This window comes from Solanum dulcamara, chromosome 8, assembly GCF_947179165.1.
Source record: "Solanum dulcamara chromosome 8, daSolDulc1.2, whole genome shotgun sequence".
Classification (NCBI taxonomy): Eukaryota; Viridiplantae; Streptophyta; class Magnoliopsida; order Solanales; family Solanaceae; genus Solanum; species Solanum dulcamara.
In genome coordinates this window covers 52,705,099-52,777,187 of record NC_077244.1, presented here as the reverse complement: position 1 = coordinate 52,777,187, position 72,089 = coordinate 52,705,099, and the positions used below count along the sequence as shown (strand labels likewise).

The 72,089-nt window shown below is 37.1% G+C and overlaps 6 non-coding genes and 1 pseudogene across 6 annotated transcripts; all 7 read right to left on the bottom strand.

The window, feature by feature from the left end:
- Positions 1-29,632: 29,632 nt before the first annotated feature.
- LOC129901883 (U1 spliceosomal RNA) lies at positions 29,633-29,787 on the bottom strand. Its single transcript, XR_008769978.1, has one exon. It is a non-coding gene; the product is annotated as a U1 spliceosomal RNA (small nuclear RNA).
- An 891-nt stretch (positions 29,788-30,678) lies between these two features.
- Positions 30,679-30,834, bottom strand: LOC129901882 (U1 spliceosomal RNA). Its single transcript, XR_008769977.1, has one exon. It is a non-coding gene; the product is annotated as a U1 spliceosomal RNA (small nuclear RNA).
- Positions 30,835-31,064: 230 nt separating this feature from the next.
- Positions 31,065-31,190, bottom strand: LOC129901932 (U5 spliceosomal RNA; annotated as a pseudogene).
- Positions 31,191-31,824: 634 nt separating this feature from the next.
- Positions 31,825-31,986, bottom strand: LOC129901870 (U1 spliceosomal RNA). The gene has a single exon (XR_008769968.1). It is a non-coding gene; the product is annotated as a U1 spliceosomal RNA (small nuclear RNA).
- Positions 31,987-32,907: 921 nt separating this feature from the next.
- On the bottom strand, positions 32,908-33,024 carry LOC129901919 (U5 spliceosomal RNA). Its single transcript, XR_008770002.1, has one exon. It is a non-coding gene; the product is annotated as a U5 spliceosomal RNA (small nuclear RNA).
- A 588-nt stretch (positions 33,025-33,612) lies between these two features.
- On the bottom strand, positions 33,613-33,730 carry LOC129901924 (U5 spliceosomal RNA). The gene has a single exon (XR_008770005.1). It is a non-coding gene; the product is annotated as a U5 spliceosomal RNA (small nuclear RNA).
- Positions 33,731-34,609: 879 nt separating this feature from the next.
- Positions 34,610-34,769, bottom strand: LOC129901864 (U1 spliceosomal RNA). The gene has a single exon (XR_008769963.1). It is a non-coding gene; the product is annotated as a U1 spliceosomal RNA (small nuclear RNA).
- Between the last annotated feature and the right edge of the window lie 37,320 nt (positions 34,770-72,089).

Below are 72,089 nucleotides of genomic sequence, written 5' to 3'. Positions count from 1 at the left end.
TTCTTCAGATATCTTCCCAATCTGGAGACAAATTTCCTCATCTTTGACCTCATATCTAGGATCATCTTCGGAGCATATCTAGGCATCTAGATGAACTTCAGACTATACATTTTAACTATCATTCCCTCTTGTTTCAAATTCACAAACTCTTCTAGTTTCGCTTCTCTCAATTCTTGGGGAAAGAAGTGATTAAGGAATGCTCCCTCAAACTCATCCCAAATAGCAAGCTCAGCATCCTCACCTCTACTTTCTTCCCACTGGTTATACCAAATGTTTATCACATCCTTGAGCTGATGGGAATGAATCAACAATTATGGATCCACAATCAATCAAATCCTATCATGTCAGGACAGTAATTTGGGAAACATCTAACTTTAACAGTCCAATCCTTTTCTACATTTGGTGATGTAGTGATTGGGTTTAAGTTATTACTTAATCTTACCCAATGCGGTGTTCGATACTTCTCCCAAGACTCAATGCTCATAAAACTCTATCCAATCAGTTAAATCTAATCATATCGACAAGTCTCATGTTGACCCCTATCAATTGATCATTTTTATCACAATCAAACTTTTCAATAAATCCTACTATCCAATTAGTCCCAATCACATCTTTCAAGAGTTAGATATACTTGTATGACAACAATAAGTTATGTTCTTATTTTATGCCATTCATATTCCTAGCTATTCCAATTCATACTTTTTATTCCAATCATACATATACATAATAATTTACAATCAATATATATAGCTACTATTTATGAAATAACATATAAAAAGAAATTGTTCAAGAATTCAAGTCATGAAGATCATCAATCAATTAGTAGTATGTATAGATATTCTAGAATTTTAGGAAAATTCAAAAAAATGTTCATGGAAGGTTCAAGTGTTTCACAATTCCTATCCAACATATCCATGGGGCATATGGAAGAACTCAATCCATATTTTAGGTTAGCCTTACATACCTTAGAGTAGATCTTGAAGAAATCTTGATGTTAGATCCTAAATGAAGAGTTTGAATCCTTGGGTTTGAGAGCAATTTTGTTGGAGATGATTTGAGAGAGAAGAGGATGAAGTTTGGGGGTTTTAAGGAGGCTAAAAACTAAAAAACAAATGCCCTAAAAACACATCCAAGATCATATATATATAATAGGGAATTATCCAAGTTGCCCTTACTAAAATCTGGAAAACATTGGCAAGTCCATGATAGGTCCACGTCGCAGACTTGTTGCACACCTCTCTGGAAAAACAAATCTTGAAAAACTTTCCAAGTCCGTGACAGGTCTGCGTCGCAGACTTGTTGCGCACCTCTCTGGTCGACTGGGCATAACATTTTACTCCGAACTCTAAAAAATGCAATCTTTATGGCATTGGAAAAAAGAAGAATATAACTTTAATTTTATAGGACAAGGCCACCTAATTCATTATATTTTAGGATATATGGTCATTTGCAGTTGACCCTTATATGAACTCATCAGAAAACTTTGCCGATAGAAATTATTTAGACTTGTCTTAGTGTTAGAGATCTCTTATGATGATAAACCACATATAATATACCTTAAATACTTAGGAATTGATCCAATCTCATCTATATAATTTGAAGTCTTCGAGTTCAAGCATATATACCTACAAAGAATGGTCTGAATCTTAACGTAGAGATTTTCAAAGTGTAACAAAGAAGGTGAGTTTCAACTTGGGTTCTTGGTTTTTCAAGTTGAGATTGGGATTTAGAGTTTTTCCCAGGGTGTTTCCTTATTTCAGTTGTTTTCATCCTCCAATGTTCAGATACAGTACGTAACTCCTTCTAGGTTGGTGTTGTATGGTTCAGTAGGTAATTTTCGGATTGTGTTGAAGGTTCTTAGGATAGCTAAGGACTGGTAAAATGCCCTTGGTGGCTTGGAGAAAAGGATTTGGAAACATAAGAGAAGTATTTAGAATTTTGTGTGAGTTGTATCTGCCATTGTCCTGTATTACTCATTTCAATGGTTTTGGTTTAATTTGGTCGTCCTTAATTGAAATCCAGTATTTTTGGTCAAGTTTGAGCTAAGCAAGCCAGAGTTGGAGCCCAAGAAAGGAATGGAGGAGTTTTTGGAGTTAGAAGTAAATTTGAGGATTTTCCACTCAGCCTGAGCTTTGTGATGGCGTTGTTCGATCCGAGAGGGTGTTCGAGATTCAGGCAGTGACTATACTTTTAGTTTTGCGGACGAAAGTTTTTTAGTAGTGGATGTTGTAATGGCCCTGAAGGTCATTTTTGGAATTTGTTAAAATGACCATTTTACCTCTCCCTTTAGTTTCCCCGAGTCGTTTCTGATTGGTACCGAGTGTTGGTTTTAGAAAATCATATAAAAAGTTAAGTCTTTAGAAATTTTGAGTTTTCATAAGCTTTAAGTTTCAAAAGTGGTATTTGGGGCCAATCGGAGCTATGGGTCTCAGAACGGAATTCCTTTAATTTCAGTAGCTCTGGAATGTCAAAATTGGCCTAGGAGAGTTTATAGAATCAGTTTTGGTGTTGTAACCAAGATTTGAGGTCTTGAGTTTAGAATTTGAGACTTTAGGCCAAGATTTGACTTTGGTCAACTTTTGGAGTTTTGATGCTCGGAATGGAATTCCGACGACTCCGTTAAATTGGGGGTGGGTTGGTCTAGAAGAAGTGTTGGTTGAATTTTTAGAGGTACCGAGCCCATTTTGGTATTTTTGAAGGCCTAAGTTGGTTTAGTTGTGACTTTTCGAGTTTCAAGTCAAGGAGACCTCAAATTCAAATTCTGATGGGTCCATCAGCTTTGAAATAACCAAATTATTCTGAAAGCATGGTTGACACAAGTATCAAGGCAATTGATATGAGTTTGGGGCCATTTGGCTCTTTTAGTTTTGAAAGTTAGCATATAGTTGACTTTTGTCAACATTCTTGGAAAACACGCTCAGATGAAAATTCTGACAGCATAGTTAGTTCTTGAATGTTGAGTTTGGTCTAAGACGACCCTTCTTTCTCTTTCTGAGGCTTCTGGTCTAATCTTGAGGTCCGTTGTGGAATGTGGCTTAAAAGGACACTTGGGTGTGGGACCTAATTTTTATTAAAATGACCTCGTATGAGAATTTTTAATGCACCATTGAGCCTAGAATGTCGAATTTAGTGGGGTAGCATATCTATTTTATTTTTATCGGATTCCAAATGAATCTCAAGCACTCCGTCGAAGATTTTAGATTTTTCCAAAAGTAGATTTTGCAGCAATCTGGTGCAGACCCATTTTTGGAATTTCTCTGAACTTTAAAACCCCATATCTTGGGCTATAGAGCTCCAAATTGGGTGTTTCAAACGCAAACTTGTGAGATTTTTTTAGGAGAATGCATTTGGGGAGCTTGGAAACTGATTTGGTGCATTCGATTAAGGTAAAATGTTGTTTCTAGTTGCTGCAACGTCCATTTTCGGAATTAATTTTTGAAGAATTTATTTCTTGGTCTATATAAAGCCGATTTTGATGATTCAAGGGTCTAAGTTCAAGAGAATTTTGTGAAAAATCCACTGGTAAACTTAGAATCTTGTGGGGAGGCTTCGTGAAAGGTAAATTTACAAATCTAGCTAATGTTTTGGCTATTTTCAGATTGAAATTGGGCGGAATTATGGAAGATTGTATCTTAATCATTTGAACTTCGTTTTTAGTGATTTTTGAGGCTAGATTATGCGGTTTTTTGCAAGGAATGTCATGGTGTAATTTGTTTGGATTGGGAGGGTCTAGGTTTTTTAGAATTTGATGATCAAGAAGTTGTCATTTTCATTTTTTAGTTCGAATTTTGTGAATCTTCGTTGCATGCTTGTTTTGCGTAGTTTCCCAACTCCATATCGGTTACCAAATTGATTTGTGAGCTTGTGAAGATGTTTAGAGCCTATATTTTAGGGTCAATTCCGGAATTCCATACCTGGGTCCCATATTTTCCATTTTAGATCCCGAAATTGATCCGGCTCCGAAAATCATGAAATTAGTGTCTATATGATTGTAACAACGTTGTGATTCTATTTTTAGTAGCATGGCAGCATTTTGAGGTTATTTGAAAGGAAAAGGCTCTGGCACAGTAATTTGAAGCTCGCGTATTTAGTCTATAGTTAGGCTATGACTTTCCTTTCTTTACATTGATCCAAAATATGTGAAATTATGTTGAGATTGATGGAATTTGGGTTGGGTAGCTTATTTGTATATCTTAGGTGTTAGAAATCATGTGTATGGGCTTTTCATCAGATTTCTCGGGTATTTGGAAATATGTGTATCTTGTCGTTATCTGCTAGTATTGTTGAATGAGCATATTGTTGATATTGTGGAGTATGTTGGCCTTAGTATAGGTTGTAGACCTGCTTTAGTTTCCCAGGAGTGGCTCTGGCGGACTTTTTTTTTTTTTTTTTTTTTTTTTTTTTTTTTTTACGGGAACAGACCCTACACGAGGCTCCCACCTCTCGTGCACAGTCAGGGGTTAAGCAACACCCCCAAGCCTTAACATAAATAATCAAAATAAAAATACAAGGAGGGGGACATAAACCTTACCTCCGATCCTATGGTGGTTCATAAGTCGGCTAACCTATTAAGGTCGGCTAACTCATCCCCGATACAAAAAAGAAACTAACTATAACTAGAAAGCATTAAACCTGTGAGAGGACTCCTCCCGGTACAATTCAACTATGAAAGCATAAATGAGGGAGACTCTCCCCTTCCATGAGAAAAAAGAAAAGTAACGTACACTAGTCCTATTCAACTATGCTACGTACCAGACATAGCTACATTGAAGAAGAACAAGCATACGAAACTTCTATCTCGCATGGGATGGGAAATTCCTTTCATCTTTGCTCCTTTTAGTCTTGTCGTACCAAGTAAATCCAGGTGAAGTGTGCCTTTGTATCAGCATCATGATTACCAGCTATGGAGGTTGAAAGGAAGGAAGTAGCTGCATGGTGGTCCAAATGTATGGTTGCTGCAGACCTGTACCTGCACAGCCAAACAAGACCAACAATACATTCAACCAAAGAGGTGTGCAAGCTGCTGTAGCATTAGCTTGTATTTGTTCCTTGGCTGCTGCAAGTTGGTGGAGCTGTTGCAGCTGTTGATGGAATGCATCCAAGGCTGCCAATCTGCAGGTGGCTGCAGGTTCCCTAGGCTGCTTGTTGGTCTTTGTTTTGAGGTGGTTAGGCCTCTTGGAGCACCTGCACAAAATAACAAAACCAACAAACTTGTATATGTTTCTTGTCTGCTGCAGGTTGATGGAGTTGTTGCTGGAGTGTGTTAGTAGTGGAGAATGTGTTTGGCAAGCTGAGGGTGCTGCTCCAAAGCAGCCCCAAGATACTGCAGTCCTTTTAGCAGTCTGCCAGCTGCATTGGTGAAGCTGAGAATGACTGGTCATGGAGATCAATGCATTCTCCTGGAGGGGGGTGAAGCTGGGGTACCTGCATAGACAAACACAACCAACAAGACAAACAGCCAAATACAAGCAACCAAACAACCACAAAATCCAGAAGGAAGTTGCTGCTCTGCATAGTCCTTGTGTAGGCCTCTTAGTGAAGGTATTTGTTTTGGTGGTTGTATCTGTGCTGTGCTCTATGTAGGTGTTGGAAACACATGTTGATGAGTTCATCCTGACATCTGCATCTACACCACAAACAAGAACCAGCAAGAAAGGAGCTGCTGCAAGTGTTGTGTTATTAGAGTTATTAGAGAAGGCATAGGTGGATTGGATTTGTTCCTTGTCTGCTGCAGGTTGGTGCTGGGGTGTGTTGATAATAGAGAGTGTGGTTGGCCAGCTGAGTGTGCTACTCCATATAAGCCCAAGGTTACTGCAGCCCTCATAGCAGTGCCAAATAGGTTCTAAGCAAAGAAAGTCAACCAAAGACAAGCAACAAAGCAAACAAGTGTTGAGCTGCTGCAGGTGTTGCAGGTGTTGGGCTGCTGCAGGTGTTGAGCTGCTGCAGATGTTGTCCTCTATGATTTTGATGTTAAAGCATGTTGGTGTAAGTCTCCAACAACCTGCAAATACACAGCAAGTAACCAAAGACAAGCATAGACATATACAGGTTAGTAGAGAGGAATGGATCTCAAATAGGATTTTGGAGCCTGTTAGCATTTTCCATGTCGCTCGACTAATGTCTCCACTTATCCGTTTGAGCTGAAATTTCATGAGGTTTGCATATATATTCTTTACTTTAGCCTTGCAAAGTTTGAAGGCTTGATTCCCAAGTTGGAGCTTCCATTTAGCAAATTTCTTCCTTTTTAAGCTTAAGACAGCTGATTGTTTCAAGCTCGCTCGCCTAACGTCTAAAATTATCCGTTTTGGCTGAAATTTCTTGGGCCTTATCAAAAATATATATGCTACCATCCTGCAAAGTTTGGGAGACTTTGGACAAGTCCACAAGTTACTCCCTACCCTGCACCTACTGCCCTGCTGAGGCTTAGAGGTTGCAGGGGGTTTGGAAGATGTTGTTGTGCTCTTGTCTATGTATTTGTTGTTGAAGAATGCTAATATATTGCTCCAGACACCTGCAATAATACAACAAACAAGCCCAAACAAAACATAATATACACAGACTATCAATAGAGAGGGGACCTCAGTAAGAGCTTTGGAGAGTGTTATCATTTTCCAAGCCGCTCGACTAACGTCTCCAATTATCCATTTGAATTGAAACTTTATGGAGTTAGCATGTATATCCTCTCCTTTAGTCCTGCAAAGTTTGAAGACTTGTTTCCCAAGTTGGAGGGTCCAAATTACTAAAGACCCTCTCTTTAGGCTTAAGGCAGCTGAATGTTTCCATGTCGCTCGCCTAACGCCTCCATTTATCCGTTTGGGCTGAAACTTCTTGGGGCTTGTCAAAATAATATATTCTAACTTCCTGCAAAGTTTGGGGGGCATTGGACAAGTCCACATGCTACTCCACACCCTGCACCTGCTGCCCTGCTGAAGCTTAGAGGTTGCAGGGTGTTTGGAAGTTGTTTTTGTGCTCTTGTCTATGTATTTGTTGTTGAAGAATGCTAATATATTACTCCAGACACCTGCAATAATACAACAAACAAGCCCAAACAAAAAATAATGTACACAGACTAGCAATAAAGAAGGGACCTCAGTAAGAGCTTTGGAGAGTGTTATCATTTTCCAAGTCGCTCGACTAACGTCTCCAATTGTCCATTTGGGTTGAAACTTTATGGATTTAGCATATGTATCCTCTCCTTTAGTCCTGAAAAGTTTGAATACTTGTTTCCCAAGTTGGAGGGTCCAAATTACTAAAGACCCTCTCTTTAGGCCTAAGGCAGCTGAATGTTTCCATGTCGCTCGCCTAACGCCTCCAATTATCCGTTTGGGCTGAAACTTCTTGGGGCTTGTCAAAATAATATATTCTAACATCCTGCAAAGTTTGGGGGGCATTGAACAAGTCCACCTGCTGCAACTCACCCTGCACATCTTACCCTGTTGAATCTCAGTTACAGGTGTTGCAGGGAAGGTGTTAGCATTAGTGAGAGGCTGAATATTTGGTGAAGTCCTAGCATGCCAGGTTGTTGCTTCTCTTTTGTTGAGATACTTTGAACCTGTAAAGACAAGTGACAAGAAGCCAAACAAGAAGGATAGGTGTACAGGCTGCTGGAGACTCTTTTGTAGCTCCATGTGACTTCCATAGTAAATGAGGTTAAATTGCATGTTGTTGCAGGCTTCTCCCAAGAGAGGACCCTTAGTTGTACTCAGAACCAGCTCCCTATGGTACCTGCACCCACCAACAGAAAAACACACATACAAGCAATTCTGCAAGATTCTAATTACTTGTAGTTGGTTCCTGATTGCTGATTCCCATTGCTGGTTCCTGTGCTGCATCACTACAGCTTTCCTTGCCTGGCTTGCAATTGTTGGTTCCCATTTTCCAAATCTACTGATACCTACACAAGCAAGAATGAAAAGAAAAAAGAAGCTATCTATTCTAATCCTTACCTCTAGGGGTAGGTTGATTGCTCTAGGAATGCAATAAGTAAGGGAGATTGTCCCCTTTACAAAACTCCTACCTATGAATTTATACATAGGGAGTTCTGTACTACTATTATTGGTATGCAAATCAAGGAGGTTGTTTGATCCTCTTCAGTTTTGTCCTCCTAAAATTTGGCATCCCCATCTTGTCTAGGATGTAATATCCTCTTGTTTCCTTAGGAAGCTGTTGAACACTGTAGAATTGAGCCATGCTATCTACACTGTGGCTATGCTTGGAGAGTGTATCAGCAACAAAATTAGCCTCCCTATAGATGTGCTTACATTGAAAGAGATCCAGCATTATGATCATCTCCTGCAGGTTTGTGATGTATTTCCTGATGTTCCAGGGAGATGTGATCTCTTGTTTTAACCATTTCACAAGTAATTCAGAATCAACCTCCAGTAGAACCCTGCTGTAGCCATGTTGAATACACCAAGTAATGCCTATGACTGCAGCTTGTACCTCAGCTTGGTTGTTAGAACCAATTCCAAGTGGTGCAGCAAATGCATAAAGGATGTTTCCTTTATGATCTCTTAGGATACCCCCAGCTCCAATTCTTCCAGGATTATCCAAGGCACTTCCATCAGTATTCAGTTTAACCACATGGTATGCTGGTTTGTGCCAACTGACTTGGATGATTTTCATTTCATGGCTGCATCTTTCCACCATAGCTATTAGCTCCTTCCAGTCATTTGGCCAACTAATGTAAGGGAAATCTGTGAAGATCAGCATGTAGAGTTCTTTGATGACTGAGAATTTCACTCTAGTACTGCTAGACTTTTTGCCACCATATTTACTAGCACACCTGTTCTTCCATAAGTTCCAACAAATAAATATAGGAGTAGCTTGCAATAATAGTTTATGGACTTCATTATTTGGTTTAGCCAGCCACCATTTCATCATATTGCTCCTCATTGGGTTGCTGCTGTGTTGTATACCCCAACAGTCAGAAAAATACTTCCATATGTGACTAGCCATGTGTCCAGAGATAAAAATGTGATCTATAGTATCCCATCCTGGCCTGTAGCAACAAGAACACTGAGCAGCTGCATGACCAAAGTGCTCAATATTTTCATTGGTGGGCAACTTGCTTCTGAGAGCTCTCCAGATAAGAAAGGATATTTTGAAGGGTATATTCTTGTGCCATATATTATTGTCTGTCATGGTTTTGTTCCTTTTAGGCCTGATTTGGTTCCAAGCTGAAGTACATGTAAAGTTTCCATCTGAATTCAGCTTCCAGTAGGCTGTATCTGGGAGGTCAGGTTGGTACTTGAAGGAAACATTTAGAATCTTCTGTATCAGATGCTGTGGTGCATGTTGCCTCACCTTCTCTTCATCCCATTCTCCATTCTTCAGGAACTTGGAGACAGTGGTATTGTTAAGTCTAGGTAGACAGTCTTTGTGATAAGCTAGGGGGCCAATTCCTAACCAATCATCCCACCAAAAGCTGCAAGAGCCTGAGTTAAGGTGCCACTGTATATGAGGCTCAATCTCAGCTTTGTTTGTCATCATGTGTTTCCACATAATTGATTGACCAGTGTCCCATTTCTTGATTACTGGATTTGCCCTTTGGCAATACTTGGCCCTCAGAAAGCTCCCCCATAGAGTCTTCTTAGACCTAAAATTCCACCATTGTTTATATTGCATTGCTAGGCAGACATCTTTCAGATTTTTCATGCCAACACCTCCTTCATCTGTTGGGTAGCTGAGGGTCTCCCATGATGCCCAATGGTATTTTCTTTTTTCTTTGTCCCATCCCCAAAAAAATTTTGCTATTAGGGACTTTATTTGTTTGAGTGTAGTGGCAGTTGGAATCACAGCAGATAAGAGATGAATTGGGAGGGACTGCAACACATACTTCACAAGAGCAGCTCTCCCCCCATAACTGAGAATTTTGGTATGCCATCCTCTAATTCTGGATGTTACTTTGGACACCATACTAGTAAAGTATATGATCCTTTGACCTCCAATATATAAGGGGCAACCCAAGTAGGTAATAGGGCCATGAGTTGTTTTGAAACCAGTGGTAGAAGTGACCCTTTCAGTGATCTCAGGATCAGTATTCAGAGGGATCATGCACTGACTCTTTTGTGTGTTAATAAGCTGGCCTGAAGTCTGTTCATACACTTCCAGTGTCTTCATGATCAGCTTGAGAGAGTTACTACATGTTGAAGTGAAAATGATTATATCATCAGCAAAGCTCAAATGATTAATCAATGGACCTTTCTTCTCCATGTGGAAACCTTTGTACAAATGGTGTTGATGAAGATTATTGAGCATTCTTGATAGTACCTCAGCACCTAAAATAAATAGGGCTGGGGATAATGGATCTCCCTGTTTGAGGCCTCTTGTAGAGTGGAAGAAACCATGCCTACCTCCATTCACAATAACTGAATACCAGTTATTAGCCATAAGTCTCCAAACCATGTCAATAAATCCTTCTCCAAATCCAAACCTTCTCATGACTAGACATATAAATGACCAGGACACCCTGTCATAGGCTTTGGCCATGTCTAATTTGATCACAACATTATCTCCCAGCTTTGGTTTTTTAATGCTATGAGTGATTTCCTGTGCCAACATTATGTTTTCAGCTATACTTCTTCCCTTAACAAAACCTGACTGATTTTCAGAGATCAGTTGAGGAAGAATAGGAGCAAGTCTGAGACATAGGATCTTTGAAATAACTTTATTGGTGAAGTTACTTAGTGATATAGGCCTGAAATCTGATAACTTATTAGGATGATCTACTTTTGGGAGTAGAACCAAACAAGCATGTGAGATGAACTTGGGAATAGAATGCCCACAAAAAAAGTATTTCACCAAATTGACTTGCTAGTGTGACCATTTGGCTTTGGCTCAGGTTCAAGTTTTGGCGGCATATTAGTTGGCACATTGGGGATGAGATTCTCGGTACTGTTGTTGTCTAGTTGGAAAGGAGAATATTCGGCACCATGGGATACGTCATCTGCGAGCATCCGGGTACCTAGTCCTAGTCTCTATTCTGAATTATCGGGGAGAAACTGGGTACCCAGCCCAGGACAATACCGACTTGCTAGTGTGACAAGCATCCGAGTACCTAGTCTTGGCCTCGATCATATCAATGTGTTACGGGGAGCATCGGGTACCCAGTATCAGCCGCGACTACACCGATGTATTATGGCAAGCATTCGGGTACCCAGTCCCGGCCTTGGCCACGTTGGATATTCGAGCGAGCATCTAGGTCCCAATCCCGGCCTCGACCCCTAAGTCACCCCTAGTTCGTTGGCTCTTGAAAATTATGGATTTGGAAATGATGCAGTTCTTCAGTTTCTGACATCACAGTTTCTTGATTCCTAGCCTTGGTAATTATAGTTATTCTCTGTACTCGGTAGGCTTATAGGGGTTCGTCCAGGTTTTTATTTAGCTTGCACACGAATGTTCCTGCTGGGTTTATGGGGGCCCAACTGGGTATAGTTAGTTGTAGTTCTCATAGATAGTTCTCTTTTCACTTAGATGCTTATGTTGATTCTTATTTAGGCGTATTCCTCTTTTTCATATTATTTTCACCTTTTCTGCTCAGTCGGCCTATGATGCCTATTAGGTACTTGTTGTCTTGTTACTCGTACTATACTCTGTATCTACTTTCGTAATGTAGGATCGATCACCAGCTACCGATGTGGATAGATCAAGCCTGTTGCAGTCAGCTTCAGAGACTAGGGTTAGCACTTGGCGTTTTTGGATCATTTTTGTCTCATTCAGAATGGATGTCCCATCTGTTTCCTTTTGAGACTAGCCAGTTGTTGTATATATATTTCTGGTCCACATTCAGGACTTGTACTCGTCTTTTATTTTATAGCAGCTACATACTTATGAATTTCTGGTTCTGGGAGGGATCTTTAGTTGCTTATATCATGTTTTGGTTTATTTCCGCTTATTCTTTCCGCTTATATTTATAATTCGCCACTCTTGTTTAGTTTCTAGCCTCAAACTTATTACTTGAAGTTTCGAGTTGACGGGTTGGCTTACCTACTGATGGGTTATAGTAGGTGTCATCATGACTTGAGGAATTGGGTCGTGACAAAAATAAAAAATAAAAAGTATTCTTAAGAATAGATTAGTGTTTAGAAAATTCATTTAGGCATTTATGTTAAGAAAAAGGGGATAAGAAAATTTAGCGCTTAAGATTTTTTTAAAATCTATTAGAAACTAGTTTAAGGGCTAAGAGAGATATTTGTTTAAAATCAAGAATAGATATGACTTCATATCATATTTCTACAAAACTAATACATTTATAGAATGGATCTCAATTGATAGGCCATCTTAGATTCTTTTAATTAATTTTCCTATAAAAATAACTTGTTATTATTATTTCGGGCCACTTAGGTTATTTTAAAAAAAAATGATTTATTATTATATCTTTTCAAATCGAATATATGGCCTAGGTACTTTACTTTTGAACTACTGTATTATTTCAAAATTTTAGATTTATTAACAAATTCAAAATACAAGGTACATACATATATATGTCATACACACAAGGTATATATTTTATTTTTATACTAACTTTTTTTATACTTGATGTATTATTTTGTTATACACAACATATTTTTTTTTCATATCTACTATCCCTTTATCAATGTTATTTTCTTTTCTTTTCTTTTTGTAAATTCCTACACGTTAGTACACACATCATTTTACGCCACATGTATCTATCGTCATTTTGTAATAATAAGGTTTCATAAGTGTAAGCAACATACATATGCATATTTTATTTTGATTATGTGTAAGATCACAAACTGTACATAATATTTTAACATTTTGTATCATTATTATTTTTATTATTTTTGCGAAAACTCCATTTTATTGATTTGTTTGATCAAATCATACTTATTATACATCACACTTATTGCTATATATTTACAAGCTATTTATTATTCTATTTTTTATACATCATAATTCTATATGTTAATAAAGTTAATAATTTATCATATCCTTTAGAAACTCAACATTTATATACAATAGATTTATATAAGCCCATTTATTTCATATAAATTTAATAAAAATCTATATTTTCATAATACATAAAATTATCGTACACTTCAAGTACATTTACTTATTTACTTATTTATTTTAACATATGATAAATTGACTACTATTAAGTTCGTTCCACACATACTATAGATATATATGGTATATCTTGCATTTTCACCATTTTTCTCAAATTAATGAAAACTTCTCTTATCAACATTTTCTAAAGCAAATAAATGAATAAAATATCCCTATTCATTTTTCTAAACTAAATTTAAGGACTATCTTCGGGTAGACTCTGAGGGATGCTTAACACATTCCCCTCGAGTAACCAAAACCCTTACCTAGAATCTTACTGGCTTCGCAAATCAAAATAGAGTTTACATTTACAATATTTTTAAAATGGTTTTCCTAATATTTTCCTTAAAATTAGGTGGCGACTCCAAACGATTTTCAAAATCAGAGACAACCATTTTATGTTGTGAACTATTTTGACTAGTTCGAAAATATGGTGCGACAGGGAGGTATTGTCTTACTATTTGCGAACTTGTGGCGGTATATAGGGTGGTCTCTTGTTTGAAGGTAGTTACTGCCCTTGTTCTTATTTATCTAACTTTTGTGCTGGATTTAGTTGATATGATACTTTGGGCCTTTACATGATATCTATGTTTACTTCTGTTAGTAGGTTGTCACTTAGTTGTGCCCTTCGTATTGTGTTGTCGTGTTTAGGTCTTTGGTTGACGCCACCAGGTACGACCTCGATTTCCTTGTTTGTTTTCTATGTTCTCTCTTTCTTATATCAGATGTTTCTTATTGCAAGCTTCTGTATTATTCTTGTTAGTTACTTGTGATATATAATACTTGCTTTATCTTTGGAGCTCAGTCAGTCGATGCCTACAGAGTGCCATTTCTTGATATTCATACTACACTTCTGCACCCTGCAGATCATAGTACGGGTTTTCACTACTGATTTGGATATCAAGCGGAGTAGCTCTTGGATTTTGGAGACTTGGGTGAGCTCTTGGCGTTCAGAGTTGCCTATCTCCTTCTATTTTGGCTTAGACTAGTCTTTATTCGATATTCGGAGACAGTCTGTATTATTGTTACTATTATTGTACATGTATAAATCTTGTACTTCCTTATTTAGTTTTGTAGCTCTACTACCGACTGATACCAGGTCGTGGGTTTATCTTGTTATTTTATTATTATTCTTCTTGTCTTATTATTCTTATTATTATTATTATTATTCGCTTTTTTCCTTCCGCTTGTGATGGTCCATTGACTATGGTTTAGGACTGTGGGGTTAGGCTTATCTATTGGCGGGTGATAGTAGGTTTCATCATGATTGAGAAATCAAGTTGTGACACTTTCTCTTTTGTTTTTCTATTGATTTTATCTACTCATTTTATTTTCTTTGTCTTTTCTTTTGATTTGATTCCAAATTTAATTTCAAATGCTTTGTATTTAAAATAAGTTAATTTTGAATGGATATCAAAATAAGTGAAAGATCAAATAAAATATTAAAAAATGTTAAAATTAAAGGACACTTTTTAATTATTTTTTAAGAAATATACATAATTTTTAAAAAAATAATTAAAAGTGAAAATATAAGAAATTAATGAAAGAAAAAAATAAAAAATTTAAAGTGAGGAAGAAATTAAATAAATATTTTACATAGAAAGAAATAAAAATAATTATATATATATATATATATATATATATATAAAAGTTTTAATATAAATAATTATGTATACTAACTAATTATAAAGTTACCAATTAAAAAGGACATGTATCCAATTCTTTTACTCATCACTTGCCTTCAAGAGAGTGTTCACACTCTCTATGCCACGTCAACTTTTAGGATGTATTTATTCCATTGTAAAATAATTTTGGGGGGTGATGGATAATAGGACCCTACTTAAGTTAAGGTATGTCGCTGGAATTTCGGTCATAGTACAAGGGGGTACTTATGCATTAACTCTACCATGAAGGCTGAACTAATTGATTTAGCTTCAACTAGTGAGGAACCGAATTAGTTGAGAGATTTATTATTTCAAATACCTTAAAGGGCAGCTCGGTGCACTAAATCTCCCGCTATGCACAGGTTCTTGGGAAGGGTCCAACCATAAAGGTCTATTGTATTTGAAAAATTAATTTCTCTTATTTTAATTCATTGTGATATCACTGTTGTAATTCGTAGAGTTCAAAACCGTTATTACAACAGTAAAATCCAGACCTATAAGGAGGAAACATAGTAATGTGAGATCAAATTTAACAAGTACCACTTGATTATGTCAAACTTGTGATAATCTTGCAGATCCTCTTACTTATGTCTTAACAAGAGAAAAGATCTGGAGCATATCGAGGGTATGATATTGAAGTATATAAATCCATGAGTGATATATGAGGAAACCCAAACTGGAGACTAAAGATCATATAACCAGATTCAATAAGAAAACCGAATCTTATGATGACTTGTTATGAAAAATGCACTATTTTTAATTCCCTCCCTATGATGTGATTGTATTGTTTACTGTACTGATTTGTGGAGGTTGAGTTTACAAAAATCTTAATGAAAATCTGTAGCATGTATGGGAGGGATGTTAAACTTACAGAAGCACTCTCGACAAAGAGTGTGCACACTCTCTATGTCATGTTAACTTTTAGGATGTATTTATTTCATTTCAAAATAATTGGGGGGGGGGAGGGAATAGGACCCTATTTAAGTTAAGGTGTGTAGCTGGGATTTTGGTCCATTTTTTCATGCATCACTTGCCTTCAAGAGAGTGTGCACACTCTCTATGTCACATCAGCTTTTAGGGTGTATTTATTATATTTTAAAATAATATGGGGGGGGGGGAAGGTAATAGGACCCTATTTAAGTTACGATGTGTCGTTGTAATTTCGGTCATAGTTTAGGGATACTTATGTATTATCCTGATAATAATAGAGTGAAATGGTTTTAAATTATCTGGGTGGATAACATATCTATAACACATCATCATAATATTCCAGCAGGACCGCGAGTGATTACACATTATTTTTTTGTGGCAAATTAAGGTGTATGTAGATTCATATAGACAAGTGTACGAGTCTTTTAATTATTGGGCATAATTTGGGGATTGAAATAAAAATCTGTGCCAAGTTCAAGGTGTTTTCACCTCTTCACTCAAAAAAGTAACAAAGGAAAAGACGGTGGGAAGAATTGAATAGTAATAAGAGAAAGACTAGGAGAGCAAGTGATTATTCTAGCTGAAAACCCTAATAGAACGAATAGACCCAAAAAATAAATTTAGTTTTGCATTAATGTATCAAATAAATCTAAAAGATAATGCATAAGTACCCCCACCACCTGTGAACTCATTTTGTTTTGCATTTTCATGCACATTTTGTGCTGATGTGACACCTTCAACCAAGTAAGTTGGTTGTGTTTGTACATACGCTCCTACCACGTCAGTAATTATTTTTATTTTAGTTTATTTTTTATTTTTAAAAAAGTTTTTGATTCTTTTTAAATTTTCATATTTTATTTATCTTGTATTTAAATTAAGTAATACACATAAATTACTATTTTAAAAAAAATCCTTGTATTTAAACTTTTTTTAACCTTCATTCACTAACTTATCTCTTTTATTTTTCTATTAATTTTATTTACTCTTTTTATTTTATTTGACTTTCCTTTTGATTTGATTTAAAATTTAATTCCGAATGACTTGTATTTAAAATAAGTTAATTTCGAATTGATTTCAAAATAAGTGAAGAAAATCAAATAAAACATAAAAAAAATTAAAATGTTAAAATTAAAAGATACTTTTTAATTTTTGTTTTAGATATACACATAAGTTTTTAAAAATAATTAAAAGTGAAAAGATAAGAAATTAATGAAAGAAAAAAAGTTTAAAGTGAGGAAGAAATTAACTAAGGGAGATGGAAAACCGTAAAATTTTCCATCTGGACCCACACCATTCCGCCAAAGCAGACATAATCCCTCTACGGCAGCGCCGCTCCAACGGGATGTGAGCCGCCAGAGCGGGATGGTCGGGACAGAACTTAATGTCGCGAATTCTTATTTTCTCCTCTTGTCCCTAATGCCAAAAAGAGGCGAGGATTATCCCAAAAACCCTCTGAAGGTTGCTCTAGTCTTGGGAAAGGAGGGAGAAGGAGAGTTCAACACAAGAAAGGTTCCAATTGGTGGAATTCAAGCCCACTTTCACCATCTCGTTGTCTGGAAGCTAGGATTGAAGCAACAATGCCTCTCTACAGTTGCTTGGCGCCTAAGTAGGATAGGTTTCTCTAATTGATTAGTTGTAAATCTTCTCATATGCATTCTATAGTGTAGTTGACTGGACATTTCATGCATAGGCCTTCGGAAACGGAGTTTGGATGGCTGAATGTATTGTATTTACTGTTTAGGGTAGGAATGTACCATGTAGGTATGATTATCCTATGACTAGTGATGATAGTCTAGTTCTTGGTTGATAACTGTAATACTGCTTGTTGATATGATTGATGGTCTTTTTAAAAATTTGGTGAAGAAAATTATTGGGTTAGAGTGAGATCCTAAGGCTTGTGATAATCAAGGGGGGAGTCCATATCAATATAGGAGACATATACATAGATTTACATATGCGAATTCATATTGATAGTTCTATGTGAAATATATAAGTAATGTGAATCATGAAATAAAGGATGAATGTGAATAATTTATTTGATAGTCTCTTTCCATGAACCTATTTGATTATCTGGGGCTGTAGGTTATGGTTAAGTCTATGTTATAAAGAGACTCTTAATAATATTCGAGTAATGTTGTGATGTCTACCATGGTTTTAATGGTTATGGTTGAGTGATTGATATGTTGTTTTGATCGGTCTACAAGTTCAAGACCGTAAAATCTATAATCTTGAACTTGCTCAACTAAAAGTGATGCCTTAAATAAATAAGGCTTAATTAAGTATTGTAGATGAAGGACGAGATAGAACGAAACCAATGAAATGACAAATTGTGAACAACTGCATGCAATAAACCTATTACTTGATTGTGGAATTATGTGAATTATTCATTGTGGACCGTGATTGTGATTGTGATTGTAATATTGGATTAGGTGTCACGTTCTGATATATATATAGGATTCGGTGTCACATTTCGACATGTATATTGGATTAGGTGTCACGTTCCGACACATGTATAAGATCGGGTGTCACGTTCTGACATATATATTGGATAGGGTATCACATTTCGATACAAATATAGCTTGGGTATGGGTTTTGTGAGAGTTCCATTATGTGGCTATCATTTGTGAATTGATCTTTACTGTGTGGGTGATGAAAGAGAAACTGACCCAGTCATAATTGAGCATGTCCATCTTGTTTAATAATTAATATGAAAGAACTGAAGGTCCAAGTGTCGCCATGTTGACTATTGTAACTGAGATTTACCTTGTGAAACTGTTTATTGCTCTCGAAATGGTAAAATAATAATGTGTTCATGTATATACATGTTCGGATGATGTTATGGGTGCTAGATGCATCTGCATAGCAGATATGAGGTTGTGGGTAAACAACTGGGAATCATTCAATGCCTCTATTAAGGGAGATTAATGACTTAAAGTCAGGTATTGTAGATGTCCTATGGACACATGAGTTAAAAAAGAGATTGGGAGATTATTCGGAGTTTCTGTCTCAGGGCAGGCCGTCCTGGAGAGAGGAATCCCGCTGTGGAGAGGCTGTCAGAGGAGGATAGGTCCCACCATGGAGGGTCATTATGGTTATGAGAAGGGCCTTAGTTCACCAAATGTTTTTCTCTTCCAAGTGAGATATTAATTAACCTAAGTGCATGTGATGGTGTGAAACTAAATATAGTAGACAGGTTAGATGGAGTTAGTACTGTCCCGTAGTTGGAAACTTCTCTATGTGATAGAAGGGCTAAGCCTTGATTTGTATTAGATTTGACAGCGGACCAACTAGAAGAGATGAGAGTTAGGCTTGAACGAATTTAATAAGGTTATCGAGAATGGTAAGAGTTGTGCATAAAGGTTTGGCGGTGTATTTCTTCAAGAGCATGTTTTCTTTTTGTTGATTTCTTTATATTATGTGGTGGGTATTGGATTGACCGATGATGCCTACCAGTACGTGTTGGTTGTACTGATACTACTCTTGCTATGTCATTTAGCATAGTCTGGTTGCAGGGTTAGTGATGTTTCATAGGTTAAGACAAAGATGAGTCTCCAACAACTTCTACTCTTTATGCCTTATGGTGGGAGCTTTGTCATATTTTTGTTTATACTCTATATCTTTTGAAGCTCTTGTACCTATTTAGACTAGTATCCTTGGGGGTGTTAAAGTGTTTTTCTTGTGATCAAACTTGGAGTAAAATTTTTATTTACGGTATTTTCACTACTCTTTTTGGCTTTTTATCAAACTTCCACATATATTTTTGTAATGTTACTCTTATCTAGGTATTAGATTAGGTGTTCGCACGGCCCATTGGATTGGGTCATGAAAATTTGGTATCAGAGCCCAGGTTACTAGTCTCCCACTACAAAAGCAAGTGTGGAATAAACTCCAGCAGATTGGTATGTTGATGTCAACATCTAATCTTTGGGAAGCTATGAAGCATTTTAGGGAGTGATTTTATTTCTTCTTTCCTTTCATACAGTTTCTCACTTGTGGTATAGGTTGGATATATTTGGTATCTCCGAGTTCCAATTGGTATCTCAACGAAGTAAACTTGATGACGTTGTCGCGGCTGAAGCGACATAAGCAAGAGGAATTAGAACAGAGAAAGTTACAATTGGTATCTTGCCTTAATGGCTGTGTAAGTGCATGGATGATCAGTTGAATGTCACTCATAAAATTAACTAATCAAATAAATTGACTATCTTGTGAGATGTAGTCTTGAATTTTGATTATGTGCAAAATGTTACCTGAATAACTGCCAAGGTGTGAAGTGTACTTCCTTGATATGATGTGATTGTGTGTATAGTATTGTTTGAAGTAATTGTAGTGTGTAAATTATACTTACTTGAATTGCTGAAATTATGTGAGGAAATTCAACTCTTAATTGTGTGTGGGCTTACCGTTGGTAAAGATGGTAAGGGAAAGAAATTAATTATGACTGTAGAGAAACTCTTATTTCAAGACATTCTGGATTGGTTGGGAACCATGTGAGAAAAGGGCTATTATTGCATAATAGTGGAATTTGTTGTTATGAAAGATCTCCTTAACATGTTTCATAACTGGTTTAAAATAATGTGATGGTGAATTTCAGTCTATGCATTTCTTGAGTTAATCTTGTAATTATGTTTAATGCCTTAAGGCAATGTCATGTGCTTATTAAGTCAATATTTGAGACTGGGGGTCTGAGCTATGTTGTACTTGTGATCATAATTGTTTTAACTAGTGGATTGAGATTATGGGGACTCAATACTTTAGTTGTTGCTATATTGTAATTCTACGTGTGATAATTGTTTGAACTACTAGATTGAGTTTATGGGAACTCAATGTTTTAGTTGTTTCTAAATTGTACTCCTATTTATCATGAGGTTATTGGTTTAATGTGGATGATGAATAGATTCTTGCGGTGTCCATGTTTGTTTATGATAAGATAATGGGGAGAAATTGTTATATGTATAATGATGGGTTCAATCTTGGGGTGAATTCCATTGAACCAATGTAAGAGAGAGTTAATCTCTGGCTAAATTTTCACCCCGAAAGTCAATAGTGATCTCAAGAAGCAAGGAAGAAGGGGGAAAACCTTCAGGAAATTATTTCCTAAAGACTGATTTCGTAATGATCGCCACAGCGGGATGATGCCGCTTGCCAGAGCGGGACAAGGCGAGATAGAATCTCAGCCCCGTGTCCCCTGTTTTGCCTTTTCCCACCCTTCTACTCTAGAATGATTAATAGTTAATTCTCTTATTTAAGTAGTTAAAGCTATATCCATTGTGTAGTATAAGCTATATCCATTGTGTAGTACAAAAGGGAATTTAATGAGAATTTGTATAACTAAGCTATGGGTCACAGGGAGAAATTTGGTTGTCTTAGTGATTTAATTTTAAGTGACCTGGGTAAGAGGGTGGTGTCATGATTGGGGAGACATTGATTGTGATTTTGTTGCATATAGATGGGTGAATTTGTAATGGACACGGTAGCATGTATAGATATATAAAATATGTAGATATTGGTGCTAAACTTTATGGGTTGGCAACGTAAGTGATGGTCTAGTTTCCTGTATGTTTTTATATACTTGTTAAATTGCTTCATGATATGCACATGTGTATATGAATAGGGAAATATGCTAGAATATATGTGAAAGGATCACCCGCTGGCCTATTTTGTGATGAACCTGTTATTGGTGATATAATGCTAAAATACTAAATATAATTATGGTTGTTTGTATGTTGGGATCAAGTGTCATGTTTCGACACATATTTGGATTGGGTGTCACGTTTCAATACAAACCTTAGACAGGTGTCACGTTCTGACACAAATAGGTGTTTGTAGATCCGGTGAAAGGACCCTTTATTGAAAATGTCTGATAATTGACAGGGGTGAGAATCTTATGTTATGCCTTGATAGTCCTATTGTGATAGTGAATTACTTGAACTTGTTGATCTTTATTAATGTGTGAACATGTCGAATTACATTGTTTCTTGGATTATGTGATGGGATGGAGAGTGTGATGTCGAGATCATTATCGGTGAATGTGATTGATGCTCGATTATTGATTGTGAATAGACATCCTTATAAACTTAATTGTTATCTATTAATTCTTGAGTTTGATTCATGAGATTCCTTTTAGTTACTACTCATTGAGTAGGGATGATGTGCTACTTATATCGCGGGTTAGGGTATAAGTACCCAGGTAAAATTTTCCCTAATATGAGGGTTAACAAGGTTTCAGTGAGGATAGAATCTAATTAACCTTATGAATTGGGTGGTTTAGAGATATTTGACAGTCTCAAGGTGTAATGTTTGAGAAAAATTTAAGGTGGTATCATGATATATGAGGGAGTAGTATTATTATCCCATCGAAACTTTCAGAATGGATTTCGAGTTGGTAAAAATTCAAGTGTAGTGTTTGACGTAAAGGGGTTAGTCTTGGATGTGATCCTTTCCCTAAGTTGTAGTGGTGTCTCACCATTTGTTTAAGAGGACTCTTGGATCAGCTCGTATTCTCTCCTCCACATTATCGTTCAGGGACGAATGAGGGGTAAATTTGTATTTATTGTAACGACCCGAACCGTCGTTACTAAGGGAGATGGGAAACCATAAAATTTTGCAATCTGGACCCGCACCATCCTGCCAGAGCGGACATAATCCCTCCATGGCGACGCCGCTTCAGTGGGATGTGATCCTCTAGAGTGGGATAATCGAGGCAGAACTTAATATCGTGAATTCTTATTTTCTCCTCTTGTGCCTAAGTCCCAAAAAGAGGTTTGGGTCACCCTAGAAACCCTGCGAAGGCTGCTCTAAGCTTGGGAAAAGAGGGAGAAGGAGATTTCAGCATAGGAAAGGTTCCAATCAGCAAAATTAAGGCCCACTTTCACCATCTCATTGTCTGAAAGCTAGGACTGAAGCCATAATTCCTTTCTATAGTTGTTTGGCCCCCAGGTAGGCTAGGTTTCTCTAATTGATTATTTGTAAATCTATTTCCATGCGTTCTATATTGTAGTTGACAGGAGATTTCATGCCTCGGCCTTCGGGCATGAAATTTGGATGGTTGAATGTATTGTATTTATTGTTTAGGGTAGGAATATACCATGTGGGTATGATTATCTTGTGACTAGTGATGATAGTCTAGTTCTTGGTTGATAACTGTAATACTGCTTGTTAATATAATTGATAGTCTTTGTAAAGATTAAGGTGAAGAAAATTATCGGGTTAGATCGAGATCCTAATGCTTGTGATAATCGAGGGGGGGTCCATATCAATATAGGAGACATATACATAGATTTACATATGTGAGTTAATATTGATAGTTCTATGTGAAATATATGAGTAATGTGAATCATGAAATAAAGGATAATTGTGAATAATTTATTTGATAGTCTCTTGCCATGAACCTATTTGATTACCAGTGACTATAGGTTATGGTTTACTCTATGTTATAAAGAGACTCCTAATAGTATTCGAGTAATGTTGTGATGTCTACTATGGTTTTAATGGTTGTGGTTGAGTGATTGATATATTATTGTGATCGATCTACAAGTTCATGACCGTGAAATCTATAATCTTGAATTTGCTCTACTAGAAGTGGTGTCTTGAATAAAAAATGCTTGATGAAGTATTGCAAATGAAGGGAAAGATAGAACGAAAGCAATGAAATGGCTAATTATGAACAATTGCATGCAATGAATCTATTACTTGATTGTGCAAATATGTGAATTATTCATTGTGGACTATGATTGTGGTTGTGATTGTGATATTGGATAGGGTGTCATATTCCAACACATATATTGGATCAGGTGTCACATTCCAACACATATATAGGATCAGATATCACGTTTCGACATATATATTAGATCGGGTGTCACGTTCTGATACATATATAGCTTGGGTATGGGTTCAATGAGAGAACCATATTGTGGCTATCATTTGTGAATTGATCTTGTCTATGTGGGTGATGATACAGAAACTAATCCAGTCATAATTGAGCATGTCCATTTTGTTTAATAATTAATATGAAAGGACTAAAGGTCCAAGTGTTGCCATGTTGACTGTTGTAATTGAGATTTACCTTGTGAAACTGTTTATTGCTCTCGAAATGGTAAAATAATAATGTGTTCATGTATATACATGTTCGGATGATGTTATGGGTGCTAGATGCATCTGCATAGCAGATATGAGGTTGTGGGTAAACAACTGGGAATCATTCAATGCCTCTATTAAGGGAGATTAATGACTTAAAGTCAGGTATTGTAGATGTCCTATGGACACATGAGTTAAAAAAGAGATTGGGAGATTATTCGGAGTTTCTGTCTCAGGGCAGCCCGTCCTGGAGAGAGGAATCCCGCTGTGGCGAGGCCGCCACAGCGAGATAGGTCCCGCCATTGTAGGCCATTATGGTTATGGGAAAGGCCTTAGTTCACCAAATGTTTTCCTCTTCCAAGTGAGATGTTAATTATCCTCAGTACATGTGATGGTGTGAAACTAGATATAGTAGACGGGTTAGACGGAGTTAGTACTTGCCCGTAGTTGGAAACTTCTCTATGTGATAGAAGGGTTAGGCCTTGATTTGTATTAGAGTTGGCAACGGACCAACTAGAAGAGATGAGAATTAGGCTTGAACAAATTTAATGAGGTTATCGGGAATGGTAAGAGTTGTGCATAAAGGTTTGGCGGTGTATTTTCTTAAGATCATGCTTTCTTCTTGTTGATTTCTTTATATTATGTGGTGGGTATCCGGTTGAACGATGATGCCTACCAGTATGTATTGTTTTTACTAATATTATTCTTGTTACCTACCTTGGTAGGAGTAAGGTCTGCGTACATTCTACCCTCCCCAGACCCCATGTTGTGGGATTTCACTGGGTTGTTGTTGTTGTTGTTGTTGTTGTTGTATTCTTGTTATGCCATTTAGCATAGTCTGGTTGTAGGGTCAGTGATGTTTCATAGGTGAAGACGAAGATGAGTCTCCAACAACTTCTACTCGTCATTCCTTATGGTAGGAGCTGTGTCATATTTTTATTTATACTTTGTTGTCACGCCCCGGGAGGGTACCCTAGACGTAACCGGCACTCAGAAACCATTTCTGGCTCCCAAGCGAACCACATATCCTGATCACACATCCGTTCATTCATTCAATCAGCGGAAGACAAAAGAATAAAGAGAATATTCGGTGGGCAACTCAAACATCAGTCTAACTCAAGAATAAAGGCCATGGGCCAACAAATCAACTCTAATATTTGTCATTTTAAATAGTTCGACAAGAATAATTTAAGGAAAGAAATGCTCAACCGACACATCACTATCTAGTCTATGAAGCCTCTATCACTACTATCTAATTGGTGCCAATGACATGTTTATGGCTACCTCAAATCAAAATGAAAAGTGCTAACTCAATGCAAGAATACACAGACGGTGTCCTCCGAATGTAGGGGAGGACTCACCAATACGCTGAGTGCGAATAGATCCCCAATGATGCTTCTATTGATGATCTCATAAACCTGTCTCTGCATCATGAAACGATGCAGGCCAAATGGCGTCAGTACGTGGAATGTACTGGTATGTAAAATGGCAGAATGAAACATACCTCGAGGAAGAATAACATCGGTCCACATATCTCAAATTAGAAAGATAAGAGGGACTCAAATAAAGTGTCGTAAATCTAAAGTAAGGATATAGTTTAGACAGAGACCAATCATACCATACAATCCAATCCAATCATGTATAATACAGTTCAACCAAATCATTTACAATTCGATCCCTTTCAATCATGTACAATCCGATTATATACACTCAACTCAACAATCAACTCAATAATCAAATCCAATCTAGTCACATACCATTCTATTCAATCCAATCACAATTCATCTATTCCAATCCGATCATATACCCTCAACTCAACAATCAAATCAAAGGACTCAACTCAATACATATGTAACAACTCACTCAAGTGTCCTAAGTCTAACAAGAAATAGTTTAGACAGGACCAACTCATAACCCACTCAGCTCAACTGACTCGGATCACTATCAAGACCTAAATGGGAGTTTCTCTTATCCGACAACCATCACTTATGAGCCAGTGATAGTACAACAATCAGACGTCGTTGCCACGTCCGTCCATACCTTTCCAGTGCATGAACGCCTCCCTAATCATGGATACCATCGATTAGTCAAGTCCTATCATTTCAGGATAATAAAAAAAATGGGAAACATCCGACTTTAACGGTTCAATCCCACGGGAAGCATCCGACTTTAACGGTTCCATCCCTACCTACGTTGGCGGCATAGTTTTCTGGAGTTTGAATATGGACTGTACTCTCACCCTCCTCGGTGCTCGATACTCCTCCCATGACTCCATGCTCATAAAACTCCTCCAATCATCTCAAACAAGCCCTCACGGCTAGTTTCATGTGGAACATTGCCACCTCATCAACTCTGTTCTCATTTCAACTCAATTAACTCATAATGACAAGTCTTATTTAGGACCTTGTCCACTCGTCAATTCCATCCTCAAATCAACTCAATCAAGCCTCATTGGACCTTCTTTCAAATCGACTCATCTCAAATCATCAAACTCTTCTCTTTAAAAATTTATACAATCTCAACTCAATGAATGCAGAAAATATTATGTACATTAAAATATAATTTCAACTCCTCAACTCAAACTCAAAATAGATACTTTAATGTAAAAATACTCAACTCATTTAAAGGCTCCTCATACTCAACTCATACTTAAACTCCTTTCTAAATCAAAGATGAAACTAATAATTCTTTAGACTCAAAATAGTGTATAAATAGTTTATGCAAAAAGGTTCACAAATAATTTATTTAAAGCTCCTCCTCAAAAGATCATTTATTTTTGAAATATTTCTAAGACTCCAATCAACTCAAATTATGCACATCATATACCACAAAATCACATTAGACTCCAATCCACTTCATCACACAACATCCTCATCAACATAACCTCTTCATTTACATCATCGTCAAATATCATCATTCACATCATCATCAAACATCATCATCATATATCATCATTCACATCATCATCAAACATTATCATCACATCATCAAATATCATCATCACATCAATCGTCAAACATCCACTCCAAAATCCTTATTTTAGTCCTATGTTCATTTTATAGAAGAAAAAGGACATTCTTAACTATCCAATTCATTCTTTTCATTCCAATCAATACATACATACACACAACTATCCATCTCAACCTCAAGATATTTATGACAAGAAATCTCATCTTGGGTTCATGTGAATGAAACATGAACCCATACTCTCAACAAAACTCAACTCAAGAATATCGTCAATACCTATAAATCTATATACAAAGATACATTTATAGTTAATAATATGAAAAATAATTATTTAGTAACTCAAGTCATTAAAATCATCAATCAACCATTTGTATCTAAAAACATTCCATAGTTTAGGGAAAACTTTCAAGAAAACCTTTCTAGAAGGTGCAACTCTTTCACAACTCCTAACCAACACATCTATGGGCATATGGTAGAACTTTATTCATATTTTAGGTTAGCCTTACATACCTTGTTTGAAGACTTTGAAGAAACTTGATGTTAAGTCTTTAATGGAAGGCTTGAATTCTTGAAGCTCTTGAAGGCAATCTTTGTTGGAGAAGGATTTGGAGAAAAAGAAGAAGAAGAAGAAGAAGAAGAAAGAATTTTCTAGGGCTTTTAGAGAGAGAGAGTGTGGGACTGAAATTGATCCCAAAAATGTCCCAAGGCTGTGTATATATAATTTTGGAAAATTCCCAAACTGCCCCTTCTCAAAAAATTCTAAAAACTAGGCTAAAACGCTCCTGGCGCGATAGTGGCGCATCGCGCCAGTGCAGCGCCAGGTCAATTTCGCCAGAAAACCTACACACCTGATAGTGGCGCATCGCGCCAAGGACCAAACTACTGAGGCACATTCTTGGCGCGATTGTGGCGCGTCGCGCCCTTACAGCGCCAAGGCCATATTTTCTGGGTTCTGGAATTTGGCTTAAAAAAACCCTGCTACCCAATAGTGGTGCATCGCGCCAGGGACCAAACTACTGAGGTATGTTCCTAGCGCGATAGTGGCGCATCGCGCCACTGCGGTGCCAAGCCCAGATCCCCAGCAGTTGCAGCCCAGGCCTAGAATTTCTGTCGTGCTAGTTCATTTTAGGATCGTCATATCTTTTGACTCCGAACTCCAAAAATTACATTCTTGGTGGAGTTGGAAAGAAGACTCAAAGACCTTTAATTTGGTAGGTCGTGGTCCACCTAGTTCTTTATATCCTAGGAGATATGGTCGTTTGAAGTTGACCCTTATTCTAACTCGTCCGAAAAATTAATCGATTGGAGTTCTTTGGACTCGACTTGGTGTTAGAGATCCCTTATGACCCCTAAACACATCTAACACACTTCAAATACTTAGGAATTAATCCTAACTCATATTTAGAATTACAAGTCCTCCGGTCCGAGTCTACCCATACATGAAGAAATGTTCGATTCTTTGCGAAAATTTTCCGGGGTGTCATATTTGTATCATTAGAAGCTTTTGTACCTATTTAGACTAGTATCCTTAAGGATGTTAAAGTGTTTTTATTGTAATCAAACTTGGAGTCAAAATTTTATTTACAATATTTTCACTACTCTTTTTGGCTTTTGGTCAAACTTCCGCATGTATTTTTGTAAGGGTTCTCCTATCTAGGTGTTAGAGTAGGTGTCCGCACGGGCCCGATCGGTTGGGTCATGACATATATATAAGTTTTAATATCAATAATAATTATGTGTACTAACTAATTATAAAGTTACCAATTAATAAAGGTTATGTGTCTAGTTTTTTCACCCATCACTTGCCTTCAAGAGAGTGCGCACAATCTGTATGCCACATCAGCTTTTAGTGTATATTTATTTCATTATAAAATAGTTTAGAGAGAGTAATAGGATCCTAGTTAAGTTAAGGAGTGGCACTGAGATTTCGATCATAGTTCAGAGGGATACTTATGCATTATCCCGAAATCTATTTCACCAAAACAAAAATATCCATTTCAACTGACAACCGCTCCGCACCCACCTCATACCTGCAATCATGTCCCCGGCCTGTATGGAATTCCATTACCATTTCTAGGGGTGTGTAAAAATCGAACCGATCAATAAACTGAATCGAAAAAAATATTATTGGTTTATTGCTATTGGGTTAATGAGTTTTTAATGGTTTTATATATATAAAAAAATATAATCAGGTTATTGGTTCAGTTTTGTTTTTACAATATTAGATTATTGGATAAAGAGATAATCCATTAAGATGGCAGTAATTTATAAAATTATGTGTATTTGAAAGTTTATAATCACAAATATTTATTTATAAAAGAAATAAGGAGATATGCAATTTTGTATTATGATTTGATATCACATGTCCAACGGGCCTAAGTCTAATGTCGAGATAGTTGCTAAAGACTTTTATCGATATGCAAGAGAAGTCATTTTCCTTCTCTATTAGAAAATATTTTTAAAATCAAATTACAATTTTTTCCTATTATACCAAATACCCTATTTATATATATTTTTTCCCTAGCACTTTGTTAGAGACTTCAATTAACAAAATGGTCACAAACCCGTATCCTATTGAAATTGCAACAGAGGTAATTCACACGATTAATCATGACCATTTACTTTTAAAAAAACGTTATCTTTTATTTTAGGTTTAATGACAATGATGCAATAGTTGCGTGCTCGAGCAATCTGACACAATACAGGAAGCAAAATAGGGTAACAGACTTACCGAGCCTAGAGGCCCAAACAACATCTTTTTTTTAAAGTAATATAAAACTTTTTAAGGGGAGAAATTCAAATTTTGTAGTGTGACTAAGATCCTCATTATGGCTCTAAAGGAACACCAAGTTTAACACGGAACCCAGACTTCTTTACCAAGCAAGTATAAGTAACCAAAAACAAAGAAAATTTTGTTGAAGAATTGGGTAGGGGAAGCGCGAACGCAGGCCTGCACTATCACAAATTATGACATAGGTTTGATCACTTGAGCTGACCTTAGGTGGGCAAACTTCCAAAGTGCAATTGAAGCCGCCAACCTAGGCCTTTATTGATGGTCCATTGACCCAGTCCAGGTAAGTATATTTCTTACTGCTCGTTCGTGTTCTTTTATATCCATCCAAATCATTCTTTACCTTTGTGGTAACCGGTGAGGGACATTTTGCTATACTAAGTTTAAATCTCATAACATTAATCAACTTAATTATAGGAGTATTATACTACACCATTTAGTCCTCGTGAGTCGTGATGACTCTTAGAGAAAAGTCTTGCTCCCATATAAAAAGCTTGAAGTTTGCTCCTCTCAGGGGCGGACCTACGTGGGTGTCAGAGGGTTATCCGAATCCCCTTAACAAAAAATTAAACCGTATATATAGGATAGATTTTCTATATTTTTGTACATATAAAAATTTTGAACCATCGAAATCAAAGAAAAGAGACAGCCTAATGGTACTAGACTGCGCAACTTGAGCAGCGAATACCATTGGGTGTGACATTTAGATTTTGTATTTTTTGAACCCCTGAGTGAAAAAATTCTGGATCCACCACTAGGCCTCCTCTATAACATTTTCCTCGTGTTATTTTGTTCCTTCCTGCGATTATGAGATTCAAACTATGTGAAATTTGACCAATGTTTTAAAAAACAAATATATATTTTTATGAGATGAGAAGAATTTCTATTTATAGTATTTTTTATATGTTTTTTGAATATTTATATTTTAAAATTTAAAATATTGAGTTAATCTAATCTAATCTAACTCCAAAGATTAGTTACACAACCAAGTCTACCAGCTTTGTCTTGTTCAAATAAGCAAAAAATGTAACTTTTTTCATTGTACATATTCACTCAGTAAATCCAAAATAAATCAATAAAAACTTGTTAATTTCTAATTGAATCCCAAGTTTGACGAGGAATCCTCACTTCAGAACCAAGTATAAGTCTGGGTTATGAAAACAAGAAAATTTAAGAATTGGGTAGGAGCACCCGAACGCAGGCCTCCACTCCTACAAATTATGATATAGATTCGACCACTTGGACTGACCTTAGGCGGGCACCCTTCCAAAGTGCAATGGAAGTCACCAACCTGGGTCATGGGTCTTATTAATCACCCATTTACCCCATCCACTGTCTTTCTTTTTGAAAAATGTATGACTAATGTTCGAAAAATGCATCATTACCATTAGTCGTCTATGAAACTTTTCAAAGAATCAATACAAGATTATTTTTCACAATAAGAGGCAAAAGTTTCTTTCCTTTTTAGACGATAAAATGATACTCTAGCCAAAAAAAGTTCGCAGCTTGCATTTTGCTCATATCAGTATAAAAAAGCATTACTAAATGATACATGTAAGAAAAGGTTAAAACTAGATTTGTTCAGGTACCCAAAAAGAAAGAACCCCTGGAGTATGCCACTAATTGTTGCGCGCACACAGAATTCTTTAGTAAAAGGCGAAAGAATAGTTCGATTTGTGCTCACTTCATGGCCACGTAGAGTTTTTTCAACTAATCCATGCTGCACCTGCACTTTATTATTGGGACAAAGTTTGTATTTACTCGTTGTTTATTGATGTGGTACTCACCTCACTCACTCCTTTAAAATATTCTCATTGTTTATCGATGTGCTGAATTCTAATGCAGGTTCAGGTTTTATGTGTATAGTGAAGGACCCAACTCTTTTATGGTCACTTTTAGTTGGCCTTCGAGTTTATGTTTCTTAGACTCTTTTAAAATGTTGCCGCACTCATGTCAGATCCTCTAAAATGCAAAAATATTGCCACACTCATGTCAGATTTTCTAAAATGCACAAAATGTTGTCGCACTCATATCAGATTTTCTAAGATGCACTACCTCTCGAGGACCATGCACCGGAGTCTGACACCGGACAACATAGCTTATAATGGCATTTAGTAGCTTGAGGAACCTTGTATTAATCACTGTCCGGACAACATAGCTTATAATGGCAATTAGTTGTTTGAGGAACCTTGTATTAATCACTGCTTAATCTAAATAAACCAATAGAAACATATTCAAGTTTTAAAATTGATCAAAAGTATTACAACGAATCAAATTACAAACACCAAATTTAAGTAACCAGAAGATGCAAATTTTGTTTAAGAATTGGTAGGGACCGCGCAAACACAGGTGCCCCGCTGCCACAAATTATGACGTAGGCTCAACCACTTGGGTTGACCTTAGGCGGGTGCCCCTCCAACGTGCAATGGAGGTCACCAACCTAGGCCATGAGTCTGATTGATAGCCCATTGACCCCGTCCAGGTAAGTATGTTTCTTTTTGTTCCTTCCTGTTCATTTATATCCATCTTGAGCATTGTTTTCCTTTGTATCAGCCGATGAGGGACATTTTGCCCTTCTTTTTTTTTTTTTCATTTATAGCACACCAATTAGACAACAAACAGATCATTTTAACTCCTTTAAATGAACCATACTGATTTATTTAGGTTTAGTAAATGAGAAAATCATGAGTCTTTGCCTATCTCAACAGTATGCGCAACGCGTCCAACCTGTTTGTTTCAGTTAAGCTAGCAAGAGACAATCCGTTACAATTGGTTGTCATAAGAGTGTCAAACTTCTTGGGCAATCGATATGTTTGCAGGTCATAGAGGACACTGGATATGGACAGGGGCTCTTGAGGAGATCATATTTAATGGTATAGAAAATATAGTTGCGACTTATCAAATGTTTATAGATATTGCCACTTCCTATGAACCTGAATCCACTTCATTGATAAGCCTCACACCTGCAAAAACGCATGGATTTACCGGTTTCTCAAAATTAGGAAAACGTTTTGTAGAGGTTCATCGATCTTATTAACCGCCTGAGTGAAGAGAGAATATTAAGTTTGGCGGTTAATAAGCTTGAGGACATGAAAAAAAGGCGCTATCAGATTAACGATGATTTGATAGACAAACATTAGGTATAAGGGCACTCGTCGTCAAGAGAGTTTAGTGCTGAAGATTTTGGCTAAGACATTGAGCCTCGTTGCCATGTGTGTTTTACTCTCTTTGTCCCAAAATAAATATCGTTTTACCAGCAAAAACAAATATATATATAATTGTTTCTGGGGCACATTATACAATTATTTTATAGCAAATACTTCATCTGCCGTACCAAATGCACTATTATCATAAATGTTTTAACCTTCAATTTGTAGTCGTACATAAGTTTGAAAACAAGAATTGTTGGGGCTACTCTAAAGAAGAGAACCCCTCCAAAAATTAGCGTATGCCATTGATTGCCGCGCACACACGGTATTCTTTAGTAAAAGGCGAAAGAATAGTTCCCTTTGTGCTCACTGCATGGCTGCGTGATTTCTAGAGCTTAACTGTCCTTCCATCTTATATAGTAACAAAGTTTGTATTTTCTCTTTGTTTATCGATGTGGTACTGGATTCACTCATTTTTTAGTATTTGGTCTCTTCTCTTTCTTCACCGGTCCTTCAAATATCTATACGATCGAATATCAACATATTTTTTAAATATAAATGACTTAAGCTGTCCTGTGAACTTTCTCGTTGATTTGGCTTCAGTTTGTTGTACTGGGATAAAAGGTGTTGTTGAACCTGATGTTAACAAAAATGTGTGCTTACTGCAAAAGTTGCTCAAATTATAGGGTGTGTTCCGTACAAAGAAAAACATTTTTCCTTAATACTGAACACATCATAATGTTGTTTTTTAAATCATTTTTTTCTTCATATAATTGTGGTGTCTTAGCCAATATGTGTGCAACTCTACTAATTTTATAAACTTCGACTAATTTTATGAAGTACCAGGCTACCTCTCACCAATATAAGTATCAAATAATTCTGTCTATAAGAACCAAATACAATAAACCACACCCAATTCAAATTTAAAAGTACAAGTAAAAAAAGAGATTGAAACTAGAATTGTTGGGGTACTCAAAGAGAGAGAACCCCTCCAAAAATTGGCATATGCAACTAATTGCAATGCGCACATGGTATTCTTTAGTAAAAGGCGAAAGAATAGTTAGCTTTGTGCTCACTACGTGGCTGCGTGAGTTCTTCAACTAAAATTTTCTTCCTTTTTATATTTGGACAGATTTTGTATTTATTCGTGTTTTATCAATTTGGTACTCCCTTTAAAATATTCCTCTCTCCTTCTTCCCTGTTATTCACCACTCAGACCTTCAAATATCTTTATGATCGAAAATCAAACTTTTTTTTCAAATAGAAACAATTTAATTAAAGTTGTCCTGTACACTTTCTTGTTCGATTAATTTAAGATATGATTTCACTATGGTTTCTTTGTGATTCTGAGGAAATATATGCTGATAAGATGATTGATAAAATGTCGCATAGGATGTTTTCAATTGAGTATCTTGAATAGCTGAATTCGAATGTAGGTTCAGTTTTTTAAACGTGTATACGTGATTGGATCTGCATATATTTGGTAAATAGAATAATCTTATCCTTGGACCCAATTGGCAAAAGCAGAAACAAAGCGTTGTTAAAATTGCATCAGTGATGGAGTCGCCTTTATATACAACTTTGGCAAAATTCAATAGTTTTGGCTCAAATTCAATTATAATCAGTTTCAAGTTAAATATGAAACTTTATTGATTAGAGACTCGTTAATTCTGCTGCTCGGGAAGAAAGTTAAATTATTCAAGTAAATAAAAGATAGAAGGGAGATGTTGTTGAGGGGTCAGATTGGCATTTGATTGAAAGCTCCCTTTTATCAATCAGCCAAGTGATTGCTCGCATTAATGATTTTACAGATTCTAAAAATCCAATAAAAACATTGCTCAATTTTAAATTAAGTACTACTAAGTTTAAAGATCAAATATTCCTCAACTTTTGGCCAAAATCTACACAAATGTAGATTGCCAACACATAGTAAACCAAAAAAAAAGATTTTGTTTATGATTTGGGTAGGGGCCACGTGAACGCTGGCCCCACTGCAACAAATTATGACGTAGGCTCGATCACTTGGATCGACCATAGGCGGGCACCCCTCCAAAGTGCAATGGAGGTCACCAACCTAGGTCATGGGTCTTATTGATCGCCCATTGACCCCGTCCAGGTAAGTATGTTTCTTGTTACTCCATCCTGTTTTTTATACCCATCTTAATACTTGTTTTCCTTTGTGTCAGCCGACGAGGGATATATTGCCCTTGATTTTTTAATTTCTTTTATTCATAACAAACCAGATAGACAACAAACAGATCTTTATCATACTCTTGGGAAAATTAAAATAAAAATTAAGTATGAGCAAATCATGTCATCCAATTTTGTGTAGAATCCGATGTTAACAAAATTGCGAATAAGTGTGTGTATTCACTGCAAGAGTTGCTCAACTGAAATCTGATATTTTCCTTTTCGTTTTTATTTCCTTCATATGAACCGTGGTGTCTTGACAATTATGTGTACACTTGGACAAATTTTATGCTCGTGCGGAGTCAATGTATATCTTACGGGTTTGGCCGAATGTAGTAGCTTCAGTCGAAAATCTATATTTGTCTTCAAAGATTTATTGCATATGTTCAAAACTTCAAATTATTTAGAACCCTATTTTGCGTCTTTTTTGTTTCACAACCTTTGTTGGCTATAAATAGAGACGACTCCTCTCAGTTTTCGACATTTCTCTCTCTTTTGCATATATTTTCTTACAAACAAAGTTGCTTCTTTGTGTGATTACGTTGCTGCTTTTTGAGTTCGCTAAAATTATTGAAGTTTGAGGTAACACTACTTCTTTAATGTTATATCTGTTTTATCCTAGGAGGAAATAATTCATAACATCGGGTATAGTGAGTTGGTTAAATTTCTTAAGGACACACAGTGAATTTTGTGGACTCGGATATGTTTTTCTTTACATCTTTATTATTTCTGGTTTACTAACTTTAATACAGGAGATAACAAGCTTAAGGAATTTAATATTTTTTTCTTCTATTTGAGGTTTCTAGAGATTAAAACATTTCTGGTTTTCTACTCTGTGTGAATCTAATATTGATTTGAAGAATATAAGAACTTCATCAGTATTCAAGATTCATTTGGTTAACGATTGGAAGAATATAAAAATTCATCGTTAAACTAGAAACAAATTGTATATTTCTATTTCATACTATTTTTGGTTGAGGGTTGGAGACTAAAATTGAAAGACTTTCTACTCCAGTGATTAACTTGGTTCGAAAAAATAAAATCTTCATCAAGTTAATTAAGTTTTTGTTTTTTTTTGTTCGAAGAATATAAAAACTTCACCAAGTTGAATAAAAAATCCTATTTGGTCATTCTTTTGTTTAATACTCCTCTTGTTTTGTTAAACAGAATGGGAGATACAAATGAATCCGGTTTTGAAGCAAACACAATGTCTTCATCTAGTCGAATACCAGTTTTTACAGCAATGGATACTACAGAAAACCCTGGAAAGTTCACTGGTATTTGACTTCAAACGGTGGCAATTGCAGATGCTCTTCTATCTGACTACTCTCATTCTACAACGTTTTATCAATGAAGATGTTCCTGTGGTAGAGGAAGGAACTCCTGAAAATGCAAATTTTATTATGACTGAGGCATGGAAGGATTCTGATTTCCTTTGAAAGAACTACATACTCAATGGATTTGGAAGATGGCTTATATAACGTCTTCAGTATTTGTAAAATCTCTAAAGAACTCTGGTATGCTCTTGAGAAGAAATATAAAACTGAAGATGCAGGCTTGAAGAAGTTTGTGGCTGCAAAAATTTTTGAAGCAAGAAAGTCATGTCTCAAATTCAAGAACTACAAGTCATTATTCATGATCTCCTGGCAGAAGGTATGGTCAAATTCAATAGTTTGATTGTTAAAATTATTGAATGTGTTATTAATTTTAAATTATCCATTGTAGGTATGATCAGCAGGATTGATTGAGAAATTGCCTCCTTTGTGGAAAGACTTCAAAATTATTTGAAGCACAAGCGAAAGGAAATGACTCTTGAAGACTTGATTGTTCATTTAAGGATCGAGGAAGACAACAAGGCTGGCTAGAAAAAGGCTAGAGGAAACTCAATAATTATGGGAGCAAATATTGTTGAGGCTGGTCCAACCAAATCAAAAAAGAGGAAGAAAACTGTTTGGACCGAACAACTATCCTAGTAAAAAGAAGTTCAAGGGAGAATGTCACACCTATGGAAAAGCTGGACATAAGACTGTGGAATGTCGTGCTCCCAAGAAGGAAAAAAAGAAATGTCAAGTCAACATGGTTGATACAAATGGGGATGTTGAAAACCTGTGTGCAATGCTAACCGAATTCAACCTAATAAGAAATCCCAAAGAATGGTGGCTTGATTCGGGAGCCACGTCACATGTTTGTGCGGTTCGAGAAACATTCGCTACAAAGTTTGTCATGTTCCAGAAATGAGAAAGAACTTGGTTTCTGTTGGTCTTCTAATAAAAAATGGATTTAGGTGCGTTCAGGTTTTAGACAAAGTAGTAGTTAGTAAGAATGAAATGTATTTAGGAAAAAACTACCTCACTAAGGGCCTTTTCAAATTGAATGTAATGGTTGTTGATAATAATAAAGTTCAAGCTTGTTCTTACTTATTTGAGTTAAATAATTTATGGCGTTCATGCTTAGTACATCTCAATTATAAAACCTTGCGAAAACTGATCAACTTAAATGTATTGCCTAACTTTGAGTGCAATAAATCAAAATGTCAAGTGTGTGTTGAATCTAAGTATGGTAAGCATTCTTATAAATCTGTTGAAAGACATTCCAGTCCCTTAAAATTGGTTCACACAGACATTTGTGATAAAAAGTCAACACCAACTCGTGGTGGAAAAAAGTATTTTATAACTTTTATTGACGATTGCAATAGATATTGTTATGTCTATTTGTTGAATAGTAAGGATGAAGCAATAGAAACATTTAGACAATGCAAAAATGAAGTTGAAAATCAGTTGGATAAAAAGATAAAAATGATAAGAAGTGATAGAGGTGGAGAGTATGGATCTCTTTTTGCAGAAATATGTTTGGAAGATGGAATCATCCATCAAACTACTGCCCCTTACTCACCTCAATCTAATGGAATTGCAGAAAGGAAAATATGAACTTTAAAGGAAATGATTAATGTCTTACTTATAAGTTTAGGATTACAACAAAACTTGGGGGGGGGGGGAAGCCATCCTTATAGCAAATCGAATACTTAAATAGAGTTTCCCACAGCAAAGCACAATCTATTTTATATGAGAAATGAAAAGGAAGAAAATTAAACTTGAAATATTTCAAAGTGTGGGGGTGTTTAGCCAAGTCCAAGTTCCTAAATCTAAGAGGGTCACAATAGGATCTAAGACTATAGATTGTGTTTTCATTGGATATGCTACAAACAGTAAAGTATATCGATTTTTGGTTCATAAGTTCGAACATCCTAATATTCATGAAAATACGATAATTGAATCAAATAACATTGAGTTCTTTGAAAATATCTATCCGTATAAAACTAAACTTGATTGTCTAGTGTAGGTTCTAAACTACCTTAAGAAGAATCAAAGGAGAATGTATCTAATAAAGAAATTCCAAGGTGTAGTAAACGTCAACGGATATCTACTTACTTTCTGATTTTGTAACATTTCTTCTTGAACATGAGCCTTAAATATTCAAAGAAACTATGTCTGCTGCGGACTCATCCTTTTGGAAAGAGGCTGTCAATAATGAGATTGATTCTATCTTGAGAAACCATACTTGGGAATTGGTTGATCTTCCTCCAGAAAACAAATCTTTAGGTTCAAAATGGATTTTTATAAGAAAAATGAAAGATGATGGAAGAATTGACAAATACAAGGCAAGACTTTTCGTCAAAGGTTTTAGAAAGAAAGAAGGCCTTGATTATTTTGATACATGCTCACCTGTAACTAGGATTACATCATTTCCAATGTTAATTGCACTAGTTGTGGTGTATGACCTTGAAATCCATCAAATGGATGTAAAAATAACTTTCTTAAATAGAGAATTGGAGGAAGAAATTTATATGGAACAACCCGAGGGTTTTGTGGTTCCTGATAAAGAAAGGAAAGTGTGCAAACTTGTTAAGTCACTATCTGGACTAAAACAAGCACCCAAATAATGGAATGCAAAGTTTGACCAAACCATGTTGGCAAATGGATTTAAGATTAATGAGTGTGATAAATGTGTTTACATTAAAGACACTCCAAACAAAGTTGTCATTGTTTGCTTATATATGGATGATATTGTAATGAACCTGAAGGTCATTTTTGAAATTTTATAAAATGACCATTTTACCCTTCCTTTTAGTTGCCCCGAGTCATTTCTGATTGGTACCGGGTGTTGGTTTTAGAAAATCCTATGAAAAGTAAGTATTTGGAAATTTTGAGTTTTCATAAGCTTTAAGTTTTCAAAAGTGATATTTAGGGCCAACCGGAGCTACGTGTCTCGAAAATAAATTCCATCGATTCCAGCAACTCTGGAATGTCAAAATTGGCCTAAGAGAGTTTACGAAATCAGTTTTGGAGCTGTAACCAAGATTTGAGGTCTTGAGTTGAGAATTTGAGGAATTTTATGCCAAGATTTGACTTTGGTCAACTTTTGGAATTCCGATGCTCAAAATAGAATTCAGATGACTCAATTGGATTTGGGGGATGGTTTTTGGTCTAGAAGAAGTGCTGAATTTTAGAGGTCCCGAGCCTATTTTGGTATTTTGAAGGTCTAAGTTAGTTTAGTTGCGACTTTTCGAGTTTCGGGTCAAGGGGACCTCGAAATTAAATTCTGATGGTTCCATCAAATCTAGAATGGCCAAAATAGGCTATTAGCATTATTGGCATGACCATCGAGGCAATCAATACAAATTTGGGGTCATTTGGCGCTTTTGAATTTGAAAGTTAGCCTATGGTTGAATTTGGTTAACATTCTTGAAAAACACGCTCGGATGAAAATATGGATAGCGTGGTTAGTTTCAAAATGTCGAACGAATTACGAACGTCCATTTGGAGACTTTAAATAATGCAAAAATCAGAAAAATCTGGTGCAAAAGTGCAGATTTTTTAGATTTTTCTCTCAACTTTGAACCCTCATTCTTGAGCTTTTCAAGTCCAAATCTAGTGATTCAAAAGTCTATCTTCTAAAGATTTTCATGAGGAATCCACTTGTTAGCTCAAAATCTTGAGGAGAGGGATTCAATTGAGGTAAAATCTTGATTCTCGTTGCTGCAATGTCCATTTTCGAAATTAATTTTTGAAGAATTTTGAGAATTTATTTTTTGGTCTATATAAACCTGATTTTGACGATTCAAGGGTCTAAGTGCAAGAGAATTTCGTGGGGAATCATCTGGTAAACTTAGAATCTTATGGGGAGTCTTTGTGTGAGATAAAGTTATGAATCTAGCTACTATTTTGGCCATTTTCAAATTGAAATTGTGTGGAATTTTGGAAGATTGTATCTTGATCATTTGAACTCCATTTTTAGTGATTTTTAGGCTAGATTGTGTGGTTTTCCAAGGAACGTCATGGTGTAATTTTTTTGGATTGGGAGGATCTAGTTTTTTCATAATTCACTGATCAAGAAGCTGCTATTTTCATCTCTTAGTTCGAATTTTGTGAATATTGGTTGTATGCTCGTCCCGCGTAGTTTTCTACCATGAATTGTGTTATAGTGTTGATTTGTGATCTTGGGGTGACGTTTAAAACCTATTTTTGGGCTCAAATCTGGAATTTCGGATGCGGTCCCACATTCTCCATTTTAGACCCCAAAATTGGTCTGTCTCCAAAAATTATAAAGTTAGTGTCTAAAAGACTGTATTGATATAGTGCTTCTATTTTTGACAGCGTAGTAGTGTTTAAAGATCACTCAAAAGGTAAAGGCTTTGGCACTATGATTTGGAGCTCTCGTGTTCAGCCTACAAATAGTCTACAATTTTTCTTTCTTTAGATTGAGCCTGAATGTGTAAAAACATGTTGAAATAGTTGGAATTTGGGTTGGGTAGCTTAATGGTACATCTTAGGTGTTAGAAATCACACTTAAGACTTGTTATTAGGTTTTTTCGGGTATTTGGAAGCATGTGTGTCTTACTGTTATTTGTTAGCATTATAAGAAGAGTTGAATGAGAATGTTGCTGATATTGTGAAGTATGTTGGCCTTAGTATAGGTTGTAAACCTTCTTTAGTTACTCCGGCGGACTTAGATACTTGTAGAATGGAGTAGCGGGCTAGTGCTTAGTAGTTGACCTTAGCCAGGTGATACCCTTGCTCTTAATAGCACCCTTATCCATAACTCGGTATGATCATGACTTCAGGATGAGGCGGCAATACTAGACTTCGTGATCATTTGACTTCGGCTCTGGTTCAAGTTCTGGCGGCTTATCAGTTGATACATTGGGGAGGAGATTCTCGCTACTATTGTTATCTAGTTGGAAAGGAGAATATTCGGCAGCATGGGATAAATTATCTGCGAGCATTCGAGTACCTAGTCTCGGCCTCCATTCTAAATTATCCGCGAGCATCCTAGTACCTAGTCTCGACCTCCGTTATGAATTATCGAGGAAAATCTGAGTACCTAGATCCATCCTCTGCCGTCTTGCTAGTATGACGAGAATCTGGGTACCCAATACTAGCCTCGATCATATAGATGTTTTACGGCGAGCATTCGGGTACTCAGACCCAGCCTCAATCGCACCGATGTATTATGGAAAACACCTGGATACCTAATCCCGGCCTTGGTCACGTTGGACATTCAAGCGAGTATCTAAGTCCCAGTCCCGGCCTCGACCCGTAAGGCACCCTTTGTTCTTTGACTCTTGGAGATTTTGGGTTTGTAAATAATACAGTTCTTTGGTTCCTAACCTTGCAAATTCTTAGTTCCCAGCCTTGGTAGTTCTAGTTGTTCTGTGTACTCAACGGGCTTATAGGGGTTTATCCGGATTTTTATTTAACGTGCGCATGAGTGACTTTACTGGGCTTATGGGGGCTCAATTGGGTATAGTCAGCTGTAGTTCTCATAGACAGTACTCTTTTCACTTTAGATTCTTATGTTATTTCCTATTTAGGCTTATTCCTATTTTTCATATTGTTTTACCTTTTCTGCTCAATCATCCTATGATGCCTATTAGGTACCTGTTGTCTTGGTACTCATACTATACTCTGCATCTATTTTTGTGATGCAGTACCCAGCACCAGCTAGCATCGTGGATAGATCGAGCCTGTTGTAGTCAGCTTAGAAGACTATGGTAAGCACTTGACATTTTTGGATCATTTATGTCTCCTTTAGTATGGATGGACCATCTTTTTCCTTTTGAAACTATCTAGTTGTTGTATATATAGTTTTGATCCACTTTTGGGACTTGTACTCGTCTTTTAGTTTGTAGTAGCTCTATACTTATGACTTCCAGGTTCTGGGAGGGATCTTTAGTTTTTTATATCATGTTTTTGTTTACTTCCGCTTATTCTTTATGCTTATCTTTATAATTCGTCACTCTTGTTTAGTTTCTGCCCTCAAATCATTACTTGAAGTTTCGGGTTGATGGGTTGGCTTACCTACTAGTAGGTTATAGTAGGTGTCATCATGACCTGAGGAATCTGGTCATGACAGATATGCTGATAATCAGTAATGACCTTGCTAACATAAATGCTACTAAATGTATGTTTGCTAGTAAGTTTGATATGAAAGATCTTGGAGTAGCTGATTTGATATTGGGAATTAAGATTCACAAAAATCCTTAAGGTCTAGCATTGTCTCAATCTCATTATATCCAAGAGATACTTGAAAAATACAAGTACTTAAACTTCAAAAGTGCAAAAACACCAATCGATTTGAACCTTGATGTTGCAAAGAATTAAGCTAAAAGTCAAGCTCAATCGGATTATGCTAGAGTGTTGGGGAGTTTGATGTACATCATGAACTGTACACGACCAGACATAGCTTGTGATATAAGTAAATTGAGTCGATACACACTTAATCCTAATCAAAATCATTGGATGGCAATGAAACGAGTTTTGGGATATTTAGAACACACTTAAAACTTTGCTTTGCATTATAACAAATATCCAATAGTTGTTGAAGGATATAATGATGCAAATTAGATTATTGGGTCAACTAAAACCGAGTCCACAAGTGGATACATTTTCACCCCCGATGGAGGAGTGATATCTTGGAAATCATCCAAACAAACATGTGTATCTTACTCTACAATAAAGTCTGAGTTCATAGCCTTAGACAAGGCTAGCGAGGAAGCAGAATGGCTCCAGAATTACTTAGAAGATATCCCATTTTGGACCAAACTAATAGCTCCTATATTCATAGATTGTGATAGTCAAGATGCAATAGGGAGAGCTAAGAGCATTATGTATAATGGTAAGTCTCATCACATACAACGAAGATATAATATCATTAGGCAACTACTCTCTAGTGGAATTATCACAATTGACTATGTAAAGTCAAAGGATAATATGTCGGATCCACTTACAAAAGGCCTAACTAGAGAGGGAGTTGAGAGACTATCAAAGGCAATTGGACTATTGTAACACCCCAAAAATTTCTACGCCAAGACCCGAACCATTCTTCATGTATGTATAAGATCGTACTCGACGACTTTAAAGTATATGCATGAGTTAGGATCAATTAATAAGTAATTTAAGGGTATTAGATGTGATTTAGGGTCATAAGGGATCCCTAAAACCAAGCCAAGTCCAAAGAATGCGTCTTGGCTAATTTTCCGAATGAGTTTGTATAAGGGTCAACTTCAAATAACCATATATCCTGGAATATAACAAATTGGGTGGACCATGACATATCAAATTAAAGGTATTTGAGTCTTCTTTCCAACTCCACCAAGTTTGCATTATTCCGAGTTTGGAGTCAAACGTTATGACCATTTTACGACAGACTATCTCTACAGAATTTGCAGGCAAACTAGCCTCAGTAGTTTGGGTGCTGGCTCATCACGCCAGCTATAGCGCCAGCAGTATTTTGGCCTATTTTTCCAGATTTTAGGGTCATTTTAGTCATTTCTTGGGTTGTACCCAAAGTGAGGTCGTTTTGGGGACTGAATTGACCCTATCTAAAGATCCTAAACCTTCTAACTCTCTCATTTTCTCATAATTAGACTCAATATACTAAACTCCTCTCCTCTCAAACTCTGCCAAGAGCTTCAAGGCAAGGTTAGGGTTTCTAATTCAATACATTCAAGTCTCAATTCTTCCTCAAGTTCTCATATAGATTTTATGTCCCCAAGGTATGTGGGTTTTCATCCATGAGTCCGTCCACCCATGGAGCCCAAAAGTTTTCTCAATCTAGTATTTCCATTTTAAATGATGAAATCTTATGTTATCTTACATAATGATTCCAAAATGCATAGATTGTGGTATATTTAAGTTTATTTACTCCTATTGATATATATGTGTATTGACTCTTAATTTCAAGTGATGAGAAATTTTAGGGATTTTCATACTACGATTTCAAATGTATAGATTCTTGAATATTTGAAGTTTGTTTGTCTATGTTGACCTATGGTGATCCTTATTTACATGAAATGGATGATTTATCAAGGCCCCTCTATGAAGGCTTGAAAGTAGTTTTAAAGTATATTGGTGGGTTGTTTTAAGATGTTTTAAATGATTACATGCTAGCATTGATTTAAATAACTTGAAAGTTGATTTATTTGAACCCACCTAGTTTCTTATGATAAAGCAAAATTAAAATGAATATTTGACAATGTCTACAAATGAGTTTAAAAGTGCTCTTTGCAAATAAGTCTTGTGAACGATGAGTCTATAAAATTCAAGTAAGTTAATAATAGGGTGAGTTAAGGCCCTAAAGATATTTTTATGGATAAAGATATGTGATGAAGGAATGTCTACACTCACATCACATGAGACAAAGTTAAAGAGCTATTCTATGATTTTGTTCTTATGAAGAATGGACGGGTAGTAGATATAGCCCCTCCCACACAATGATTGACTTTATGTTTTATGGTTTGTCTATTCTGTTGAGAGTTTATCTAACACCGAGTTGGACTAGAGGCGAATACCCATGTCCCAGAACTACGTGCCACCATAGGTATAAAGGAGATAGAGGCAAATACCCAATCTCTAAGAGGCGAGTACCCGAAATATCAACGCTTAGTGGTGAGTACCCGAGTCTAAGAACTAGAGGTGAGTACCCGTTTTATACAATAGCTTAGTGGATCCACTTAGGCACGACGGAGTCTACCTTGGCAAGTAGTCTCCCCCTTTTCTCCGATGTAGGGGTAACATCGGGATTCCATGTTATAACTCACATGGTTTATGTCGGTTAATGGTCTCTCTCACAAAGGTACAAGGTCCCTCTTCTAATGTTTAAGATATATCATATGATGTCTACTATGTCTATCACAAGGCAAAGTATGTGCTCTCACAAAACTAATGATTTCTTTCAAAGGGTTTATGGATTACTTATTTACTATTCATGGTATTTTGCAAGTATATGGTTTCTTATAATGACTCATGGTTACCTCTATAATTCTCAAGTTTCTTTTATGAATCATGATCGTTTCTATATTTCATTGACTAAGCTTCATAACTCTAAAGGATGTTTCAAATGATCGCAAGATTTTAGCATGGTCCATTGCATCACCTTATGGTATAATGATATATTTCATTGCATACTCACATACTTAGTACATTCAAAGTACTAACGCATACTTTTGCCTACATGATATCACCATGTAGGGACGGACGTCGCTCCCCAACCTCCTCCATGTGGCTAGCTCAAATTAGTTTTGAAGATTGCTTTTGGTGAGTTCCCATAGTTTGGGAACATCCTTTTTATTCTAGGCTTGTGTTATGTAGAATAGTAAGACTTTTATTAAGGCATTTCTTGACACTTATATTGAGGGTGAGCTAGGAACATGTCTTAGCCCCTGCCAAGTCTATTAGTAGAGGTATGTTTGGACACAAATGGAAAATGTTTTTTTTATTTTATTCCGCTTATTATTGTATGTCATTACCAATGAAATGCTTAATGAATGCTAAGAGGCTTGGGTGAGGTACCTCCGGGTGTCTCATTCGCCGTGTCACATCTAGGCCCTAGGCTTGGGTCGTGACAACTATGGAAGAGGAAAAATCATCATGGCGGTAACTCTACCTAGAAGAATGGAGATCCCAAGATATAGGTTCAAGGAGATCAAAATAAGTCATTGATGACGGTTCAACATTGTCAAAATAATTTTTATGATCCATTAGCATCATGCGACAATGTTCAATAACAAGGATAAGGCATTAAGACCTTTTAAAGATATTTAAGTTTGATACAGGGCTTATCAAATAGTGTTTCTATGGGATAACACATTTATATATCCCCTATGTAAGTATGAAGTGTAAGCCGCTTCAAGGAAAATCTGGTAAAGCTAATTTTCTACGCACTTATGGACCAGGACGTGTTCATGGCTAAAATGATTAAAAAAAATGAGAACCAAAAATAGTTCAGGGGTTAATTGTGTTACTTATGTTGTCTAGGTATACATCAAAGCTCAACGGTTCAAAGATATCAAATCTACTGATTTACCGAGTATATCCGATATATGTTCAGTATGAAAAGTTCAAAGGGAAACCTACTTATCCAGATGCAATTAATTATTACTTATGAATCACACAGTTTTTCATGCATATGTTTTAAACAATAGTCATTCCCCATTCATGTAGGGGATTGTTGGGTTTAAGTGAAGTGTGAATGGAAAATAAGAATGAGGAAATATAGGGAACCAAATGAAGAAAAAATGAAAAGTCATTTCTCCCTCATTGATAGAAGAAAGGAAATGGTTTGTCCTTATATAAGGAAACATTTACTTTTAAGTATTAAAGGGTAAAATAAAGGGTGACCCCTCGCACCATCGTTGCCGTCGCTTGGCTTTGGCTTTGGCAAATGATGTGATTGATTGATAATTTTTTAGATAAAATTTATTTATTAATCTCATTAATTAATTTCCTTTTTTGAATATTAATTCAGTATTAATTCAAAATTATTGATTAAATAACTAATTAATTAATTCGTGAGTTAACTAATTTTGAGAAATTAACTAATTAGCGAATTAACTAATAAACGAAATTTAAATTTCTCAGATTTAGAAAGGACCTGTTGCTTTCGAAAAGACATCTCTTTCCTAAAAGACATCATGTCTGTTCTGAACATATGAGACTGTTATGAATAGGTTTATTCACAACCTTTGTTGTCTATAAATAGAGAGGCCTCCTCTCAGTTTTCGACATTGAAAATTCTCCCTCTTCTGTATGTATTTTCTTATAAATAAAGTTACATCTTTGTGTGATTGCGTCTTTGTGTGATTATGTTACTGCTTTCTAAATTCGCTAAAATTATCAAAATTTGAGGTACCACTATTTCTTTAACTTTATATCCATTTTATCTGGGTGAAAATAATCTATAACCTCGAATACAGTAAGGGAATTAAATTGCTTAAGGACACACAGTGAATTGTGTGGACTCGGATACTGCTTTTCTTTACATATTTATTATTTCTGTTTTACTAACTTTAATACAGGAGATAACATATTTTACTTATTTTTGAGTACAACGATGTTGCCTTCCCATTGTTTTTAGTGGCTGATTTTACTAGCCGTTGGTGGGCATTTTATTGTGAGTTATACTCCTTATTCATTGTTGCATTATTCCTTTCGAGATTAATGATATTTAGGCTTGAATGCCTTTTGGTACTGGCTAACTTGGTCAGCAATGACCATTACTCCTCCTCCATTCAATCTCCATTATCTCATTCTTTATTCCTCCATTATACCTAGTAACTTATGTAATCTTTAGGCCATTTATCTTCTCTATTTACTTCTCCGTTATCTTTCTATTCATTGCTAGGAAGACTTTCTCACCTATAAATAGAGATGGTCTTCTTTTGTTTTTGAGTACAAGGAAATTTAGAGTGCATAAAAGTTAGTCAAAAGAGATTTCTTATCAGTTGAAGGTAGGTGTTCTTTTGTGGAGCTGTAGACACAACTCTTGTCCAGAGTTTATTGAGTTATACTTTGTGATTAGGCTATGGTATCCTCGAGGGGACAAGTCAAGAGGACTACTGTTGGACCGGTGAAATCATTTGCTGCAATGGGTTTGAATCTCCTTAAAGAGAGTGAGATATCCACGCGTCAATCTGAAGAGATTTTATTTTTAAGGAGAATCAATAATGGCAATAATTGAAAAATCCACTTTAAGACGGGAGATCTTAACAAGCCATTTCGGTTCAATGGTAACCATTTCAAGATATGGAAGGGTAAAATATTTTTCTACTTAATTCTTCTCAATGTTTTTATGTGTTAATCGAGAAGAATCCTAATAAAGTTGACATCCTCTCTATGAATAATAAAGAACTTATTTCTCATCAAGAGAAAGTGAAACAATACAATGATGATTACAAGTGTCGGTATTATATTCTTAACAGTCTATCTGATAATTTTTATGATTATTATGATAGAACTTACTCTCATACAAATAAATTTTGAAAACTTTCTAGAGTAAGTATGATACCGAAGAAGCTGGAGCGAAAAAATATGCTGCTAGCCAATTTTTTTTTTCAAATGGTGGACGACAAATCAGTGGTAGACTAAGCTCAAGATTTTATAATGATCGTTGGAGAGCATAGGTCCGAGAAGGTTAAAATTGGAGATAACCTTATTGTTTGTGGCATAGTTGATAAACTTCCACCTTCTTGAGAGGAATTTCAAAAAATTATACGCCACAAACAAAAGGAAACCTTTCTTAAGACGTTGATAATGGAAATCCATACGGAAGAGAAGGCGAGAGGCCAAGATGCACTTTTACAATCAAAAGAGAGCAACATCATGATGAAGGTAAATTTAATTACTTCAAATAATGCTACTCCTGATTCTAACAAAAAAATGCTTCTATGAAGCCTAAGAAGAAAAATTTTAAGAAAAATAATGGTAGACCTACCAAGAAAAATAATGGTGGAAACAACCAATCACAAAATCATAAAGTTCAAGATAAGGAACCGTGCTTTGTGTATGGAAAGAGTGGGAATATTGCTCGATTTTGTAGATTCAGGAAACGTGATCCTACACCTCAAGCAAGTGTTACCGAAGAGTTTTTTTGTGGCGGTGATTACATACATAAACATGGTTGAGAATGTTGATGGATGGTAGGCTGATTCTGGTGCAAACCGTCACGTCTGTTATGAAAAAGATTGGTTTAAAAATATACTTCTTTTAAAGAGCCCAAAACCATCATTCTAGGTGATTCTCACACTACTCAAGTGCTTGAAACGGGAGATGTCAAATTGTGTTTTACTTATGGAAGGTGCTAACTTTGAAAGATGTACTTTAAACTCTTTCCATGAGAAAAAAAATTAATGTCTAATTTTCTTGTTAATAAAGCATGCTTCAAACATATTATTGAATCTGATCAATATGTAATTATGAAAAGGTGTATGGGAAAGAGGTATGCTTGTGATGAATGTTCAAACTGAGTGTTGAAATGAATAAAATTTCTACTTCTACTTATATGCTTTCTTCTAGTAATTTTTGGCATGAACGTCTTTTTCATATTAATGATCCTTATATGGGAATCATGAGTAGTTTAGGATTAATCCCAGTGATTAAGTGTGAGGCTTAAAATAAAGCCAAAATCACTAAAAAGCTTCATTTTCAAGTTGAAAGAAAAACTGATTTATTAGAATTAGTTCACATTGATATTTATGAACTTGGAGGAATGTTAACTCATGGAGGAAATAGATATTTTATCTCTTTCATTGATGAATTTTCTAAGTTTACATATGTTTACTTAATGAAAAATAAAAGTGATGGTTTAGAAAATATGAAATTTATATCCATGAGTGAGAAAATCAGTTTGATAAAAAAATAAAAAGAGTTAGAAGTGATAGAGGCCATGAATATGAGTCAAATGAGTTTAATTCTTTTGTTAGATTATCAGAAATAATTCATGAAACTACTCCTCCTTATTCCCCTACATCTAATGGTGTAGCAGAAAGAAAAATAGAACTTTGGTTGAATTGACTAATGTCATGCTTATTGATTCTAATGCACCTCTAAATCTTTGGGGTGAAGCTATTTTTATTGCTTGTTATATGTTGAATTGTGTGCCTCATAAAGAATAAATTGACACCATTTGAGTCTTGGAAATGTCACAAGCCAAATTTGGGATATCTAAGAGTATTGGGTTGTCTAGCCTTTGTGAGGCTAATGGATCCCAAAATTATAAATCGGGTAAGAAAGTTACTACTGTGCTATTCTTGGTTATGCTTCAAATGGTACAACCTATAGATTTTTTAATCTTGAAGATAATATTATAATAGAATAATGTGATGTTATTTTTTATGAAATAAATTTCCTTTTGATTTTAAAAATAGTTGAGATCAAAGAATTGCTTAAAACATTTTCTCACTACCTAGTTCTTCTACTTCTACTTTGAAAAATAATAATATTAATGATTTTGAGTTAAGAAGTAAAAGAACTAGAATAGAAAAATACTTTGGTCCTGATTTTTATATTTTTAATGTTGGAGATGACCCTCTCAATTTACAAAAAGTTTTATCTTCACATGATGAAATATTTTGGAAAGAAGCTATAAATGATGAAATGGAATCACTAATTTCTAATAAAACATGAAATTTAGTTGATTTACCACCGGATATTAAAACAATTGGTTGCAAATGGGTCTTACGAAAAAAGTTGAAATCGGATGGATCTATTGATAAATATAAGGCTAGAGTAGTTGGTAAATATTTTAAGCAACTAGAAGGCCTAAAATTTTTTGATACTTTTTCTCTTGTAACTAGAATTACATCCATTACAATTTTAGTTGCAATTTTTAATTTGCATATATTTCAAATGGATGTAAAAAACTACTTTCTTAAATAGAGATCTTAATGAAGAAATTTATATGAAACAGCCCGAGTATTTTGTTGAAGCAGACCAAGAAAGCAAAGTACGTAAACTTACTAAATCCATATATGTAAGATCCCAGAAATTGAAAAGTGGGAAAATGAAGTCTAAAAAAATCATAGAAAAGTTGAAGCCTTTTGACCTTCACGAGCCCTTCACGGACCGTACAAGAGACCACAACCCGTGGAAAGGTCGTGGAAGTCTCTTGGAAGAGGTGAAGTTTGGACATGGGTTATGCATACCTTTCAAGGACCCTGAAAGGAACCACGGCCCATGAACAGGTTCTGTGGGAACGACCAGGAGAAAGGGAAAATAGGTGGTGTCTTCGAAGGGGTCTACGACCTTTAAACATTCCCACAGACCGTAGAATGGTCCGTGGAACTTGACCATCAAGATTTATAAAACAAGCCTTATTCACGAACCTTTCTATGACTCGTAGAGAAGACGACAACTCATAGAACCTACTGTAGAAAGGAGCTTTCAGACAGCTGATTAGGGGGTGTCTTCACGGCCCGTTGTGCTCTCTACGACTCGTACTCCCTTCCATCAAAATTCCCTTTACCTAGACTTGACCCCTTAGTTTCTACAGACTACTCCATGGCCTGTGAAAGGTTTCATGGACCGTAGAAGTAGGTCACTGTCCAGTGCACTTCGACAAATTCCATTACGTGTTTTGGTCTTTTCCCAATAGTTTAATTATGTACTTGGACATATTTGGAGATTGATTCCTACCATATAACTAATTTCTAACACTCTTAAACCCTCATTATTCTAAATCACAAGATCAAACCTCTAAAGTTTCTCCCAATTCCTCTCCAAGGAAAGAGCTAGGGCAAAATCTCCAATCTTCCATTATAAGGGTTAAATTCAAGCTTTCTAAGTATATGTATGTGGTAATTCATCCATGGATCTTCTTTCATCCATGGAGTCCCAAGTTTTCATCAATTCTCTTTTCATGAATTTTTCTTAACTTATAGTTGTGATAAAATTCCATATGGGTCAACTCAATTGACCCTTTACTCAATGTTAATGGTATATTCATGTATCATTTCAATTCAATTACATGTTTTCAATGTATTTTACCATGACCTATGCATTCTCCTATCAATTTCAAGTATCATGAATTATGAATTTATGATCATGAAGTTTATGAATTCTTATGTATGATTTATGAAAGTTATGTATTATGATTCAAGTATAAAACCATGAATTGTGAAAGGTTTCCTTACAATATGTAAGTTATGATGACTTGGAGGCTTATAAATGTAACTATCCACAAGTTCAAGTTATGATCATGGTTTCCAAGGAGCTATTCTTATGATGCATTTTATGTTGTTGGTTGGTTGATTTACCTTTCCTAGTGATTATGTTTTAAGTATTCCACTGGGATTAATTAAGCACCGAGTGAACTTTGTGGTGGGGATCCACGAGGGAACCCTAGTAGCAACTCTTAGTTCTAAAACTACGTGCCACTGTAGGTTGCCTTTATGGATTAGCTAGTTGATATATAGCTCATGTTTATGTGTATGATACAGAGTCTACCTTGTCTAGTGGTCTCTCTCTTCTCGGTGTGAGAATTACATTAGATTTCATGTTATAGCTGACATGGTCTTAAATGTCGATTAAGGTTAATATTCCACATATGTATAAGCTTATGATGATGTTTCATGATGCATTGACCACATGATTATGATTTTCAAATGCTTTCAAGTTTTACTCATGCATCATATGTTCATATTGACTATGTCCGATTATCATTGTTCATGCATGCTTCTTATATACTTAGGCATTCCATGTATTAATGCATATTTTTTGCCTATATTATATCACAATGTAGTGTCCAATGAGCATTATGCACACTTCACTCATAGCTAGATATTGAGCTTATTTCCTATTGTTGATGAGTCCTCATGATTCGAGGATGAGACATTTATATTTTCCATTGTTCCTTATGAAATTTACTTGGTGAGCTAGGAGATTATCCTAAGCCTCATCTATAGTATTAGAGGAATGTTCAATTATTCATTAAGTCTATCTTGTCATGTTCTTTTGGAGTTGATTTCTCCTTTATCGAGATATTCATGTCGATACTTTTATTCTGCATTTATGATTTGGTATTGATGTCATATTTACTTTGTGTATACTCATGTATGATATGCTAAGAGTATTGGTTTGAGTCCTTTGAGATTCTAATCATCGTGTCACGCCTAGGGCCTAGCTTGAGTCATGACACTATATGCCTTGAAATAGGCACCAAAGCAATGGCATGAAAAGTTTGATTCTTGCATGAATGAAAATTATTGTAAAAACAAATAAGTGTAATATATCATAAGTCTTGGAATAATTCACATGTTATTATTTGTCTATATGTTGATGATTTATTGATCTTTGGCTCTAACGTGAATGTTATTGATGAAGCTAAAAATAATCTTAGAAGTCATTTTGATATGAAAGATCTTGGTGAGGTAAATTTTATTCTTGGATTAAAAATTTCTAGAACATGTGATGAAATTTTCCTTGACCAGTTACATTATACAGAGAAAATTTTGAAAAAAATATAACTTTCTTGATGACAAGCATGTTTTAACTCATTTTGATTCAAGTGTACACTATTTTCCCGTTCAAAGTGAATATGATGTGATAAATCCAAAGGAATATGCTTGCTTAATTGGAAGTTTGAGATATGTGACTGATTACATTAGGTCTGATATTGCATATGCAGTACGAGTACTAAGCATATTTACAAGTAAGTCAGGTAATGAATATTAACATGCTATAACAAGAGTTATGAGATATTTAATTGGGATAAAAATGTGTGGTTTGTTCTATAAAAAATATCCTACACTACTTGAAGGATTTTTTACGCAGATTGGAATATTTTATTAGGTGATTCATGTTCTACCACTGGTTATATTTTCACATTGGGAGGTGGTGCTATTTGTTGGAAATCAAAAAATCAAAATATAATGGGATAATGCATAGTATCCCCTAAACTATGACCAAAATTTTAGTGACACACATAAACTTAACTAGGGTTCTATTCCCCCTCCCCCGAACTCATTTTTTGATATTTTCATGCACATTTTGTGATAATGTGACACCTTCAACCAAGTAAGTTGGTTGTGTTTGTACACACGCGCCTGCCATGTCACTAAATAATTTTTTAAAATTTTTAATTCTTTTTAAATCTTCTTATTTTCTTTATCTTGTATTTAAATTAAGTTAATACACATAAACAATTTGTTTTAAAAGATTTCTTGTATTTAAATTTTTTAATTTTTTTTAACCTTTATTCATTGTCTTTCTGTAATGGCCCTACAAGTTATTTTCTTTATTCTCTGATCTTTTCAGCGTTTAGAGCTTTTCTGCAGCGACCTCAAGTCATTTTTAACTTACTAGCACTGACTTTTCGGACAACTAGTCGTTCGTTTGGGTTTTATACCAGCTTCCTTGTGCTGGAGCTTTTATAACTTGAAAAGTTGATTTTGGTCATAACATTAGATAAACAACCTCATAATAGAATTTTGATTAATTTATCAGCTCCAAAATGGCCAAATTAGGCTAGTAGTGTAGTTGGCACGAGTATCAAGCCAAATCGGTACGTGTTTAGGACCATTTAGCGCTTTTGCCTTGGAAATTTGGCCTATAGTTGAATTTGGTCAACATTCATGGAAAACGCTAGGATGAAAATTTTGACAGCGCAGTTAGTTCCAGAATATCAATTTTGGTCTAGAATGACCCTTCATTCACTTTCTGAGGCTTTCGGTCTAATCCTGAGGCCTATTATGGAAATAGGCTCAAAATAACACTTAGGTGTGGGACACACTTTCAGTCGTAACAACTTCGTATGGAAATTTTGATTACTCTATGCAGTCTGGAATGATGAATCTAGTAGGGTGACATATCTCATTTGCGCGCATGGGGTTCCAAATAAGTCTTGAGTATCCTGTCGGAGCTTTTTCAAAGCTCAAGTTTGAGTTGGTGCAGCGCTTGCCGGTGCACCTTGAGTTGCACTCCGCGATCGCAGACATAGTCCCCGCATTCACAGAGAAGAGGAGGTTTTCCCTCTGCATTGGTGGATCTGGTCCCCGCATTTGCGGAGAAGAATGAGCCTAACCTCCGCGTTCACGGACCTTGTCCCTGCGTTCGTGGAGAAGAAGGATCCTAACCTCTGCGATCGTAGACATTGTCCCAGCATTCATGGAGAAGGATAAGGTTAACCCTCTGTGTTCGTGGACCTGGTCCCCGCGTTCGCGGAGGTCAGCTGAGTGATCTTTTAATAAAGACCATCAGCCATTCTTCAACCCGACTTCATTATTGTTCATGCGATTTTGGGAGCTAGAAAGCTCCAAATAGGGCGATTCATGGTCCAACTACAACAACTTTTCACGAGGAATCCGTTGGTGAGCTCAGAATATTGAGAGGAGGTTTCGTGTGAGGTAAAATCTTGAATTTACCAACTATTCATGTCATTTTCGAGTATGATTTGCTATGATATTTGGAGTTTGATTTTATGAGCGTTTCAACTTCATTTTCAACGATTCTTGGGGAACAGTTGTGGGGTTTTTTGCAAGGAATGTCATGGTGTGATTAGTTTCATTTGTTGAAGCGTTGTTCAAGGTAAATTCTATCCCTACAGTAGTGCCCTCTTTCTTAAATTATCCATTAATGATGAAAATTATGCATGGGCTATTTTCCTTGATTTTGAGCATCAGAATGTGTTGAAGTTGGGATTCTTAGTGTGGGTCCCATAATCTTAGATCTGATTTTGGGTCTGCTTCTGAAAAATATGAATTTGTTTATAAAACGTCCGTATTGATGAGGTGGTTACTATTTTATTAGTGTGGCAGCAATTGGAGATGTTTTCGAGGTCGGGAACTTTAAATTGGGGGATTCGGAAAGCGCGTGTTCCGCTTTGAGTTAGGCTACATTCTTCTTCTTTTAACTAAACTCTATTAGATATCGTGTAGTATAATTTACATGTGATTTAGGTCTGTATTTGTCGAGGTTAGCATTCCCCTCATCCGATTCCATTTTCTTGTTCCCGAGTGAGCTTTAGGCTAGAATAGTCCCGTAATATCGTTATATTAGGTTGTGGGCCTTGGTTGTGGTGTTGCCTTAGTATTATTATCCCATTTAAGATTGCTATTGATGGCCTTAGGCTAAGTTTGAGCCTTAGGCACTTTATCATGTAGTATTTTCCCTCTTAGCTAGGCATAGCTTTCGGTAGGGCTTATTATAGATAGGATACCCTTTTATGCTAGTGCTTGAGACCTCTGGGGCTCGTCATAGCCATAGGTTTGGCTTAGTTGCGCTGGTTGAGAGATGAGGTGGCTTATTTTAGGGTAAGGCATCGTACCTACAGATATTTTTCCCCTTTTATAATTTCAAGCCATGCCTCGATTGTCTTGCTTTTGTTTTGCGGTAGGCTTATGATGCCATCTTATCTATTATCTATTATTAGGCCCAAGGCTGTATCTGAGGAGAAATTGAATCCTAGATTAGTCCCTTGACTTGTTTGGATGCAGGTGATGGCATGCTTGCATTGTCTGAGCATATTCACTCGTTTTGTGGTACAATCTTGGTATTGACATTAGAATTTTCACTACTTTTCGAGAAGTCTTTCTCTCATTTTTACTATTTAAAACTGGTTTTAATGGAAGTCATACCATATGGATACGTGGTCTCTTGTTTTGGAAACTTATGAGAGGTCAGGGACGTACTGCTTTCTCTACTTGAGGCATTAGAGGCATCTGGAATACGCTCAGTTTTACTTGGCTATTCGATGCATCGATGCCTTTTATTGGCCCACCGATGCCCCCAATTTTACTCTTGCTAGCTGAGCCATGTCCCTGAGAATTTACTGGCTGGGTGGGAGACCCCTTTTTAGGGTGCTCACAGTTGAGGCTACTGGTTTGCTGATATTCGGTGCAACGATGACCTTTCTACATCGGCTTGGCTGCTCACTCTCCGATACTACTATGGGGATGTTATTTGTCTATGTAAGACCTGTTTCAGGCCTAGGCAGTGTATATGTACTTACTATATCCCCTATGAGCCCTTCTAGCCAATGCACCACTAAATTGGATGAGAGAGTCGCATGGGTCCCACCTGGCAGGCCGGGGTGGGTCTATACAATTGTTGTTTTTATTCTCTGAGAACCACTAATGATGTCACTAGTATTTACTACAGACTTGCATCCATTAGCATAGCCTATCACCAGCATACTAGTATGGTGTGGTCACCCGATTTTATGGGCGTCGGGGGTATGTTTCTCATTGTTTGTACCTTCCAGGGGTATGGGTGACCGATCAATTATTGTCTGATTATACTTGCTATGTTTCCGGGCTAAGTATTAAGGGTTAGGCTTACCTGTTGGTGGGTGTTAGCAGGTGCCATCACGGCCTGAGAAATTGGGTCGTAATAGATGATGTCGATGATGGGCCAAAAGTTTGCAGAATTAGTCAACATGGGGGATTTTATAGAGGAATGCATCAAATCTGGTAAAATTCAGTCCATGTCCATACTACAAGTTGCAAATAAGTCCATACAATCAGTTTCCATTGGTGGCATCAAGATGAAAAAGGAGGATGTTTCAACCGTCACTTACCAGTATGGAGGACCATCCCACCGATACCCCAATAATCCCTAAATTATTGCACATACTCCATACACCTCGTACTCAGTATATAATACCCAACCACACTACAATCCACCCTGAGAACCAGCATACCAAAATCTACCAAGACCACATGTCCCAGTCCAAGTACCAATCCATCAAAATAGACCAGCTTATACGCCAAGACCACGTCGAAATCTCGAAGCTAGAAATACTCGCACCTACACACCCATTGCCTAACCTTATGCCTAATTGTTTGAAACGTTAAGGATAGTAGGAGTGCTACATCCAGTTGAAGTAAAACTCCCCGATCCAATCCCTCGCAACTTTGATGGAAACAAGCGATTCCCTAACCACTCGAGAATCCAAGGACATAACATAGAAGATTGTTATGGCTTGAAGAACCATGTGGAGTCTTTGATTAGAAGAGGAATAATAAAATGCACTCCAACACCTTCGAATGTAAAAAATAGCCCTATGTAAAATCATGAAAATTGAGAAGTCAACATGATTACCCTAGAAGAAGAGTACAACTTAGGAGAAGCCATCGCGCCTGTCTGGAATGCCGAAGAAGTTGCCACTGCATCTCTAGCTTAACCTGTTATCACTGTCCAATTGAGGGAACCTATAACTGTCCAAACATACCTCCTAAGAGTTTTAGTGACCACTATGATTGCTAAAAAGCCTAAGTTTGACACCAAAGAAGTCACATGGGACTATAAAATAGAAGCCAAGGTCGAGATGTTTGACGCTACTGTGGCTTATGGAATGACTAGGTTGGGAAAGTGTTATGCTCCAAAGAATCATAATCAAGGAGTTCTTAGGAAGGGACAGAATCAAAAGAGGAATGTTACCGATGCTGAAGTCACTGAATTTTAGAAGAAAATGCATCTGAAAGACAATTTAGTCAATGAGTAACTGAATAAGACGTTGGCCCACATATCTATAATGTCTTTACTAATGAGTTTTGAGACACATAGTAATTCTTTGATGGAAGTGTTAAATGGAGTTGCATTCTAAAAGAGACCACAAGTGAAACTGTCACGCCCCGAGAGGATACCCTAGGCGTGGCCGGCACTCGAAGGCCATTTTTGACCTCCGAGCGAACCACCTGGTCCAGTCACACATTCATTTAATCACATTCTCTTACCTCGTCCAGTCACACATTCATTTACTATTCACAATATAGGGGCCGAAGGCCGAACATTTCAAGCCATCAAAACAATATAATAAGACTCCTCAAAAGTAACACTCCAAACTCCCCACACTCTAGTCCATGAAGCCTCTATCAAGGTCTAAGAGGTGCCAATGACAAGTCCATGGCTACCCATAATAAAATAAAGGAAATGACAACAAGAACTATACAAGAAAGCTCAACATCCTCCGGAAACTAGAAGGACTCACCAACTAGCTGGGAGTGTATGTGGATCTTCAACGGAGCGCTGGTTGATGATCTCTAATACCTGTCTCTGCACCATGAAACGATGCAGGCCAAATGGCATCAGTACATAGAATGTACGATTATGTAAAATGGCCGAATACAACGAACATCAAGGAAGAATCAATCAACTCGAAATCTCAACTCAAGAGGAATAACAACTCAATCAAATGTCCTAATGTCTAAACAAGAATATGATTTAGACGGGACCAATTACATACAATTCAACTCAATCTGATTTAGAGTACTATCAAGACCTATTTGGGAGTTTCTCTTACCCGACAACCATCACCTATAAGCCAGTGAAAGTATAATAAACTGACGTTGTTGCCGCATCCGTTCATACCTTGCCAGGGTATGAACGAATCAACCAATCATGGATCCAATCCAACCAGGTCCTATAATGTCAGGACAAATCTCTCGGGGAAGCATCTGACTTGACGGTTCCATCCCCCCTACATTTGGCGACACAGTTATTGGGTTCGAGTATGGACTATACTCTTGCCCAATTCGGTACTCGATACTCCTCCCAAGACTCAATGCTCATAAAACTCCATCCAATCAACTCAATCAAATCATATCGACAAGTCTCATTACAACCTCGTCAACTCATTAACTCTATCACAATCAATCTCTTCCAATCATACTATCCGATCAATCTCAATCACATCTTCAAAAGAAATTTAAATGCACATATATAGCATCATCTAGATATAATCAATCATTTCTTCCATCCATTTGAGAAACCTTTGAGGCTTATCACAATTTCAAGACTTTATATTGACATTTTATAATAAGCAATATTTTAAAGAAAATAGAATCCTTTATCATAATCTACATAGTTAAGAAGATTAATAAAACATATTCAACAACTCGTTTCTTCATCAACACATACTCACATAAGGGCTCATTTTAGGAACCTCTTAGCTCAACAACATTGACACATATAGAATCAAATAAATAGGGGACAAAACTTATTTAACCATAAACCATACCAAGGAACTCCATTTTTTTATGAACATCTAACCTCAAGCAAGAGTAGGGCACATAGGTGGACTTAACCCATATTTTGGATAGCCTTACATACCTTAATGAAGACTTGAAGAAAACCTTGGTGTTGGGTCTTCAATGGAGAACTCAAATCTTGAAGCTCTTGGACTCTTCTTGTTGGAAATGGAGAAGAAGAAGAATAGAGAGAGAGAGAAGCTCCTAGGGCTTTTAGAGAGAGAGGGAGGGATTGATAATGATCCCAAAATATGTTAGGGCTGATACATATATAATTTGGGGAAATTCCCAAATTACCCCTTCTCAAAAGTTCTGAAAATAGGCAAAAATGCACCTGGCGCGATAGTGGCGCGTCGCTCTATTGCAGCGCCAGGCCGATTACGCCTAAAAACCTGCACATCTCATAGTGGCGCGCCGCACCAAGGAACAAACTACTGAGGCATGTTTCTAGTGCGATAGTGGTGCGTCGCGCCCTTATAGCGCCAAGGCCAAAGTTTCTGGGTTCTGGAAATTTGGCCTGAAAAACCCTGCACAACTTTTAGTGGCGCGTCGCGCTAAGGACCAAACTACTGAGGCATATTTCTGGCACGATAGTGGCGCGTCGTGCCCTTACAGCGCCAAGGCCATTTCCCCAGCAGTTGCAACCCAGGCCAAAATGAAATTCCTGCCGCGCTAGTTCGTCTTAGGAGCGTCATATCTTTCGACTCCAAACTCCAAAATTCGCATTCTTGGTGGCGTTGGAAAGAAGACTCGACGACCTTTGATTTAATAGATCGTGGACCACCCAGATTGTCATCTATCAAAAGATAGGGTCGTTAGAAGTCAACCCCTCAAGCAAACTCCTCCTCAACTTAGTCACGACAAATCTTTGGGTTAAAATTTGGTCTTAGGGGTCCTTCATGACCCCACCTCACCTCTAATGCTGCAACATTTCTCAATAACTCATCTTACTCACGCGAAGGATCCATAATACTTGAGTCCGACCCTACCCGAACACAAGAAGGGTCCGAATTTTAGGGAAAAGTTTTAGGGGGGTATTACATTATCTCTCCCTTGGGATCATTCATCCTCGAAAGACGAGAAATCAAGAATAGACTCGGGGTGCAAATCACAATCAAAACTCAGTCATTCAATCAATCAAATTCTCAGCCAATTATTAATCAGGACTCAAAATGTACAAATGAATTCAATATCAAGGAAAGGGACATTACCTTCGATATCCTCCTCGGTAGGCACGAATAGATGTGGATATTTAGATTTTATAGCTTCCTCCACTTCCCATGTGGCTTCCTCAACAAATTGATTCCTCCACAGGACTTTGACTGAGGCGACCTCTTTGTTCCTCAATTTGCGAATTTGGCAATTAAGAATTTGGACCGGAACTTCTTTATAGGATAAGCTATCCTTAATTCCAATGCTATCAATAGGGACTACCAACGAGGGATCACCCAAGCACTTTTTCAACATCAAAACATGGAACACCGGATGAATAGAAGCTAGCTCTGAGGGTAACTCCGACTCATAAGCAACACTCCCAATCCGCCTCAAAATTTGGTACGGACCAATATATCGAGGACTAAGTTTCCCCTTCTTTCCAAACCTCATGACACCCTTCATGGGTGACACTTTCAAATATACCCAATCACCAACCTCAAACTCTAAGTCTCTCTTCCTCATATCGGTGTAAGATTTTTTGCGGCTCTGGGCTATCTTTAGCCTCTCTCGAATGACCCGCACCTTCTCCATGGCTTGATGAAAAAAAATCGGGTCCTATCAACTCGGCTTCACCAACTTCGAACCACCCAATGGGCGATCTACACCTCCTCCCATACAAGGCTTCATAAGGAGCCATTTGAATGCTTACATGATATCTATTGTTATATGCAAATTCTATGAGAGGTAAGTGATCGTCCTAATTTCCTTTGAAGTCAAGCACACATGCCCTCAACATATCTTCTAATGTCTGAATGGTGCGCTCTGCTTGGCCATCTGTCTGGGGATGGAAGGCTGTACTCAAGCTCACCTTCGAACCCAGTCCCTTCTGAAAGGATTTCCAAAATTGGGAAGTGAATTGAGCTCCTCTATCTGAGATGATAGACAAGGAGACCCCATACAGTCTGACGATCTCCCAAATGTATAACTTTGCATAATCCTCTGCGGTGTCAGTAGTCTTAACCGCCAGGAAGTGAGCTGATTTCGTCATCCTATCCACAATTACCCAAATCGAATTGTGTTGCTTTCGAGACCTCAGCAGACCTGTAATAAAGTCCATATTGATCATTTCCCACTTCCATTCCGGAATTTATATATTTTGAGCTAAACCACATGGCCTTTGATGCTCAACCTTCACTTGTTGACAATTCGGGCACTTGGATATGAATTCCGCAATATCTCTCTTCATTCCACTCCACCAATAGATTTCCCTCAAGTCATGGTACATTTTTGTGGAGCCCGGATGAATAGAGTATCTAGAACTATGTGCTTCAGCCATAATCCTCTCTCTAACATCATCGACATCTGGCACACACAATCTATTTTAGTACCTCAACACACCATCTCCCCCTTTGGTAAAAACCATTACTTCTTGTTTATGAATAACTCCCTTCAATTGGAGGAGGACGGGAACTTGGTCTTGCTTCTCCTTTACCTCTGCCATAAGTGAGGATGTAGACCCATCCTGAAAAGTAACTCCGCCTTCATTGTTCTCTTCCAGATGAACTCCCAATCAGGCTAATCTGTGTACCTCCTTCGCCAATTCTCTCTTTCCTTCCTCCACGTGGGCAGTGCTACCCATAGGCAGCCTGCTAAGAGCATCAGCAACAACATTAGCTTTACCTGGATGGTAGAGGATGCTCATATCATAGTCCTTGAGTAGCTCAAGCCATCTCCTTTGCCTCAGGTTGAGTTCCTTCTGGCTAAATACGCATTGTAAGCTCTTATGATCGGTGAATACATTAATATGCACTCCATACAAGTAGTGGTGCCAAATTTTAAGCACAAACACCACCGCTGCCAGCTCAAGGTCATGAGTTGGGTAATTTCTCTCATGAACCTTAAGTTGTCTTGAAACATAGGCTATCATCTTCCCCCTTTGCATCAACACATAGCCCAAACCAATTTTGGATGCATCACAATAGACCACGAAGCCCTCTGTTCCATCGGGCAAGGTCAGGAAAGGAGCAGTGGTTAGCTTGGTCTTCAATTTCTGGAAGCTCTCCTCATAGGCATCGGACCATTGGAACTTAGCCTTCTTTTGGGTCAGCTTAGTCAATGGTGATGATATGGATGAGAATCCCTCTACAAACCTTCGATAATAGCCAGCCAAACCCATGAAGCTCTTTATCTCTATCGGGGATGTGGGTCTGGGCCAATTCTTCATAGTTTCAATCTTCTGAGCATCAACTTGAATACCATCTCCAGATACAATGTGACCTAAAAAGGCCACCGATGCAAGCCAAAATTCACATTTAGAGAACTTTGCATATAATACCTACTCTCTCAAAGTTTGTAAGACGATTCTAAGATAATGGGCGTGCTCCTCTTCATTCTTGGAGTAGACCAGAATATCATCTATGAATACAATCACAAATATATCAAGATATGGTTTAAACACTCTGTTCATGAGATCCATAAAAGCTGCGAGGGCATTAGTCAACCCGAAGGACATGACCAAAAATTCAAAGTGGCCATAATAAGTCCGAAAAGCGGTCTTCGGAATATCACACTCCCTCACCTTCAACTGATGGTAGCCGGATCTCAAGTCTATCTTTGAGAAATAAGTGGCACCCTGAAGTTGATCGAATAAGTCATCTATTCTGGGGAGAGGGTATTTGTTCTTTATGGTGACCTTGTTCAGCTGCCTGTAGTCAATACACATTCTAAGGGACCCATCTTTCTTTCGCACAAATAGGACCGGAGCTCCCTATGGCGAGATACTCGGCCTAATGAATCCCTTATCTAACAAGTCTTTCAACTGCTCTTTCAACTCATTCAACTCAGCCGGAGCCATTCTATAGGGAGGGATTGAGATAGGTTGGGTATCAGCAAGAATATCAATCCCGAAGTCGATCTCCCTATTAGGAGGGACTTCAGGCAGATCTTTAGGAAAGACATTCGGAAACTCGTTGACGATCGGAACTGACTCCAGGGATGGAAACTCAATATCGTCATCTTTCACTCGGATAAGGTGATAAATGCACCCTTTTGAGATTAGTTTCCTGGCCCTAAGGTAAGAAATAAACTTACCCTTAGGCATAATGGGACTACCCCTCCATTCTATGACAGCTTCGTTCGGGAATTTGAACTTGACAACCTGAGTTCTACAATCAATAGAGGCATAGCAGACATAAAGCCAGTCCATGCCAAGGATCACATCAAAATCAACCATGTCCAACTCAACTAAGTCGGCCCAGGTATCCCTGTGATGAATTGACACAGTGCAATCTCTATAGACTCTTTCAGCTAAGACAAAATCACCAATAGGAGTAGCAACACTGAAAGGCTCAAGAAGACATTTGGGAATTTTATTGAATTTACTAGCCACATAAGGAGTCACAAAAGATAGGGTGGCACCCAGATCCATCAAAACATAGCAATCAAGAGAAGAAACTCGAATCATACCCGTCACGACATTTGGAGAGTTCTCCTAATCTTGGCGACTACCCATGGCATATAGACGGTTTGTACCCCTATTCGTACCTGAAGTAGTACCCCTCTAATTACCCCTAGATGGTGGTGCGGTGGTGGAGAACTGGGCTCTGTTCCCCCATGCTGGACACTCCTTCTGAAAATAGTCCATTTGGCCGCATTTATAACAACCAATCCTTCCCGCTCTGCACTCTCCCAAGTGAAGCTTACCACACTTGATGCATGGTGGCTTCCCTTGCGAACCTTGACCCACGCTAGTTTGGGATTGAGAACCCTGAGGTCTGAAATTCTGGCGACTCTGCCCCTGCTGATCATACCTGTTCTGCGGCATAGGTGCACTGGCGGTAGATGAAGCATAATTGGAAGGCCTCTTCTGGAAGAAGGACATGTTGCCCTTGTTTTACCTCTGTTCATTCTCATAGCCCGCTGATTTTACCTTCTTGCTCAAGTTCTCTTCTCTGTCCTTTCTTTTCTCCTCCTTCACCTATTGAGCATACACCATTATTTTGGAAATATCCATATCTGAGATCAACAATGCTGTTTTGCACTCCTTTTTCACATGCCTCCCTAATCCGGAGATGAACTTCCACATCTTTGACCTCACATCTGGGATTATTTCTAGAGCATACCTAGACAGCTGGATGAACTTCAGGCCATACTCCTTAACTGTCATGCCTTCCTGTTTCAAATTTACAAACTCCTCCACCTTCGCTTCCCTCAATTCTCGGGAAAAGAAGTGATCAAGAAAGGCTCCCTCAAATTCATCCTACCTAGTAGGTTCAGCATCCTCACCTCTACTTTGTTCCCATTGGTTATACCAAATGTTTGCCACGTCTTTGAGTTGATAAGACACCAATTCAACCCCCTCAATTTCCGTAGCATGCATAGCTTTCAGAATTTTCCACATCTTATCAATAAAATTTTGCGGATCTTCATCGACCTTAGCACCCGCGAATGCCGGCGGATTCATCCTCAGAAAGTCTCTAATTCTAGTAGCAGCAGATGGCTCTTGGGAACTAGAGCTAAGAGTGGGCGAGCTCTGATTACCGTTTCGGGCAGCCATTAAGTACGTGAACATTGCAATTGCCCCTCGGAATTCTGCCTCTAATGTGGGTGTAGGTGGAGTAGCAGGCATTTGAGGTACCTCCGCATACCTCGCAGGTCGGCCTCTAGCCCTTGCTGGACGTACCTCTGATTGGGGCATCTCGGCGTTATCAACATTTCTCTGGCTAGCGGTACGTTTAGGAGGCATTATTTGTAACGTATGAACGCACGAATTAGAAAGGAGTTTTATAGAGTTTAACTCTATCGCACGAATTCCAAAGTATGAAAGAAGTGAAACAATTCCTAATGTCTTATAGCCTCCTGATGATAAGTGTGGTCCACAACACACCCATAAGCAAGACTCTACTAGACACGGCTTCATAGACTCCCTAGGACACTTGAACTCTGTGCTCTAATACCATGTTTGTCACGCCCCGGGAGGGTACCCTAGGCGTGGACGGCACCCGAAGGCCATTTCTAACCTCCGAGCGAACCACCTGGTCCAGTCACACATTCATTTAATCATATTCTCTTAGCAGAAACTCAATTAATGAAATACTATTCATAATATGGGGGCCGAAGGCCAAACATTTCAAGCCATCAAAATAATATAATAAGACTCCTCAAAAGTAACAGTCCAAACTCCCCACACTCTAGTCTATGAAGCCTCTATCAAGGTCTAAGAGGTGCCAATGACAAGTCTATGGCTACCCATAATAAAATAAAGGAAATGACAACAAGAACTATACAAGAAAGCTCAACATTCTCCGGAAACTAGGAGGACTCACCAATTAGCTGGGAGTGTATGTGGATCTTCAACGGAGCGCTGGTTGATGATCTCTAATACCTGTCTCTGCACCATGAAACGATGCAGGCCAAATGGCATCAGTACATGAAATGTACGAATATGTAAAATGGCCGAATACAACGAACATCAAGGAAGAATCAATCAACTCGAAATCTCAACTCAAGAGGAATAATAACTCAATCAAATGTCCTAATGTCTAAACAAGAATATGATTTAGACAGGACCAATTACATACCAGGGTATGAACGAATCAACCAATCATGGATCCAATCCAACCAGGTCCTATAATGTCAGGACAAATCTCTCGGGGAAGCATCTGACTTGACGGTTCCATCCCCCCTACATTTGGCAACGCAGTTATTGGGTTCGAGTATGGACTATACTCTTGCCCAATTCGGTGCTTTATACTCCTCCCAAGACTCAATGCTCATAAAACTCCATCCAATCAACTCCATCGAATCATATCGACAAGTCTCATTACAACCTCGTCAACTCATCAACTCTATCACAATCAATCTCTTCCAATCATACTATCCGATCAATCTCAATCACATCTTCAAAAGAAATTTAAATGCATATATATAACATCATCTATATATAAGCAATCATTTCTTCCATCCATTTGAGAAACCTTTGAGGCTTATCACAATTTCAAGACTTTAAATTGACATTTTATAATAAGCAATATTTTTAAGAAAATAGCATCCTTTATCATAATCTACATAGTTAAGAAGATTAATAAAACATATTCAACAACTCGTTTCTTCATTAACTCATACTCACATAAGGGCTCATTTTAGGAACCTCTTAGCTTAACAACATTGACACATATAGAATCAAATAAATAGGGGACAAAACTCATTCAACCATAAACCATACCAAGGAACTCTATTTTTTTATAAACATATAACCTCAAGCAAGAGTAGGGCACATGGGTGGACTTAACCCATGTTTTGGATAGCCTTACATACCTTAATGAAGACTTGAAGAAAACCTTGGTGTTGGGTCTTCAATGGAGAACTCAAATCTTGAAGCTCTTGGACTCTTCTTTTTGGAAATAGAGAAGAAGAAGAAGAGAGAGAGAGAGAAGCTCGTAGGGCTTTTAGAGAGAGAGTGAGGGATTGATAATGATCCCAAAATGTGTTAGGGCTGATACATATATAATTTGGGGAAATTCCCAAATTACCCCTTCTCAAAAGTTCTGAAAATAGGCAAAAATGCACCTGGTGCGATAGTGGCACGTCAATCCTGCACACCTCGTAGTGGCGCACCGCGCCAAGGACCAAACTACTGAGGCATGTTTCTGGCGCGATAGTAGCGCGTCGCGCCCTTATAGCACCAAGGCCATTTCCCCAGCAGTTGCAACCCAGGCCAAAATGAAATTCCTGCTGCACTAGTTTGTCTTAGGAGCATCATATCTTTCGACTCCGAACTCCAAAATTCGCATTCTTGATGGCGTTGGAAAGAAGACTCGACGACCTTTGATTTAATAGATCGTGGGCCACCTAGATCGTTATCTATCAAAAGATAGGGTCATTAGAAGTCAACCCCTCAAGCGAACTCCTCCTCAAACTTAGTCACGATGAATCTTTGGGTTAAAATTTGGTCCTAGGGGTCCTTCATGACCCCACATCACCTCTAATGCTGTAACATTTCTCAACAACTCATCTTACTCACGCGAAGGCTCCACAATACTCGAGTCTGACCCTAACCGAACATAAGAAGGGTCCGAATCTTATGGAAAAATTTTGGGGGGTGTTACAGAAACCTTAGCTATAACAATTGGATGATGGTGAAAGCCAACAAAATCTCTTTCCATGATGATGATCTACTAGCGGAAGTAACTAGACATAATAAAGCACTTTATATCGCGATCAAATGTTATCATAAGATTATGATTGGAGTTCTGATTGATGGCGATTTTGGATGCAACATCTTCCCTTTTATAACGGTGAGAGTTTTAAGCTTAAATATGGGAGATATAGATGAAAGTCGTGTGAAAGTTAGAGCTTTTGATGAAGCGCAGAGAATCTTCATTGGAGAAATCTATCTCACATTGCAAATGGGGCCAATATAAGTTCCTGTCCTATTTCAAGTGATGGATGTGTCATCCAACTACAACTTATTGCTTGGAAGACCATGGGTCCACATGGCAAAAGCAATTCCTTCGACTCTTCATTAGTTTGTAAAGTTTGAGTAAGGTCACACAGAAGTTACCATTCATGGGGAGCTCAATCACCGCATCTATTCTGTCAATTCTGTTCCAGTCACTAAGGAGTTAGATGGAGCCACTTTTCACACTTTAGAAATCATGCAAGTTGTGAGGGTTGAAGAGAAAGTAGAGTCGGTTGATGTGAAATTGTCAAGAGTAGCGAAGATAGTCGCGGCAGAGATATTGAAATATGGGTAATAACCTAAGACAGGGCTTGGACCCAAGTCCAATGGTATAGTTGAACCAATCCAGCTGAAGCATCAGAAAGGTACCACCGGACTCGGATATGAACCTATATTGGGAGGAGTCCACAATGCAAGATCAAGCAAGACAACGTTTGTACCAGAACAACTCTAATTCTATATTACGCAACTGATGATGACATAGTAGAAGGATTAGGAAATTTGTTCATGGCTATGATTGGAGAAGAGGAAAAGATAAATCTCAGTAAATTGATCATCCATGATTCCAAGCCTGGAGAAAGCTTGCAGAATTGGACCATCAGTACATCCCTGTTTCGATAAGAGTACTAGTAGTATGGAAAGTAGTTTTGTCTTTTTAAATTTGCATGATCAAAGTCGAGGCTTGAATCATGCTTGATCCCTTGTTGTCGCTTGCTTTTTCTAAAAAAGCTAGAACACTTTTAAATAAAGTCTTTAGTTTCTTTAAAATTGTCTCATTATTTTACCTACTTATTTATTTTACTTACCTTTTATACTTTTCAGCACTCATATTAATAAAAATCCTAGTTCAACGTTTATGACATGTAATGAATCCATAGAGCAATGTAAAAAATAATGAACTATATCACAAAGAGTATGATGAAAGTATGATGCCTGAAAACCTACCACAGTAGATCGAGCAACTTAAAAGTCAAAAGAAACCTAATATGGATAAAACAGAGGTTGTCAACTTAGGAGATGAGGAAACTGTGAAGAAAACATGAATTAACATACATTTGGAGGTTGAAAGAAAGAATGAGTTAATAGAATTGCTTAGGAAGCATGTCGACATATTTGCTTGGTCTTACGATGATATGCCAGGTTTAAGCACTAATATCGTCTCACACAAATTGCCAATTGATCCTACTTACCTACCTGTTAAACAAAAGAAAAGAAAGTTCAAGCCAGACTTGAGTCTAAGGATCAAAGAGGAGTTAACCAAGCAGATTGAGGCAAACGTTGTGAGGGTTACAGATTACCCCACTTGGTTGGCCAATATAGTACCAGTGCCAAAAAAGGATGGGAAAATCAAAATATATGTGGACTATTGAGATCTCAATAGAGCTAGTCCTAAGGATGATTTTCCTCTCCCAAATATTCATATACTTATCGATAATTATGCAAAACATGAGTTGCAATCATTTGTCGATTGCTTTGCGGGATATCACCAGATATTGATAAATGAAGATGATGCGGAAAAGACAACATTCATCACTCTAGGGGGAGTGTATTGCTATAGAGTAATGTCATTTGGTCTAAAAAATGATGGTGCAACCTACATGAGGGCCATGCCTACTCTTTTTCATGATATGATCCACAAGGAGATTGAAGTATATGTCATTATCAAATCCAAGAGGATTTCGGAATACCTAGATGATTTGTAAAAAATCATTGAGAGGTTGCGAAAGTATAATCTAAAATTAAATCCAGAAAAATATGCATTTGGAGTACCCACAGAAAAACTGTTAGGATTCATTATTAGCTAGAGAGGCATAGAATTGGATCCCTCAAAGATCAAGAAAATCCAAGAACTACCTCCCCACAAGACCAAGAAAGACGTGATGAGTTTCTTAGAAAGGCTTAACTACATTAGTCGGTTCATAGCACAATCCACAGTAATTTGTGAACCCATATTTAAATTACTAAAAAAAGACGCTGCCGTAAAATGGATAGAGGAATGTCAAAAGGATTTTGATAAAATCAAAGAATACTTGTCTAACCTGCCAGTATTGGTTCCATCTGAGCCAGGGAGGCCGTTGCTACTATATTTATCTGACTTGGATAATGCATTTGGATGTGTATTAGGACAACATGATGAGACAGGTAGAAGAGAGCAAGCCATCTTTCAGAAGCCAATGCCTATAGGGAAATTGGTAAAGTGGAAAATTTTGTTGAGTGAGTTTGACATTGTATACGTGACATAGAAAGCCATCAAAGGACAAGCCTTGGCTAACCACCTCGCAAAAAATCCAGTGGATCAAGATTACTAGCTGCTCAAAACCTACTTCCCTGAAGATGAGGTATTTTTTGTAGGAGAAGATATATCAGAGCCATATGATGGTTTGAGGATGTTTTCTGATAGAGCATCAAATTCCAAGGGAATCGAAATAAGAGCAGTCTTAATTTCAGAAACAGTTCAATATTACCCAATCTCAGCCAAAATTAGGTTTGATTGTACAAATAATATGGCAGCATATGAGGCTTGTATTCTCTGCCTTAGGATGGTCGTAGACATGAACGTCAAAGAGCTTTTGGTCATAGGTGATTCTAACTTATTGGTTCAGTAGGTGCAAGGAGAATGGGCCACTAAGAATATGAAGATCCTTCCTTATTTGAATTACATAAAGGAGTTGAGTAGGAGATTCACAAGGATTGAGTTCAAACATGTCCCTCAAGCTCAAAATGAGTTTGTCGATGCTTTGGCAACATTATCCTCAATAATTCAGCATTCGGATAAGAATTACATCGATGCTATTGGAGTAGAGTTACATGATTAACATGTATATTATTTTCATGTTGATGGGGAACTAGATGGAAGACCATGGTACTATGAGATCAAGAGATTGATAGAAACACGAGAATACCCCAAAAATACTACAAGCAAGCAAAAATGGACTTTAAGAAGAATGACCAATCATTTCTTTCTTAATGGAGGACTCATATATAGGAGGACTCCAGATTTAGGATTGTTAAGATGTGTTGATTCCAAAGAAGAGACAAGGCTTTTAGAAAAAATACATGCAGGAACATGTGGACCTCACATGGATGGGTTCACTCTGGTTAAAAAGTGTTTAAGAGCTGGGTATTTTTGGATGACCATGGAGAGAGATAGCATTTGATACGTGCAGAAGTGTTATCAATGCCAAGTGCATGGAGATTTTATATGAGTTCCACCAAATGAGATCAATGTTATGGGTTCCCCTTGGCCATTTACTGTTTGGGGCATAGATGTAATTGACCCATAGAGCCTCTCACATCAAATGGACACCGCTTCATCCTTGTAGCTATCGATTATTTTACAAAATTGGTCAAAGATTCAACATACAAGGCAGTAACTAAGAAGGTAGTGGCGGACTTTGTTCATACCAATATAGTTTGTCAGGACAATGGCACAAGAAGCTACCATATCCACTGCTTGGTTATCGTACCACAATCAGAATATCCACTGGGGAAACTCCTTTTATGTTGGTTTATGGTTCAGAAGCAGTAATTCTTGCTGAAGTGTAAATTCCATCTCTAAGGATTATTCAAGAGCCGGTTTAGATGATACAGAATGGATTCGCAGTAGGATTGAACAGTTGATGCTCATTAATGAGAAAAGAATGGACGCAGTTTGTCATGGTCAACTCTATCAGAACAGAATGACCAAAGAATTCAATAAGAAAGTCAAACCTTAACAGTTCACACCGAGACAATTGGTATTGAAGAAGATATTTCCTCACTAAGGAGAAGCTAAAGGGAAATTTGCACCAAACTAGAAAGGTCCTTACATGGTTCATAGGGTACTCTCTGGAGGAGAAGT